This window comes from Periplaneta americana, chromosome 3 (genome assembly GCF_040183065.1).
Source record: "Periplaneta americana isolate PAMFEO1 chromosome 3, P.americana_PAMFEO1_priV1, whole genome shotgun sequence".
Classification (NCBI taxonomy): domain Eukaryota; kingdom Metazoa; phylum Arthropoda; class Insecta; order Blattodea; family Blattidae; genus Periplaneta; species Periplaneta americana.
The window spans coordinates 51,933,525-51,994,472 of NC_091119.1; the positions used below are offsets into that span (position 1 = coordinate 51,933,525).

The 60,948-nt window shown below is 35.5% G+C and overlaps 2 protein-coding genes across 2 annotated transcripts in view; one reads left to right on the forward strand and one right to left on the reverse strand.

Moving 5' to 3' along the window:
- Positions 1-9,454, forward strand: part of LOC138696023 (rhodopsin-like) — a 22,364-nt gene extending 12,910 nt beyond the window's left edge. The window contains exons 7-9 of the mRNA XM_069820503.1: positions 4,563-4,673; positions 6,781-6,947; positions 8,860-9,454. Coding sequence (XP_069676604.1) covers positions 4,563-4,673; positions 6,781-6,947; positions 8,860-8,995 — 414 coding nt within the window. The 3' untranslated portion in view covers positions 8,996-9,454. The remainder of the gene's footprint in view (positions 1-4,562; positions 4,674-6,780; positions 6,948-8,859) is intronic.
- Positions 9,455-18,438: 8,984 nt separating this feature from the next.
- On the reverse strand, positions 18,439-54,009 carry LOC138696024 (rhodopsin). Its single transcript, XM_069820504.1, has 9 exons — positions 53,874-54,009; positions 50,952-51,077; positions 47,178-47,416; positions 45,837-45,943; positions 45,645-45,751; positions 39,697-39,844; positions 27,953-28,063; positions 26,930-27,096; positions 18,439-18,837 (listed from the first exon to the last, which is right to left on the reverse strand). Exons 2-9 carry the CDS (start codon positions 51,071-51,073, stop codon positions 18,708-18,710), a joined length of 1,131 nt encoding a protein of 376 aa, XP_069676605.1. The 5' UTR covers positions 51,074-51,077; positions 53,874-54,009; the 3' UTR covers positions 18,439-18,707.
- Positions 54,010-60,948: the final 6,939 nt, after the last annotated feature.

Below are 60,948 nucleotides of genomic sequence, written 5' to 3' on the forward strand. Positions count from 1 at the left end.
CACCTGGCTTAATGAACTGGCGGCAGAGGAGTATAACACGGGAATTCTAAAGCTAGTGAACAGATACGATAAATGTTTAAATGTAGGTGGTGATTATGTAGAGAAGTAAAGGAAGCTTCAGTTATGTAACAGACTTTGTTTTTTGAAATAAATATATATTTTTTTTAATTATTACAACAAAACGGTCGTTATTTCCTGTATCCCCCTCGTATTTTGTAATAATATTTCTAATTCAGGAATAAAGATTACAAATTCTAGGAAGGTCTTTAATTGAGGACCATTTTAACAAAACTCAACAAACGCCATTTTTTTTCGAAATGCAGGTTTTGACGGATTCTGGTCAATTGTAATGAGAGGAAAATGATGCAGTGCTCATAATATCACAAAACTCAACATTTTCCGTTGAAAAGAGTGTCTCAATGTAGAGAGTTTTCACAAAACTCAACATCTCCAGTTCTTGAATTTTCACAAAACTCAACATATCCTCTAACTAAACATTTCACACTTTTATGCTGTTTTACAAGCTGTAATATTTTACAACAATATAATACATTTGCATTTTGACAACAGTGACACATTTCGGATCTCAAATATTATATAATATGTTGTTGTTTCCTGCGTTAATTCAGTATAAATCTGGCTGCTGTCGTAAGTGTACGTATTGTGAGTACTGTTGGAAATTGGATAAGAACCCTGAGTATTCAAAATCCGTTCAAGCTACTGAAAGGGGCAGGAAGACTAAAAACAGCCTACGTTAATCTAAGAGTAAGAAATATACAGTTGCGCCTAAAAATAATGACATTCATCCAAACTAGACTGTAATCATTGAGAACAGGGGAAAAAGGAAAACGTGCTAAAGGTTCATTCTGCTTAAATGGTCTAGTTAATTATAGAGACAATTTATACAAAAATAGCACAAAAGTTGAACAGGATAATTTTTTGCTAAGACATATGGAAGTTGATCTACCTAAATGGCGTAGAAGGATTTCAAGAAGCTAGAAAAATTTGTGTCTATTTCATATTTCGTAAGAGGTGAAAATGGAGAAGATTTCCCAGTAGGCCTATGTGTTGCTACGTTTAGAAAAGTGGCCGGTATGTTATTACGACATTTAAGGATTACATAGTTAATTTAGAAAAATCCTGAAATTTAACTCATAGATTGTTTTCAGATTCTTGTGGGTCTCAAAATAAAAATTACATAATGATTGGTATGCTTGTTGGTTATCTGGAAAGCTCTGAAGTTTTTAAAGAAATTAATCATTTCTTACCTATCCTTGGAAAGGTATATGCCTCCGGACCATGTGTTTCGATTGATAGAGAAAGAGCTGAAAATACATTAATACATCACATTGCCATTAGAGTATTATGAAATTATGGCAATGTTTGGAGACGTAAAAGTTTTGGTTTATGATTTAAAATCGATGACAAAAATATTGTAAAAGCTAAATTGCCATTTTAAATGTCAGCGCTGAAGGTACTTACATATCAAAAAACTTGTAAGAATTATGTAAAGTGTTATGTACAAAATATATTTTTGTACACCAATAGAAGTTCAAGGGTTTAAACCAAGAAAGACAAGTGCTTCTGTAATGTCTAAAGCACCTGACCTTCCACTGGTAAACCATGCCAGCAAAAACAAAGCTAATGTTGTGAGGAAGTTAATGAGTTACTTCCATAATGATAATTCGGAAGAGAGCAAGGTATTTTATGACAAAGTTTTAAAGGGATATGCCAAATATTCTGACAATAGAATGGATTATAATGAATGATTGAACTGAGATTATTCTGCACGATTTTGATTTTCAGTGATTTGTGTCATGTATTGCACAAATACAAATAGTTAATTCGTGCAAATAAAGAGTTCCTGTAAATCAATAACAAATTTTGAAAAAAGAAAAAAAAAAAGGCTTGAAATTAGATTTCATTGTGTTCAATTAACTGTTTTTAATTCAGAAGTACTCAAGCATTATTTTAAAATATGTATTAATGATTTTGATGAGGATTTTGCCACCTGGGAATGAAAAATATTTAAACATTTTAAGGTATGTGCATTTAAAAAAGTGGATATGTTGAGTTTTGTGAAATTCTTAACTTTTGTCATATTTTTTTCCAAATAAATAAGATAACAATAATAGTTGCACTTTATATCAATTAATGCATCTCTGAAAGAGGAACAATGTCTATTTTTTCAGAATTACAATATCAAAAGTCTGAGAATAAACTAAAAAAAAACGTTTCCTGTAAAATTTTTGAAGTGGCGTTTGTTCAGTTTTGTGAAAACGATCCTCAATTGATTGCAGTAAGTTATTTCTTAAAAGAGTCACAAACTTGTATCATGAGAATATTAGAAAGGAACTAAATGTAGAAAATGTCAAATTTCAAATATTACCTTCATATATGAAGAAATTGGAAAGGATATGTAGAATGTATGAAAGTGTCAAGAACAGATAAAACTGTAGCGGACTATAGACCTAAACGACAAAGAAGAATAGGCAGACCCACTGAAAGATAGTAGTAAAAATTACGAGAAGATGGACTACCTACAATGTCGAAACCATGTGGTTCTGTACCATTATTATCTCTCTTCTCCTCTCTCCCTCCCATAATCTCCCTCCCTCTCCCCTCTCTCCAATTCTCACTCCCCCCTCTCTCTCACCCTCTTCCCCCCTGTCTCTCTATCTCGTGTCACTTGACAGTACTTCGCAATTTTTTGTCTAACAGTACAGTTCAAGCATGTTTCCTCATTTCAAAATCAACCTTTTGTGATGTTATGTTTTGGAGTGGATAATATATATTATCTAATGCACATCTGAGTGGATTACATATGTAATCCAAATCTGAGTGCATTACATGTAATCCAAATCTGTGTGGACTATATGCAGTTTATATTTATATATCCATTCATCCCCCCTCTCTCTCTCTCAAGAGATTGTAAATTTAATCCAGTTCTTTTTATACAATGTTTATTCACGTCAACTTATTTATGGCACTTGACAGTACATTGCAGTACATGTAATGTTCTGAGTGGATTACATACGTAATGTAATCCAATTCTGAGTGGATTACATGCGTAATCCAAATCTGAGTGGATTACATTACGTAATGCAATTCTGAGTGGATTACATGTGTAATCCAAATCTGAGTGGATTACATTACATAATCCAATTCTGAGTGGATTACATGCGTAATCCAAATCTGAGTGGATTACATACGTAATCCAAATCTGAGTGGATTACAAATGTCTCTCTCTCTCTCTCTCTCTCTCTCAAGAGACTGTAAATTTAATCCAGTTCTTTTTATACAATGTTTATTCACGTCAACTTATTTACGGCACTTGACAGTACATTGCAGTACATGTAATGTAGTTCTGAGTGGATTACATACGTAATCCAAATCCGAGTCTCTCTCTTTCTCAAGAGATTGTAAATTTAATCCAGTTCTTTTTATACAATGTTTATTCACGTCAACTTATTTACCGCACTTGACAGTACATTGCAGTACATGGAATGTAGTTCTGAGTGGATTACATATGTAATCCAATTCTGAGTGGATTACATACGTAATACAAATCTGAGTGCATTACATATGTAATCCAAATATGAGTGGATTACAAATATATATATATCTCTCTCTCCCTCCCTCCCTCACCCTCTCTCTCTCTCTCTCTCTCATATTTAATCCAGTTTCCAGTTCTTTTTATACGATGTTTATTCATGTCAACTTATTTACGGCACTTGACACGATATTGCTATTTTTGTTTACCTGTATCATTCATACATAGTTCAAGCACGTTTTCTGATTTCAGTATCTGCCTTTTGAGTTAGATGTTAATAGTTTGTGGGAAAATATCCGAGACAATATCAAAATTGCAGCTGAGCAGAGCATAAGTTATTGTGAAACTAAGAAAAAGATACTGTGGTTGATGAACATTGTTCCATGGTAGTAGAAAGAAGGAAACAGGCAAAATTGAAATTCTTATAGGAACCAGTTGAGGTGAATAGAGATAATTATTTAAATACATTTGTGATTTATATAAGAGTATAAAGGAATTTAAGAACAGATATCAGGCAAGGGTAAACGTGATCAAGGATGAGGATGGTGACTTGCTTGCAGACTCTCATTCAATCCTGAACAGATGGAAATATTATTTTGGACAACTACTAAATGTGCATGCCAAATAGAAATGTTCGGGACGAAATTCAAATACAAACTGCTGAGCCATTTATACCCAAACACACACTTTCTGAAGTCGAAATTGCGATAGAAAACCTGAAAAAGTACAAGTCTCCAGGTATCGATCAAATTCCAGCAGAATAGTGCAGCTATGGGCAATAAAAATACTGCTTTATGGTAAGGTTATAAATCTTGCACACTGTATTTTTCATCCTATGCCTCTTAGCACTATCAGAACTCCGACTATACAAACCTGTCTTTTTTTTTTTGTACGTTTACCATCTATACTAATTCGCCTTCAAATAAGATGAAGGACAACGTGTATCACAGTGTTCTAACAACGTTTGCTTCAATGAGAGTTCTAAAAGAAGTTTGTATTTTTTTTTCAGGCTGTTGCGGCCCACGAGAGGCAGATGAGGGAGCAGGCCAAGAAGATGAATGTGGCATCCCTGCGGTCTGCCGAACAGTCCAATACTAGTGCTGAGTGCAAGCTTGCCAAGGTAGGGAGGTTTTCCACTTGTGTAGCATAGTGAAGCATTTGGAATATGCGATGAAAGAGTAATGGAACGGAGAAAAATTCTCTCCAGCACCGGGATTTGAACCTGGGTTTTCAGCTCTACGTGCTGATGCTTTATCCACTAAGCCACACCGGATACCCATCTCGGTGTCGGACAGAATCGTCTCAGTTTAAGTTCCAACTCTTGGGTTCCCTCTAGTGGCCGCCCTCTGCACTACGTCATAGATGTCTATGAACGTAGGACTGAAGTCCACACACATGTGCTGAGGTGCACTCGTTATGAGTGACTAGTTGGCCAGGATCCGACGGAATAAGCAGAATATCTGCATGGAAATATCATATGTACTTCGGTACATTAAAATAATATATTTGGAGTATGGTTTTGAAGTTTTTTAACTGACAGCATCTATAAAGTCATTATCACACACTTGACAGAGAGCACTGTTAATGAGTTTCGATGCCCTATGCCTCATAACCTCTGAAATAATGCTATATACCACAGAGTGTTAGACTTCAGTCAAAGGCAAGAAAGTGCATACACGCATGGCAAGTGGCTTGCAGTGTAGATAGCAGAAATTTCTATTTGTAACTCCCACGTAATTCTGCAGCATGTGGCATAAACAGCAGCAATTTCGATCTGAAACTCCGGGAAATCTCGGTCTAACAATCTAATTTAATGCTTACACACCGAAATTACATTTGAAAGAACACTAAAAGTAATGACAAGTCTTTAAGAGACTTAACAGTCCATCGCTGTGGAGTAACAATTAGCATGTCTGACCGTGCAGTGAGCGGGCCCAAGTTCAAATCCTGGTTGCGATAAGTTACCAGGTTGGGGTTTTTCCGAGGTTTTCCCTCAACCAATTGAAGCAGAATTACTGGGTAACTTTCGGCATTGGACCTCGGACTCATTTTGCCCTCATTAATTTTCACATATCATCATCATCCATACCATAGTCTGAGTTCAGTTCATGGTGCAGTGTGCTGTACTTGTACAAGAGTGCAGCTGTTTGGCTGCCCAATCATTCACGGAATAGGAGTGCTAAGCACAATAAGCCGCAGGCTGCACTGCAAACCTTCGGATCCCTCCTCTGTACGAGAGAAAAAAATAGTTCTTGGTAACTGGTCAAACAGATAGATTCCCCTTTCCCTGTCTTAAAAATAAGAAGTATGCAATATACAAGACAGAATAGTAATATGCGTTACAAGAGCGGTATGTTGAAGTTTTCATGTTCAAGGAAAAGTTTGAAAAAGCGAAACGTAGTTGAGCATTTTTAATTTCCGAGAATTGAAAGAAAACATACCGCTCGTGTATCGTACATTATTTTGTGTGAAGATCGTTTATTACATACCTGAAAGAGGAATTTCTAATTAGTTGCAATGAAATCTCCATCTTGGTTTCTGTTCAATGACGGCAAATTTGCAAAACAAAAATATCTATCTTCAACATTGTTGCTTTAAAATGTTTTCTGTGTTTACAATACTCCAGCAGGCCGTGATATACGTCTGTCTTTTTTTTTCCCCCCCAGTCTATAAATGCGAACCTTGTTGATTTTTTCACGGCTTCCTTAATGTTACTTGCATCACGAATGCAGTAACTTTAGTGGAGTTGTAGAGTTTACTTAATTTTTGCAAATATTTAAAAACAATAATTAACAGTGCAATTTAGGTGTAATTGCAGTGGTAAGTTTCCAATTTATAATTATTACTATATTGAACGTCTCTAAAAATAATATGTTAAAAGCCTAAAGCAGTAAAATCAATATGTCACTTAAGCGGTAAGAAGAGGGAAATTGTTGTGTGTCTGGTTGGGAATACTGAATGTGGAATTTTAGACTTTCCGTGGATTGGTTTTGTGCGGAAACCAAGCAAATACGCACGATCTCGCACGAAATTTTTTTATTCTATGGTATGTTGTGCAATGCATTATAATGTAAAAAAAATGGCCCATTAATTCCATTCAGGCCTACTCTTCACTATATAATTTTTCTTTGGAAAAACAGTCTGAAATCATTAAAATCATTACTGCTTACATCTTTATGAACTTAATAAAACATGATGTACGAAACATACTACCATCCTATCCACAGGTAGCACTGATGACCATCTCACTATGGTTCTTTGCGTGGACGCCGTACCTAGTGATCAACTACATGGGCGTGCTTGAGGGGGCCAAGATCAGCCCTCTGGCTACCATCTGGGGCTCTCTGTTCGCCAAGGCCAATGCCGTATATAATCCTATTGTATACGGTATCAGGTAATTTACTGTTTCTGTTGTTTGCATATTAGGGATCTATTTCACAAATATATGGACTAATATTTATTTACAAGTACCTAACAAATAATACAATGTAAAAATTTATAAAACTTAAAATTTAAAAAGTGTTAAAAATTCTTAAGAAAAGTGTATTTTCATTGCTTCATTGTAAACTTCTATAAATAATACGTAGGCCTATTTGTTTTCTGAATCCTCGTTGTCACCCTTATTGAAGGGCATATGGTTTTATTTAATAAATCTGATCTGTTGTTGTTTTCTAATGCCTGGAGTTTGACAACAAAGTCATTTGACCTCTTGCACTCCAATATTTTTCGAAGATGTTATCATGGTCAGCCATTGAAGCACAGATTTTCAGGTGTTCCGAATTCATTTCTTGGTTTGAGTTGCACAATGGGCAGTTAGGGGACTTTCATATTCCAATTCTATGCAGGTGTTTGGCCAAATAATCATGGCCTGTTGCAGCTACAGACGATTTTCGTGGTAAATCGGGAATTAACTGTGGATTATGATGCAGAGAGTTCCATTTTTTCCCTTGGGATTGTGTTATCAAATTTTGTTTGTTGAAGTCTAAGTATGTAGATTTAATAAATCTCTTCACAGAGTAATACGTAGATTTAGTAACAGGTCTGTAAGCAGCAGTGCTGCCCTTCTTTACTAAAGCATCCGCATTCTCGTTTCCCAGGATTCCACAATGGGATGGTATCCATTGGAATACAATTCTTTTATTGAGTGATATTAATTGAGAGAGCATTTTAGTTATTTCTGCTGTTTGAGATGAAGGTGTGTGTTTAGAGACTATTGATAGAATAGCTGCTTTGGAGTCTGACAATATAACTGCATTTTTAAATTTACTGATGTGGAACAGAAGATTCCTGAGACTTTCACTTATTGCAATGATTTCTCCATCAAAACTTGTTGTTACATACCCAAGAGATCTATAAAGTGAGAAGAGACAGCACATAACACCTCCACCGGCACCTTGTTCTCTGGAGATCAAGGATCCGTCAGTATATAAATGAAGCCAGTTTTGTGGAGGGTATCTAATATTAATTGTCTCTAAAGACAATTGTTTTAGTATTTCAGTGTTTACTTCTGATTTCAGTATTTCTTCTGTTAAACTTAGATTATACTCTATATTTAATAAAGTTAAAGGGTTTGGTTTAATTTGTAAGTTTTCTTTTAAATTCGGGATATTGATTTTCTGTTTTAATTCTTTAACCGTGGATATGAAACTTTTTTTGAGCTTTTAATCTACAGAGAGGATTGTATGAATGCCAATTGTTTCCTGGTAATCTGATAAGTTTTTCTTATTGATCCAGATTGAGAGATTATAAAGCCGAAAAAAGCTCCAGTGAAACATTACTTACTTCTTAATAAGTGTGTTCAGCTATAAGCTGATTACACGATGTCCACTGTAAATGAGATATTATGCAGTTTTCCAGAGCTGTGGGTTGGTGAGAATTTCATGTAGTGAGTGGTTTTTCATTCTTTCCTGCAGTTTAACAGTTGGTGTTATTACATTGAAGTTGTTGTTGTTGTTTTCTAATGCCAGGCGTTGAAGTAGGATGTGTTCTATTGTTTCTTCTTCTGTTAAACATATTTTACATAGTGGTGACTCTGATTATTTAAAGCAAGATGTCCAACTCTAGTCTGTGTTTGTATCTGTCTGTAGATTTTAATATTGTTGGTTTGTTTCAAAATTTTGCGTAGTGCTCTTCCTGTTTGTCCATTTAATCAATGTACAAGTAGGAAATCTAAATAGGAAACAATTACTACTGTTAACGCAACTGAGAAGGAAGTAATCAAAGGCAGTAATCGAGAAGCCTTAACTCCATTTCAAATGCAGTGCAGTTTACGGAATAATTAATTAATACTATTTGTGCTGTTTTAGCCATCCAAAGTACCGGGCGGCCCTCAAGGAGAAGCTGCCATTCCTCGTGTGTGGAGAAACTGAGAGCGAGACTGCATCCCAAGCCTCCGGTGCTACCAACGCCACTACAACAGATTCAGCTGCTGAAAAGGCTTAGCATTGTCGGTTACTTCTCAGATGGCATACTTGTGGACTTTTTCTTTCTTTGTGCTCTCTACAAACACAGAAGGCACATTAAAAATAATTAATGTGACAAAATTGTTGGATATTCAAAAGATTTATGTTGTATTGAAGTGTCACTTATTTATAGCAGAAAATTATTTGTTCCTCTTATAATTAACAGCTCTGTGGAGAATTATGGATGTATTTTTGAAGTAGATTGTTTACTATTCTCAATGCTTTTAAACCATTGTCACATTATTCACTTCAGGATGTAATGAATTTATTTCTCTGATTAATTAGGCGTTATTTTTTTGGTTTATGAAATATTTGTCTGTTTGATTAATATTGTCAACTTTCAATTCTTGCGTTTCAATGTGAAAAAAATAGATTCAATTTACATTAACGCTAAATATCAGAAATTTTCTTCACAGTCTAAATCAGAAGCGTGAATTAATTGAACATGGTTATTTTGTTTTTAATTTCAAGGTCTGTTGTATGCAGAAAGATAGAAAATTACATTTTCAAAGACTCTCTGTCCTGCTGTACAGTATGTATTGAGAAATACATAATCCGAGCATTATTCTTTGGCTATTGTGTTACTCTTACCTTGTCTACCTCGGAGCATTTGTGGAGCAGGTATCTCAGTTGATTTTTTATAAAAGAAAAGCTTTATGTTTGAGGAAACTTGAATCTTGGATAACTGAGAAACCTCTGCTTCCACCTCTTGAAACAATTTCAATTTCCTTTCTGCAGATTTATAATGATGACTGCACACAGACACTCCTTTTCCCCGAATCCTGTCAACACTAACACACAGAGTATTTGTAATAGTGATGGGTCCAACCGGCTCTTAGGCGCGAGCTAGCTCGTTGGCTCGCGCTCCCAAGAGAGAGTCGTTCAAAAGAGTCAGTTCGTTCACGAGCTGGTTGATAGCTCTTTCCTTCGTGAGCTGGCTGCCAGCTCGTTCGTTCACTAAAGGCTAGACAGCTCGCGAACAACATCGTTCAAAGAGCTGGTTGCGTAACATATTGAAACTGTCAATAATAGTGTAATCTATGACATTAGGAATCAGAAGGATAACAGGGACAATCGTATTAAGTTAAACAAAATAAATTAAAAAAGAAAGCCTGCAACATAAACGTTATACAATGTTATACGTATATTTTCCTACACACACATCAGCTGATAGAAAGCAGCATAATATTAGTTCCACATCCATCTGCTACTGGCGTATGGCGTGGTCTCACCTTCTCTGTCTTTCTCAAAGTAACTGCAGATGTCATGTGATCATGCATTGAATGCCATTGGCTATTCGAGAGCGGGAGTCGTGAGACGAGCTGTGAGCTGGTTGAGAGTCGCGAGCTGAAGGAGCTGGAAATGCCTCGCGAACAACCAGCTCTCAATGAGGGAGCTAGCTCGAAGGAGAGAGTCGTTCAAAAGAGTCAGTTCGTTCGTGAACGACCCATCACTAATTTGTAATGAAAATCTTGCTGGCACTCTGCAGCGTTATGTGGTTTTAGTAGCTTTGTTCAAACAAGCAATTCAGAATGTGCTACGAACTAATAACGAACTTCTTTTGTCGCATGCACCAGTTGTGTATGGTCTCAGAACTAGTTCGGGACTTCACGTTGTTGGAACGTTTCTTGAACTGTTCTTTCATAGCTCGGAGTTTCTTCTCATATTAAAATTACCATTCATCTTCCGAACTTAATCCGTCATAAAATATAGCACTATCACCTTCCACTATTTTTTTATTTTAATATGCCTAGTTTCGAAGCATTTTAACCATTAAGTTACTTCAGATTAGAACATCTGCGCATGCGTCAACAGTTCAAAATTCCCAGTTCTGCTCTTAATCGAGAACCAATTTCACTTGTTCCAAACGAATTCTAAAGCACCAGAGATGAACTAAACTAACTGCCGCTCTCGCTCGCTGTGTTCGTTGCATTTGTCTTTCGAATCTCGTCTCGTCATTCTCGTGTTCTTCGAGTCTCGTTCATCATTCTCGAAATAGCATTTGGTCGACATGGAAAGATTTCGTAACTTTGAATAACATACATAATTGAAATAAATAAGATTAGAGATATTTAACTGAGACAAAAAGACAAAACAAAACAGTATCTTAGTAATCAAAATGTTCTGGTTCTGTTATCAGATATTACCTATGATGAAAGAGTAATGGAACGGAGAAATATCATATGTACTTCAGTACATTAAAATAATATATATGATATGCGTAAATCACTTCGTGATTTAAGACGGCGCTTATTCCGTCGGATTCCGGCCAACTAGTCACTCATGTCGAGTGCACCTCAGCACATGTGTCGACTTCAGTCCTACATTCATAGACATCTATGACGTAGTGCAGAGGGCGGTCACTAGAGGGAACCCAAGAGTTGGAGCTTAATCTGAGACAATTCTGTCCGATGCCGGGGTGGTATCCGGTGTGTCTTAGTGGATAAAGCATCAGCACGTAGAGCTGAAAACCTGGGTTCAAATCCCGGCGCCGGAGAGAGTTTTTCTCCGTTCCATTACTCTTTCATCGTATGATGACGCAGAATATCTGCATGGAAATATCATATGTACTTCAGTACATTAAAATAATATATACGATATTACCTATGTTTATATACATAGAAAAAACTCTGAAATAAATTTGCTTTTCTAAAAAACATAAACCATAACGTTAAATAAAGCATTAATATATATATATTGTTTGAGATCTCAAACATACGAAAAAAAAAACCTAGCCTTTTAATAAGGGCCCAGTAATTAAATAAAGATTGGGGAATGGATTATTATACTCTGAAAGGTAGACATGATTGTTCTATATATATATATATATATTTGCCAAAACAAATAAAAGTTCAGTCTGGTATAAACAACTGTGGCGATTCAAGGCTGCTTGACGTTCGAGAGTTGATCACTCCCGAAGTCTTGAAAAACTCACAAGCAGTCTTTACATCAACATAGTCGTGCGGGTTTTTGGCTTTTAGTCTTGCTTTCTCGATCGTTGTTCAACTCTATAAAGCACATTGGAACAGGTAACTGGAAGTTCAGAATCGGTTTGGAATCATTTCTAGTCTTGTTGGAACGCACATGAGCAGGCAGTTCAGAATCGATTCTGAGTCACGCTGGAACAAACCTAATGTCTGATAAAATGAGCAATGATCTCAATAACTGCAAAAGCATGACCTATCGATCCTTTTGGCTGGAGAGTTTCCAGCAAGAGGTGTCAGATGTATGTACACTTGAATCAGAGAACAGTTATGTATTTCAACACTGTGGTATAAAGAAGATATTGTCAAAAATCGATACAATTATCTACTTGACCATTGCACCATTTACTACATAGCCAAAACTCAGTTGCAACTGTACGAATGCCATGTCCTGGAAAATAAACTGCTGGTAACACAAGATATTTTAACTGTGTTTCTATAGTTCCTAATTCTAAGGGGAAGAACAACACTGGAATAACCAAAACCAGACAAGATACTTCGAGTTAAAAATTTTGTTTAAGTTTAGTTTGTACTGAATTTCTACATGATCAATTGGGTTGTTAACAGGTAGTAAATTCTCGTTTTGTTTAGCTATTCCTAGAGTTTCTTTCAGTTGTATAAAACTCTTCCGGGTTTTTAATTTGTGTTTAGAATTTTCATATTAATTGCAGATAGATGAAATGAGGGGAGGCGGAGATAGTTAGTGGAATGATAGTGGAGATGGAACAGATGTAACATGTGATGCTGGAACCTCTATGTAGTTTTGAAACTTTGGGGAGGTATACACTGAGGTAAATGAGGTATGAAATAAAACGATAGTTAAATTAATAACATTGGATTTCATTGGCCTAAAATTAATAAAAGTGGATTGTATTGGTACACATTGTACTTAATAATTGTTTAGACATTTCAGTCATTGAAACAAGTTTGAAGTTCTGGTGCTCCATCCCTCACCTCCTCCTACATTGTCATTGGGTGATCCATTTTCCCCTGTCTATTCCAATCGTTCTCCATTCCTTGCCACCTCCTCATTACTTGTGGACAGGGTTGCCAGACGTCCTGAATTTTCCACGATTGCTGTGGATTTTTATGCTGTCCTGGATTGAAATATATTTGTCCTGGAATGTCATAAAGATTGCAAAAATATATTCGTTGCTCATTTCTGTAAAATTATTTTCAGTGCTGCCTACGGGTTGTATTGAAATAAAAATGATAATACTACAGTATGTATTAGGTATTATACAGTATCTTTATTCTTTACTCTATATGGAAGTTGATTATTATTGATAGGATTTAAACACTGTATCAAGCATTTTTTCTATATAGATCAGGCATTATTTTTCATGATCTAGCAAAAAGTAACAAAATTAAAAGTTTAGGCCCTATATAATTAGTTGAAATATATAAAACTAATGAAATCAGTTGTATTACATATTGATAATTCAAATGTGCAGTCACGTTAGAGTATGTAGTATCATCACCTGTCTCCATATTGTTCCTTGCCTCCTCGTATCCCTCCATCCTCATAACTGGTCATGGTCATAACTGGCACGACCACTTACTTATGAGTCTACAGTTGACACACACACACTCTCTCTCCCCCCCCCTCTCCCCCTCCCCCTCTCCCTCTCTCTCTCGAAATTTTCAAAATTCCAAAAATTCGTCAAAATTAAAAAAATCAAAATTTTAAAAATTTTCGAGATTCAAAAGATTTTCAAAATTTTCGAAATTTTTTAAAATTCAAAAAAATTTCAAAATTTTTCTAAATTCCAAAAAAAAAAAAATTCAAAATTTCAAAAATTTTCAAAATTCCAAAAATTCGTCAAAATTAAAAGATTCCAAAAATTCGTCAAAATTAAAAAAAATTCAAAATTTTTAAGATTCCAAAAATTTTCAAGATTCCAAATATTTTAAAAATTTTCGAAATTTTTCAAAATTCAAAAAAATTTCAAAATTTAAAACAAAATTCCTAAATTTCTCAAAATTTAAAAAATTTTCAAAATTTTTCGAAATTCAAAAAAATTGTTTTTTTTTTTTTTTTTTCTATTTAATATCTCCTTGCAAACAGCCAAGAAAACATTACGTAAGTTCCTTAATTACGATAAGTCTTGAAGTGCAACACAGCTCTGACATACTAACATTACTATGCAACAGCTCAAGTAAAATATACAAAAGTTTTTCGGGAAAATATGTCAAAATGCAACGAATACTGTAAGTCTCAAACATCCTGTATTTAATAACAAACATTTCATTGCAACGAAAAATTATGTTCATGCAATTAAAGTGAAATTACTCATAGTTACATAAATTTCAAAGGTCTATGTCAGTGATGTCAAAAGCAATCACACTTTATAACCTTGAAATCATTCACAGGCAGCTGGTGCTAGGACAGGACTAACAAGACTAGTTAAAAATAGGCTGGGGTAAAGTCTTGTGGATAGGATATTAAGGGTTTTCAATGCTGATATAAGAACAACTTAGGGCTCGGGGCCCTGAGGCTTATCAGATACTCGTTTAGGGATATAACCTGACTCTGTAAGGGCTGAAGCAGTATGGCTCACCTGTCAACATTGTCACCTAGGTGGCTTTTGACTAGCATATTCATTCCAAGGTTACCCTCAAGGAAGAGCGTTCCTCATTCAGGGAGATATCAATTGTTCTGCTTTAAAGGACACCAGCAGTGTCCTATATCATTTGTTATTGGAGGCTGACACCAATCAGCTCCCATCAATACCAGGAATTATCTCTCATCTGTCAGCAAGTACTGCTCATGGAGTATTCTTGACTGACTAGGAGCACAATTGCGAATGTACAAAGAAAAAACATTGGCAACACCCGTAACTGAAACTCTTACATGTTACCCTGAAACCAATCTTTTTATGAAAAGAAATTAAGGTAAAAGTATGGTGAAATTGAGAGAGCCGGTAAAATTAAATTTGTAGTATTGGGAGAAACAGGAGTACCCTGAAAAGAACCCTCATCCTCTAATCTTTTCCTCCCCGAGAAAATAGTTCTAAAGTATACATCCTCAACTCTTCCATTAGATTTGAACATCACATAAGGTCAGCCTGAGGAACTGAACAATGAGGAGAGGAGCATTTATGAGACTACGTTGGATTACTGTAAAGCAAAATACACTTGGCACTACACCACTCTATTTTATGGAAATATGGAAGTCTTGGACTACACATTAACAAAATAAAAAAAATATATATCATTGTAATTAGGGGGTTCTTGCATATATTAAAAAATCTTTTATATACTAATTTTTAGAGGTAACATTTAAATGTAATTTTGACGTCTGATTTCATATTATTTTTTTTTTCAACATTTATTATATGTACACAGAGAAAGAGTTCGTCCAAAGGGCTGGACTCGGGAAGAGTACCCGAAACGCTCATTGCATTTCTGCATTGAATAGCAATACTTACGTGTTGACGCAAATCTCAAAATCTGTGCTTCAATGGCTGGCCATGATAATATCTTTGAAAAATATTGGAGTGCAAGAGGTCAAATGACTTTATTGTCAAACGCCTGGCATTAGAAAACAACAACGTGTTGACGCAAATAAATAGTGCAATGACGATCATCAGTAATGGAGATCAAAATTTGGCCGACTTGAGATACTAAAACTTTAGCGTCATGCCTTCAAGGAGAGAAGGTCTCCACAGCAAAGGGGACAAAGATATAATTGTCTAAAAGATGAGCATATTTATTGACTTTTTTTTTTCACGGCTAATTCAGCAGCAGATGCTGCGCGTCTGGAGCTATTCGGCAAGTGAGATGGAGCTAGTGTCAACGCAAGTGGAGTCCCAAATTAAAGATTTTCCTCCATACCATGGAATTAAGGTGAGACCATCGTGTTGTTTACCATCCGCGCGACTAATACCTGGTGGTTCCAAAAGAGATGGGATGCCACAAGAAGTCAGAGATCTTTTAATGATATCATTGAGTGATGTATGTCTGGGAAGGCGACCCTTGCTCCTCGCACAGCTGAGTGCATGATGGCCGTAAATATCAGCAATTCCCCCGCAAATACATTGGTGTGGCTGGCAGAGTTTACAACCAAGGCGTAAAGCTATTGCGATTTTAAAGGATGTACTATCTATTAGGGTGCCGATGTGAGGAGAAGGTAATGCGTGTAACCAAGCTCCAGATTCACTCTCTTGAAGAGCTAGGAGACGTGCATTGTCTTTTTCGAATTTGAAAGAAGAAAGGAGTTTATCTATCTATTTTTTTTTTTTTTTTTTTTGGGAAAAGATAACGTCCCACTGCTTTTGAAATTCAGGATGGGCAGGAGGATGAGTGGTTTGTGAGGAAGTATACCAACTTGTCAGAACATCACGCACATGACAGATTTCAGCTGCATCACTGTATAAAGGAAAGAGCAATTTGATGCAATGGAAAACCCCAAAGGCAGAAGAAAGAAAAGCAGGTATACAAATGTCAGAAAGTTTCCGAATGCCCACACCACCAAATTTAATTGGGAGAGAGGCTTGAGTCCAACTAGTATCGGTAAAACATATATTTAGGATCATTTCCAAACTGGATCGAAAAAGAGCATGTAGGAAAGATGGAAGAAGCCATAAAGGAGTAGTACGCATAAAGTAAGTCATCTTAGGGATTAGAAAACAATTTTTAAGGAGATAATAAGAAATATGAGGATGTATTAGTTTTAAACAATTGATGAAATATTGCAAAGAAATTAGTTTTTGTTCAGCGATGTGATCGGCAGCTTCCAAAAAGACAGGAGATCCAAGAATTGTTAAAATGGATTTTGACATTAGTAAAATACCCGGAGCAAGTTTTTGAAAAGAAGAAAAAACAGATTGATTAAACTTAGAACAAAAATAAATTTCACATTTATCAGGATTAAGTTCTAACCCTATAGTTGAACCGAATTGAATGATTTTACTAAGATCTTGCAAAACATCTGAAAGAGGCTGTTATCCCTAAGGTAATTTAATCTTATAATCAACAAAATTGGATCAAGTATCCATAAATTAATGTATATTAAAAAAAAGAGTTTTTTAATTCTTCCAATCACCCCAATAAAATATATTAAATACTAAATAAAATTAAACAAACAAAATAAATATAATAATATATATAAACTCTATAGGGTCTTCTCGTCCCATAAGCACGTAAGCAACCATCATCTAAGTAAAAAAGGTACACTTAAGTTAAATCCTAAGTTATTATTCCCGTTATTATTGTATTTTTGTTTACCTTGTCTTTTTCGGCAATCTGTAAATTCAGGAGGTTGTTTTATAATAAACTATATATACACTATATATATATATATATATATATATATATATATATATATATATATACAGAAAATCAATATCCCGACTTTAAAAGAAAACTTACAAATTAAACCAAACCCTTTAACTCTATTCAATATAGAATATAATCTAAATTTAACAGAAGAAATACCGGTACTGAAATCAGAAGTAAACACTGAAATACTAAAACAATTGTCTTTAGAGACAATTAATATTAGGTACCCTCCACAAAACTGGCTTCATTTATACACTGACGGATCCTTGATCTCCAGAGAACAAGGTGCCGGTGCAGGTGCAGGTGTTACGTGCTGCCTCTTCTCACTTTATAGGTATGGAACAACAAGTTTTGATGGAGAAATCATTGCAATAAGTGAAAGTCTCAGGAATCTTCTATGCCACATCAATAAATTTAAGAATGCGGCTATATTGTCAGACTCCAAAGCAACTATTCTATCAATAGTCTCTAAACAGACACCTTCATCTCAAACAGCAGAAATAACTAAAATGCTCTCAATTAATATCACTCAATAAAAGAATTGTATTCCAATGGATACCATCCCATTGTGGAATCCTGGGAAACGAGAATGCGGATGCTTTAGCAAAGAAGGGCAGCACTGCTACTTACAGACCTGTTACTAAATCTACGTATTACTCTGTGAAAAGATTTATTAAATCTACATACTTAGACTTCAACAAACAAAATTTGATAACACAATCTCAAGGGAAAAAATGGAACTCTCTGCATCATAATCCACAGTTAATTCCCGATTTACCACGAAAATCGTCTGTAGCTGCATTTAGATTGGCAACAGGCCATGATTGTTTGGCCAAACACCTGCATAGAATTGGAATATATCAGTCCCCTAACTGCCCATTGTGCAACTCAAACCAAGAAATGGATTCGGAACACCTCAAAATCTGTGCTTCAGTGGCTGGTCATGATAATATCTTTGAAAAATATTGGAGTGCAAGAGGTCAAATGACTTTATTGTCAAATGCCTGGCATTAGAAAACAACAACATATATACACTCCAGGTAGCACCTGAGATTCAACCTGAAAGATATGCCCACACTCAAGTACTGAACTACTAGATCTTTCCCAAAGAACAGAAGTAAATTGCAGGAAAAGTGGAGAATTAATAAAAACTAGCTCACATGCTGGGTTCATTTATTGCATCGATCATACAAAAAAAGTCTACACAATTGCCATTGCCACACTGCGGCGAAGGTTCTACATTCATATACACGTTCTATCACAGGGAAGTACTCTGTACAGATGAAGAAGAAGTGGTCCACTTCCACTTGCATGTGGCCTGTCAGGCTGTGCAGATTACAGATTGTTTGTTCCCAGCGTTGCAGTTGGCAGGCACTGCTCGCCGGGCTGAGAGATTTTCTCCTGCTGAAGGACCGGCATACACATTTATGCTGCCGGTGTCTTCTCCTCGCTGACGGTGGTGACGCCAGATGCCACAGAAGCAGTGTCATCGTCACTACTGGTACATGCCAAGCTCGGGAACTTCTTCGTCAGAGCTGCACGGTACTTGGGATGGCTGCAGGGAACCAAAGCACAGCATGTAAGAGGCAAAGAACCTGCTGGGTCCCTTATTAAATTGTTTATCACAAGTTTTCTTAATACAAAATTAATAACTAAATTACAATTTATTGACTAGTTCCACTAAGAGAGTTTCTGTCCTACCGTAGGTTATACCATGCTCTTACACTCAGTAACTCTTAAGACTTTCCTGTGCACAAGGTGATCATAGAACAACTTCTCCATAACATTTTCGTAAGTAGTTTCAAAATTAATACCAAACAGTTCTATGCAAAAGATTTTTTAAATCACTATAATATACTAAAATTATTTTCAGACAATATAAATACACTGCCTCGCAACAGCAATTGCATACCAGCTACCGAGTTAATCGTCGAATATAAAAAGTTGTAGCCATCAATGTCAATATATATGCATACTACACATGTTTATCGTAGTTATTGATTTTAACATGTTTTATGTACAAGTAAATGTAAGAAAACTATATACTATGACCTTAATAATAACAATTAATTAACAAATGCACAATTACAAACAAGCAAAATTCAAACCAATAAGGATCAATGGTTAAGAAACATTAAATTACGGTTTATTTAACGACGTTCGCAACTGCAGACGTTATATCAAAACCGCTGGTGTGCCGGAATTTTGTTCCACAGGACAGTAAATCTACTGACATGAGCCTGTCGCATTTAAACACACTTAAATGCCATCAACCTGGACAGGGATCAAACCCGCAACCTCGAGTACAAAAGGCCAGCGCCATACCGACTACGCTACCCAGGCCAACTAGGTTCAATTGTCTATCTAATACATATAAGATATCACCATTTAATACGAGAAAAATTCGTTCCTGCACCGGGAATCGAACCCGGAACCTCTTAGCTCTACGTGCTGAGTGCTCTTTCCACGATCCACGGTGCCAGCCGAACTCCTCTCGTAATGTTTTACGGCCTTACTACCTGCATTTTAGACAATGTAAGTCATACATGCAGGAGCGCATATTTAAATGACTTTATGGCCATATTCAACATCAGTTTGTGACAACTTCTAACAGTTAATACATCACATATTCATTATATATGAGGTCTCGCCTACCTCATTGAATATTACACGACTACTATGAAGTAGCCAATGTGTATTATCACCATTTAATACGAGAAAAATTCGTTCCGGCACCAGGAATCGAACCCGGGACCTCTCAGCTTTACGCGCTGAGTGCTCTTTCCAACTGAGCTATGCCAGGTCACGATCCACGGTGCGAGGTAGGCGAGACCTCATATATAATGAATATGTGATGTACATATAAGATAATTTATTTTAACTTTTAACATCTTTTATGATAAATATTTTAACTTTACTTGTTTATTAGTAATGTGTTCAATCAAAGATATAATATGGACCTGATGATGCTAATACTGTATAGCGAAAACGTTTGCCCAAAAAAATATGTACTACATTAAGGTGCAATGAAAAAGCATTCACCTACTGATAAGTAAGATTGAGATATTTATTAAGAAATTTTGTTTTAACAACACTTATCTGAACAGAAAAATGACTAAAAATAATAAGAAATTTTGTCTATGAGAAGTTCATTTTTTTAAAATGAGGTGACCATTCGCTAATGTCATCTGCTTTAACTACTCGTACTATACCTTTCTTTTACTAACAGTTGATTATCTTGCAAGATAACTATTAATAAGCTCTTGTCGAAACCTCTCCTCCGTATGCACATACAGTACTCCACAGCAGATAGACTAATACAGAAAATTGGAGAGAGTAGTTGGGTTGCCATCTTCCATCAATGTGTACTCTGTCACTTAGTATGCAACATGACTTTGTGCTTCTCCAGCTGAATGAGCACTATGGAGGGTCGTATGGCTGGGAGCTATTCAATTTTTCGACATTCTTTTATTCAAGCTTATAGTTAATTGAGCAACTGATTTTTTGTATTCTGCTGTGAAGCTCTAATGATGAGTGCAGTTTGAGGTAAAGCTTCGACATAACACATTAACACTGCCCTTTTTTAGCGTAATCCACAAAAACATTAAAGAGTTTTCGCACCCTCGGTGCCTGCTAAACACCTAACGCTATGTTGACGTCAATAGTGACATATGTGATGGCATATGAAGAGTCCACTGCAAGAATGATGGATGTCACTTTCTTGTCGAAAATGAACCAAGACTGTCAATGCATAGCTTAAGATATACAGGATGTACATACAGAGTTATATGGCATTAGCACTGATAGTCATTGTCCAGTAATGATCGGAAAATCACAGTTAAGCTTTGAGCACTAAGCATTTCAAACTTTCAATTGCTTCTCCTGAAAAATGTATTCCAAATGACATTCATCATTCTTGCAGTGGACTCTTCATATGTTAATGTTCGCAAAACTTCGGAAAGTATCAAAAAGGGATTGGTATACGTATTCCTTTAATGTGGCTCTTGTTGTTTCTATTATACAATATTTCCCACTCCGTTAACATTTATCATGTCGTAGCTTCTCTGATAGTCAATCAATCGCGCTGTAATCTTTTTAATTGATAGCTTAATGTCTAAAAAAAGGCATAAAAAATTCGAAATGGAAGTCTTTCTTGAAAAATGAGAAAAAAATACTAACTTCGATGTGATCTTTTCAGAATAGACATTTACACTTTCAAAAGTTGGTAAGCTGCAAACTTTTTTATTTTTCATGTTAGACGAGGAGTCAAAGTGAGAAAAATGTTGAGAAAGAATGAAAATTATTTTTAAAAGTGGTCACTACTCAAATCTTTATTGGTTTCCGAGTTACGATAAGTTAAACAAAGGAGTGTTTTTGTTTGACAGAGTATTCACGACTCAACCTTTTTCTGTTGCAATTCCAACGAAAAATTCTTCCCTGAACCTTCTTGTATGTTGGCCTGAATAATTTATTCATTTGAGCTGTTCTAAGTAGTAAATCTCAAACGAGATGCCATGTTTTAACACTGATTAGGCCTATGGTAAACCCACATTATCTGGCTAGAAATAGCGGGTCAGCTATTGAAATAACGTGAGGTGAATGGTTCTGATTGGCTCCTTCATTAATGACGTCAACATAGCATTAAGTATTTAGCATACAGTGAGGGTGCGAAATCTCTCTATTTAATGGATGCTAATTGCTAACTGGACATTGTGCAGTGAAAAATCATCTATACAACAAGAACTTATTCAATTGTTATGGAAGGAGAACATTATTGCTGATTGACTTTATAACTTCTTTACTGTGTAACATTATAAGTGTTAGTGTGTATCAAACAATGAAGAATGTTACTGGTCAAGCTAAAAGTTTCTAATATTAAATATAATCTCCATTTACACATCACCTAGATGTGTAAAAAAAAAAAAAACTTGTCGAAACTAAAATTTAAAGGACATTGAATAAATGAAAACATAAACACTGCACAGGTGTAAGAAAATCTGTGAAATAATTGCTGTGGAAAAGGTGCAAGCAAAGTAATAATCAAATTGGGTAGAAAATGTTCTAAAACAAATTTTAGGTACACCTTCAACATTTGTGGGAGAGAGGGGTAGAAGGATTGGCACTAGACAGTGGCGGTTCGTGCCTAAAATAACAAAAGTGTTCACTATTTTTATGATATTACATAGTTTTCCAACAATTTAAACAATACGGTATCTCATTTCCGAAAAATTAAAAATACTACAGTTCTTTAAAGTAGATAATTTCCTTAAAATGAGCCTGATGATGATGATGATGATGAGGATGACGAGGTGATGATGAGGACGACGACGACGATGATGAGGACGACAACGACGATGATGATGATGACGACGATGATGATGATGATGATGATGAGCATGATGAGGTGATGATGAGGACAACGACGACGACGATTATGATGATGATGATGATGAGGTGTTGAGGACGACGACGATGATGATGATGAGGATAATGAGGTGATGATGACGACAAAGAAGACGACGATGATGATGATGTGATGATGAGAACGACGACGATGATGATGATGATGATGAGCATGATGAGGTGATGATGACGACGACGACGATGATGATGATGATGATAATGATGAAGTGTTGAGGACGACGACGACAAAGACGACGACGATGATGATGATGAGGATAATGAGGTGATGATGAGGACGACAACGACGACGATGATGATGATGATGAGGACGACGACAATGATGATGATGAGGTGATGATGAGGACGACGACAACGACGACGATGAGGATGATGAGATGACGATGACGACAACGACGACGATGATGATGAGGTGATGATGAGGACGACGACGACGATAATGATGATGATGATGATGAGGACGACAACGACGACGATGATGATGATGAGGACGACGACGATTATGATGAGGTGATGATGGCGACAACGACGATGATGATGAAGAAGATGATGAGGTGATGACGAGGACGACGACGATGATGATGATAATGATGAGGTGATGATGAGGACGACAACGACGACGACGATGATGATGATGACGATGATGATGATGACAACGACGACGATGATGATAATGAGGTGATGATGACGACGATGATGAGGTGATGATGAGGACGACGACGATGATGATTATGATGAGATGATGATGATAACGACGATGATGATGATAATGATGAGGACGACAACGACGACAATGATGATGAGGATGATGAGGTGATGATGAGGACGACGACGACGATGATGATGATGTGATGATGACGATGACGATGACGATGATGATGATGAGGTGATGATGACGACGACAATGATGAGGATGATGAGGTGATGATGAAGACGACGACAACGACGATAATGATGATGATCAATTATCTTTGAAAGAATATAGCGATATTTCCTTACATTATCAATCTGTCTTTCAATATTCTGCCTGAAAGCCGAGCTAAGCTGTGCCTAATTTCTCTTCTTCCAAGGACTGATAAATCTAGGCAAGTATTCTTATGAGCAATAGATTTCTCATGCTTCTTAATTTTCTATGTCAAATGGCTTAAATCTGATACATCAGTGCATGTCCAGCTCGTATCTTTACCCTTAGCAATTAGCAGGCACGGGAAAAAGAAATTTATTTGTAGATTCACAACTGCAAATCCAGCTGTTTCTTTCATATTTATTCACATCGAAAGTCCTTCAGAATGTCTTACCTAGGCTTGTTTGTGCTTGCTTTAAATCGAGTTGAAGTAACGGCCTTCCAAGCTTCTTTATTTTTTTCACTTGTCGTGAGTGCATATTACGGTGGCCCTTATTTTTCAACTTTCTAAAAGTTTTGCTTCCCACCCCTTTATTTTGTTCCAATCAACAAAACAACGATTTGTGCAAATTTTCAGTTCAATCGGACAATTTCTAGCCGACCCTCATTGACCATGAAGTTTTGAAATTTTAGTCCAGAAAACAATTTTTCCAATATTATTAGATAAACCTATATTATTATTATTATTATTATTATTATTATTATTATTATTATTATTATTATTATTATTATTATTATTATTATTCATTTTTGTGCTTTATTCACTTATTTTGTAACTAAACATGAACTTGTCTTTGATGAATGATTTTTCAATTATTGTTTCAAAATTGCCTGTGCTGACCTGCTGACTGCTAGTGTAAAGTGACTTTCAAGATTTTTTTTTTCCTAGAGTTGTAAAATGACATCAACCTATTTATGTAGTTCGTCACACAATTTAAGAAAAGATTTTTATGTCTTTCTTGTTGGCTACATCTGCAATCAAATCGTCGGAGCCAAACTACTTTCGAACCGACAAGTTTTAAGACTTTTCTTCTACAATGTAAGAGTTGTAAATCTTACAACAAAGGAAGGTGCGGCACTGATGATTCAAGAAGTTTCCATTTGTTGGCGAAAAGCACGAATCCCTACTAGAAGAACTGACCACTGCGTTGATAAGTTATTCAAACCCTATGATGAATGGAAGGGTTTACAGAAAAGAGTTGAGTAGAACTGCAGGCAAGGAAAAAAGAAAAGGAGAAGATATTTGTTTATGGAAATTATGGACGATCTCTTTGGCGAAGCTGATTCAGATGCTTTGGGACAGATAAAAATGAAGAGGATAAGAATTTTTTAATGCTTCAGCGCCAAAAAGGATGACCAGGCTGTATGGTTTTTGTAGATCTAAAACTAAAACACAAGGAAGAAAAAGCACTGAAGCGCAATCCAAAGGAAACTGCCAGGAAAGAAAGGACTCATGAAGAAATGTAACAAAATTTTACTACTCATCAGCTTGCTACATCACAAACTGATGATTCAACATTAAGCAGCCAAAGTAGTGATGTGGTGACGACAGTGAAAGAGCAACAACTGCAGCAGCAGGAGTAGTTCCAGCAACTAGAGGTACATTGCAGTTTTTTACTCCTCGTCTCTCTGAAGATTTTGATAGATGCAAAATCAGTGATAGAAATGGGATTTACTTATGAGGAAGCTTTCAGGCGTGATACTGAAAACCTGGTAATAAATCACCCTTCTTTTCAACACGTTAGAAACAATTTGGAGAAGCAAGGCACACATAAATTATTTTTCTTGATCGAGTGTATGTTCGAGCCTAGTTTTTGTCATCAGAAGCATTTAAAGCACCTTATCATGATTTCCTATTCATGAGTAAACTGATAAATTACCTATTGATCCAGAAATCAGTAAGGCTGCCGCAAATAAATTTTCCAACCATCTCTGGTATTTAGTTCCCGAAACTGTGGCTCTATTCCTATTTGATCACTATGTTCCAACAGCGGTTAAAGCAAATATGACTCAAGTTATTCTGGAAGTGGACGAAGGTGAAGAAGAGAAAGAAGAAGAAAATCTACTGAAGAGATACATTCTGCACCAAAATAATTTTTCTTGGTTTACAAATATTGAGTTTTCGTCTTTTGTAACTCCTGGTACTAAAATTTTCTTCACGAGATTTTCTATCAGCACCAATTTCCTCGACAAAGACTCTTCAACTTGAAAGGATGATCCTGTTTACAAAAGTGGAATTGAAAAAATTGAGAAGATAGTTGTTGTGGATGACGTTGCAGAAAGAGAAGTCAAACTATTCAGAGTTACAATAACATTCTCACAAAAGATGAAACTGAGAAACAATTTGTTTTACAGAACTTTACGAGACACCGTAAAAAATACCCAACTGCCACTAAATCCTCTCTTAAAAAAAAAAAGTAATGTTCAATGTTCGTTCCTTCAGATAATGTTTTGATTATATAGAAATCAGAGTAATAAAATGTGTTTCTCTTGTATAAATTGTGAGCATTACTAAAAAAACCTAATATTTCTTAAAATTTTCATCTCATTTCAGGAATTTTTCGAATTAACTTTTGGGAAATTTCATTCAGAATATTTTAAAACAGTTGCTGGGCTTTCCAGGATGTCCACATAAATTTCTCTAAGAAGAAAAAAAGGAAATGGTCGAGATAGGGAAGAACATACTGCTTTTGTATGGAATTAATCGTTCCGTATACTATGTTACAACTTCAAAGTGTTTGAGGGTCGCCAAGCAGTTGTCCGATTGAGCTGAAAATTTGCACAGATTATTTTTTTGTTGATTGGAACAAAATAAGAGGGTGGGAGCAGCACAATTTTAACTTTAGGAAAATTACCTATAGCTAAGGGCCACCCTAGTGCATATATATGTATTAGGTTACAGTTTCTTGGTTTCACTTCATTTAGACTGCAGTAAACTAATAACAATATTGAGACAAATATAACTAAATATGATACTTTACGTTACTGGTATTTCATCATTTTAAAAGCTCGATATATTTTGTATCAGATAACAATTCTTTATGTCATAATGGAATCTAAGCAAGACAGAGAAATATTTCCATCACCAAATAACTGTATCATGCACCAGGCACCTTAACCCCAGAAAAAGAAAATCGTATATTCACTTCTTACAGAACTGATTTAGTCTCAGAGCCATTTGGATGTAGCGAATGTACCTTCCCTGGGATAGTACGAGCATCCAGGCATAATCAGTAGCTTTACCAATTAAGCTACGGTAACACAGAACTGTGGAGCGATAAACATTATGATCTCATTCAAAATCATAAAACTATATTTTCACCTGATTCCGTAGACAATAGGGTTGTAAACTGCGTTAGCCTTGGCAAACAGAGAGCACCAGATGGTGGCCAGAGGGCTGATCTTGGCGCCCTCAAAGATGCCTGTGTAGTTGGTGACCAAGTAGGGAGTCCATGCGAAGAACCACAGAGAGATCGTCATCAGAGCAACCTGGCGTGCAATGCAAGAATTTATAGGCCTATTCTTTATTCATAATAATAATAATAATAATAATAATAATAATAATAATAATAATAATAATAATAATAATAATAATAATAATAATAATAATAAAATCCTTGGTGCTACCGTTACAGCTGGTTTTCATAACCAGATTTTGCTACCTATTGCAGCTCCCCAAGTGCATCACAATGCTGGGTGGACACCGATCCTATACACTGGCTGAAATTTCATGAGAAAATTTCTTCCCCCATAAGGACTTGAAATTCATAACATTAATTTATTTATTCAAAACACAGCTGTTTAAATCTTTTCTAGAAAGTAAAATAATTGATTGGTAATGAAAAACTCGAATTCCAAGAAAAACAGTTACTTTTAATTTGTTATTCTCAAATAGGCTTATTTTCACCACATAACACAACACAAATATTTGAAATGAAAATGCTATCTCGTGAATTTACAGAATAAGATTAGGCGAAAAACAAAACTGACCAATGAAAAACTTTATAAATAGTAAAAAAATTTGAAATGACTCTATTAGGTGAAAGTGTGAAATACTAGAATAATTAATAGTTTCTGCCCTTCATTAAGATATCTTATCGAAGATATCTCAAACAAATCATCAGATACAAGAAAATAATGATGATGAATTATGATCCTGATGATGACAATAATGATTGATACTGGTATGATGATACTGACGACGATTATGAAGATTATTATGATGATCATGATAAGAGGAATATGATGACGATGATGCTATGTTGCTGTTGTTATTGCTGGTGATGCTGATTGTGATTTATTTAACTGATAGTTGTGCCAAGTAGGGTCAGATGTTTTCCCTCACCTTAGCCAGCTTACACTCAGCACTGGTGTTTGCTTGATCAGCAGACCTGAGTGATGCCACATTCATTTTCTTAGCCTGCTCCCTCATCTGCTTCTCGTGGGCTGCGACGGCCTGTAGAAAAATATATTCATATTTCATTGTTTGTTTAAAAAAAAAGCACTTCGAGTTCTTTTCTGAAGAAACCAAAAATGTTCTAAAATAATTACCTCTAAGAACGTTTCAATGCAGTTGAACTTACGACCGAAATATTTTACAATATGAAGGCTTCTGATACCTTGACGAACCACTACAACTTTCGTCAGTAATTCTGATTATTTATAGTCCTCGGAATATGTATGCTTTCGCGTGTTAAATATTATATACAGTATTTTGTAGACTAGTTTCAGCCTGTTGTGGGCTATCCTCAGAACTGGTTGGTCCTGGTCTTTGCGCCTTTTGTTTGCGTTTCCTGTGGGGGTGTGTTTGTGTATGTAATGTGGAGTCAAAAAGTGTGTGTGTTCTGAAATTGAGTTGTGTGTTGAGAATTTCATGTGGATGTGTTTTTGTGTGCCTGTATATTTCGTATTGTTCCAGCGTGTTTAGTTTCTGGTTTTTCAGTTGAATATGTAGAATTTACATGTCTGTGTTTATGTTGCTGTAGGTGTGGTTGGCATTTGTGATCTGTTCTGCGTATGTGGAAGTGTTTTGTAATTTTGTTATGGCTGTGATGTGTTCTTTGTAACGTGTTTGAAATGATCTGCCTGTCTGTTCTATGTAGAAGTTGTTGCAGGTGTTGCATTTGAGTTTGTATACGCCTGCGTGGTTGTATTTGTTTGTTTGTGTGTTGAGATGCTTTCGTAGAGTATTTTTTGTTCTATATGCAATGTTGTAATTTAATTTCTTGAATGAGGTTGCAATCTTGTATGTGTTTTTGTTTTCGTATGTTAGTGTGATGTATTTTTTGTGTTCTTGTGTTTGTGTTGTATTCCTATTTTTTTTTGTAATTATGTTTTGTCTTTCTTATTATGTTATCTATTATGTTGGGGTTGTATCCGTTTTCTTGTACTATGTATTTGATTGTGTTTAGCTCTTCTTTGTAGTCTTGTTGGCTCATTGGTATGTTGAGTAGTATGTGTACCATTGTTTGGAGAGTAGTCTGTGTACCATTGTTCAAAATGCAGCTTGTTTGTGTTGTGTTAGGTGATTGGATGTGTTGTGTATGTGTGTTGTTGTTGTAGGTTTTCTGTAGATTTTGAATGTGTGTTTGTTGTCAACTTTTGTTATTGTGATGTCTAGGAAATTTATGGATTTGTTTTCAATTTCTAATGTGTAGTGTAGCTTTAGGTGTATTTTGTTTATGTGTTGATGTAGGTTTTGAATCTGTCTTTTGTTTCCTTGTACAGTATTAGTATGTCGTCTACGTATCTGTGCCAACATATGATGATGTCTGCGTATTTGTTGTTGTCTTTGTTTAGTATGTATGTCTGTTCTATGCTGTGTAGGAATATTTCTGCTAGTATGCTGGAAATGGGTGATTCCATGAGTAAGCCTTCGGTTTGAGTGTAATATTTGTTATTGTATGTGAAGTAGTTTTGTTGTGTGATGGTGTCCGTAATGTGGATGATTTGTTAAAAGTTGTGTAATCAAGATGTATATTTATAGTGTTAGTAGCAAGGTTCGACATTTGTTCTTGAGTCAGCTTCTTCCTGATACTTGCCAGGACAAGCCATAGTAAAGTTGCATAATAAAATCGTTAATATCGAAATCATAATTAGTACAATAGGCCTATTAGCATGAAACATAAAAAGAATAATCTTGATCACAGCAATTCTTAAAAATGTTATCATTCACACAGATATTCTTGGCATATTATTTTATGAAGTTGTAATAATAGACCCTCCTAAGCTACTGTGCAGAAATCTTTGCTTTATTCTGCCCTTAAGGGGGAGATATACAGGTTTAAGCACTAAAAAATTAGGAAAATTCAATATTTTTTTCCTCAGCAACTAATAATTCTTCCATCTTGAAATTTGAAATGTTCAGTATTCACTGCTTCTGCAATTATAGACTATTTTCAGATATACTAAAAGTTTTACCTTTGTGAGTAAGTTTATTATCATAACAAAGAAGTGGCCATTTTTGTGCACTGATGTGCCGTTTTTATGATAATGTCCACAAATATGAATATTTCTGAGTCATTCTTTTTTCTATTTATTCCTGAATGTCAAATGAACAATATGAACTACAATTTTTGAAAAGTCTACAATAGAAGTTTTTTTTTTAAATTTCTTATAAGTTAAATTTTTAATGCTTGTTAGGTAAAAAAATTGTTTAAAAATAAACTATAAATGTTACAACAATAATTGTAATTCATCTTGTTCACAAGTATAAAAATTTTACTGCGATATCTTAAAAACTTACCGAGTTATCACAAAACTGGTTTTGAAAAATACAAGTTACGGGAAATGAGCGGTAAACATTCCTACCATAATATGTGTGTAGAGTTAAATAAGCACACGCTCGCACATTTATGGTCATATCTACGAAAATATTGTACATATTGTAAAAATTCCTTCACTGACAAAGATAAATGTCCAATCTTTCTATAAAAAAATTGAAAAATTACTTTTTTTGACCATCAGATCTGTAAGTTATATCCTTCCTTAATTTCTCTATTGTTAGAGGATTATGCGAGACTTTTTAGACTAATTTTCTAATTCAGTATGAAAAGGATCAAATTTCCCCTTTATGACCACAAATATTTTTATTTGATGATTTAACAAGTCTGTACCAACAGCGAGGCTGTATAGCATTAGTAGAATTGATGATAATGAGATAGCATTTGGAAATAATTCTGAGGATTCGTCTTCAACAGAAGCATTTCTCCTCAAAATATATGATTGGTTCTCAGCCAATAAATTAGTACCTTAAATTTTAATAAAATTTACATAATCCAATTTAAATCCTGTCCAAATTCATCCTCGAAAATTTTAAGCGCAATAATTAACAACAAATCCCTAATAGAAACAACAACAATCAAATTTCTTGGCTTAAAAATCGATAATGTCTTAAATTGGAAAAATCATAATTAAAGAAATTACCCCCAAACTAAATTCACCATGTTTTGGTATTAGATGTATGCAAGAGATAGTAAGTATCAATATCTTAAAAAAACAATATACTTTGCATACTTCCACTCGGTAATGAGTTTTGAAATAATATTCTGAGGAAATTCTACAGACAGTAACAGTATATTTTTACTACAAAAAAGAGTAATTAGAATAATAGTAGGTGCCAAATTTATGGAATCGTGCAAGACCATTTTCAAAAAACTACAAATAGTGCCCATGGCTTGTTCAGTATATTTTTCATTAATAAACTTTCTCTATGTAATAATGATAACTTTGTAACTAATCCAACAGTTCATAGCATAAATACTCGTCAAAAGAATTACTTTCATATTTCATTGACAAATCTATCATGCTATCCAAAAGCAGTGCATTATATGGCAGTAAAAATTTTAATAGCCTCCTATGAATATAACAAATCAAAGGCAAGACATAAGATTATTTAGGGCCAAATTAAAGAAGTATCTAATTTCTCACGACTTCTATTCTGTAGGTGAAGTTATGGTATTTAGCAACACTGCATGAATATTTCTGTCTTATATTTCAATTCAACTAGACTGTAACTATGAATTAAAACTTTATAGTAGTATTAAGATTTTTTTACATGTTCCATATTCTAGCTGTGAAGCAATGTACGAATACCATGTAATGTAAATAAATATAATACAAAACAATACAGAGAAAACCCAACAAGCCAATCAGCCCATGCGGGCTTTGAACCATGCCAGAGTGCAACTTGCTAAGTCATGGTCATAAGTAAGGAGCGGATTTCTATGTAATTAAATATTATTTTTGAGTGTGATAAAACACAATTAACAAAGTTAAAAATTCCGAACATGAAGTTTAAAGTTTAAAACCCGAATTTTATTTCACATAAAAACACATATTTTCACAAAAAAAATTATGTAAATACATATTTTCAGGAAATCTATTATAAACACATAAGTCTTGGAGTTTTTTTACTTAAATATTTTTTACAAGAACTTTTAAACATTTCAAAACTAAATCAATTATGTCACTCAGAAGTACGTTATCTTTTGAAGAATTCTTGGTTGCTTCGTGTTTCTAAGTGCTGTGTGATGTATCCGTGATCCATTTTTGTAATAGTATCGCCCCAAGTTCTGATAACTGCTAGGCAGCATATCAGTGTTATTATTAGAGAATAAATTAACATGGACAAGGAGAAGAGATCTTGAAAGACATAATTAGGAATGTTTATTGTTGCTGAAGATGATTTCATTCCACGCTTTGTTTGTGAAACACAACAGATAAGAGCTCGGATATGAATATTATTTAATTTAAACAAATCTCTCACCTCTTGCTCATGTCCATCAAGTAAGGCACTACGTCTTGTGATTCTCTATTATCGGGCTTGGTCAATCGATATCCTTCAAGATATACTGAAAGATGGTTATTTAAAAAACGATTTGGCTTTCCTTTTAGCAAATCTAAGCTTTTTGTGTGACACCACAAAAAAACTCGAAACAATCAAAAACCTGTTGTCTGAAACAGGGAGGTGCATGCCGTGAAAATTAAACTAGACTCGCTACCAGGTTCAGAAGCACAATTACTAAGGGACAAATTCCAGAATGTGTTTGGGAAAAACAGTGGATATAAAAAAATATGTAAAGTTGCTCAAGTATTGGAGAATGTGCCTGTAGGTGAAATTAACAGTGTATGTGTTTGTGACATTTCTCTCTTTAAATGTGCACATCTGACATCCTGTGATGTGGAAAGATCGTTTTCACAGTATAAGTCGTTGTTCAGAGATAATCGGCATGCATTTGTGATGGAGAATTTGGAGATGATCTTTGTTGTTCACTGCAATTCTGGAGCAATTACTAGCACTCAAGTGTGTTTGGTGAGTACCTAGTAACATTTTTTTTTCCAAGCTAAGTAAGGTATTTTTGTCGTTTAAAACAAATATTTTTTTATTTTTAGCAAATATTTTCGTACTTTTTAGCACATAAAAATAAATATATTTAAATTTTTTAGCACCTAAAAATCCGCTCCCTAGTCATGTCTTCTTCTGGTTGGGATTTTAGTCGAATATAGACTCAGTGTTTCTAAAACTTCTCCCTAATTTTTTACACTCTCTCTATGTGCAGCACAAAACCTCAGCATTTTGTGGAAAAGCCCTTTTAATTCTGACATAAATTCTGTTCTAATATATGAATCAACAAAAACAAAACGAAATTATGTATTCATTTGCCATCATTAATCAATTAATCATTAATCAATAGGTACGGCACATAATATCTGAATGTAAACTGCAGTGCATTTTTAGTTGGAAACTCTTGGAAAAGAGACACTGTTAAAGTTTAGACACCTGTATCTTAGACTTCTACAGTGTTTGGAATGTGAGAAGATTCTGTATTTGCAACCATGTGTTAAGCTTTAAATTCTTCGACATATTGGAACTTCTCACAGGTCCCATCTTCAAGGTTTTGAGCAATACGACCATGAAGACGGAATTCAACCACCAGCATAATCAAAATGGTAGCGAGTTGGACTCGTGATCCGAACCTGCACTTGAGATGGGTTCGAATCTCGCTTAGGTTGATTGCTTTATTGTTTTTTTCCCCTCGAGATTTTCTCTAACTGTAAGCGAATATCAAGTAATCCCTTGAATTCATCCCCAAATACCATCTCGCTATCACCAATTCCATCGACAGTAGATAACCTCGCAGTTGATACAGCATCATTGAATAACTGATGGAAAAAGGTTAAACTTATGTACATATTTCCGAAATGTTGGCGCAATTAAGTTTCAGCACACGATTCATTTATTCATTCATATGTAGCACTATAGCCCATAAAGCAGTCTTGCGATGGTGACTAATATTTGCGGGCGAGAGCTATTTTCTGCCCGCAGTGCGCGCGCGGAGCTCTTTTACCTGTAAACATTGCTAAAGGATGTACAGATATTAGAACACAGCGCATCATGATGGAACAGAAGCGCTCATGCAATAAAGTTTCAAGGAAGAGTGGAAGATACAATATTTATGCTTCTAACATGGTGATGAAGTCCAGTGTTTGTGTAAAAAAAATATCACTTGCAAAAAAAAGCAACATAAAACGGCATTATGAGGCGCAACATTAAAAAAATATATAGGCATTATTCAGGAGAAGAGAGAAATAAATTGATTTCGGAATTGATATCGAAGATAAATTAATTTACATTTGGGTCAGTAGACTGTATCTAGATTCCTTTTATTTCTTTATTTTAAATGTATTGTTGATGTTTTATTTGTTGCTTGTTTCTGGATATTTACTTTTATTAGACTATGTGTTTCTTTAATTTATAAATAATATTTTATCTTTGATTGCCCTTTAACTTATACTATTACTAAGCTCAAAAAGCCAATTCACTTTTATTCCAATAAATATTTTCAAGATTTTGAACAAATATGAACTAAACATTTTGAAAACTTTGATGCAAGGAGCTTTTTTTAGTAACGTCAACATAAAATATACTTAAAAATATAATTTCAAAACTATTAGACCTAATTGCACCAAATTTTGTACAGATATTATTATAGATATGTTTATATAGTTTAAATTTCACAAATTTTTGGCTGAAAAGTGTGGAAGTTTTAAAAGTCATACATATCCCCTTAAATGATTGACCCCAAAAATTACGATGGCTCTCAATATCTTAATTTAATCAATTTGTTTTTTTGTGTTACGTGCATCTCACAAATCACTCTAAGAAAACTCATTACATAATCACGACTGGAGAGTAGGGACTACATTTTCACAATCATACAATCAATACTGTCATTATTATTTTTCAACAGATACTCAAAAGTACTCAGAGATCACACACGTCGAGCAGGTAGACCCTATTAGTTTCTCCTAACCAATGAAGTGAAGTATTTACATAATAAATAATTGCTTTTAACAAGAAAATGGTTTGCATACAATTAACTTTTCCTATTTCTCTTTTTTGTTCCTGAAACACCTTTCCCATTGCGATTTGTTTATATATTTACATGTATATTAAATAACTGAATAATTAGCCCTATTACATAGCCAGAAACTTAGTAACGCAAGTTATTATAATAATTGCTGCCTTTATTCGCTGGATGTGCATATACATCCCTGTTGTCTACGTTACAGTGGATGCGCTATGCGCCCGTGATCAAGGTCGAGCTCTTCTACCGTGATTGGGAGCTAATATCGTCTCATCCCTGCCATAAAGGGTCTGGGCTTCCCAATCAATTGAAGCCATTCGTCTCTGTCTTGCGCCCGTTGTCTCCATCTCCTACATCCAACTCTCAGCAGATCATCCTCCACGTCCTGAAGCCATCTCAACCTTGGTCGTCCTCTTCTCCTGGGTGTCTGTATAGTGCTCGTTTGGGTAATCTGGTTTCTGGCATATGCTCAAGATGTCCCAGCCATCTGAGCCTGCCTCTCTTAATGAAGGAAACTATGCTCAGCTCTCCTACATTTCCATTAACTCTTTATTGGTTCTATTTCTGAATTTACCATTTTCGAAATGAAGTCCATGTATCTTTCTGAGAACTTTCCTTTCCCAAATAGCTAAAATATTTTCATTATTTGTTGTTAAAAGCCAAGCTTCACTGGCATACATGACTATCGGCCTTATAATGGTTTGGTAAATGATTTTTTTCGCAGATACAGATAGTGAACTAAATTTCAATAGTTTTCCGAACCCAAATAGACACCATCTATTACCTTCCATTATTTTTGTTTTTATTTCTGACGCTATTATTATTTGTTATCGTTGTGCCTAAGTATTTGAAACTTGTACAGTTTTCAAATTCATGTTGATCAATCAATCAATCAACCAATCAATCAATCAATCAATCAATCAATCAATCAATCAATCAATCAATCTTCTTAATGTATCCAGCTGTTTGCTGACAATATAAAGTCCACTATAGTCCACTGTAGTCTATTCAGTGTTGTTTTTCACGAAAAATGAGGGGTATTTTGACGGTGTTCATTATAGATGCCTGTTGCTAGTAGCCAGAATTGGGGTGTAGTCAATATATGCTGCAGGGCTGTGTCTTCTGCAACTGGTACTGATGATTTTAATTTACTTCCTTTGTGGTTTATGGATGGACAGTATATAAGAATATATCAGTCCCCTAACTGCCCACTGTGCAACTCAAACCAAGAAATGGATTCGGAACACATCAAAATCTTTGCTTCAGTGGCTGGCCATGATAATATCTTTGAAAAATATTGGAGTGCAAGAGGGCAAATGACTTTATTGTCAAACGCCTGGCATTAGAAAACAACAACAACATATAAGAATGTGTTCCAGATCATCATCATGATTATTACACCACAGACAAGTAGGATTATCAGAAATGTGAAATCGGTGTAGGTACAATTGAGTGACAATGTGACCTATTCTGGCTCTTGTTAAAAATGTTTGAACATGTCTGGGCAAGTTTTTGTACATTTCCAGGGCATTTGGTTTCTTTTGTACAGACTGTAAAATTTTTCCTTTGTCAGAAGAGAGCCAATTGTTGATCCATAGGTTTGTAAAATGAGACTTTACTGAAGCAAAAGCACTGGTTAGAGATATCACGTGAAGAGGTCTTGGTTGCAAATATGTTGCCTGTTTTGCAATATTATCGATTTTCTCGTTTCCAGGTATACCACAATGACTAGGTATCCATTGAAATGTTATTTCCTTTTGGAGTTCTTTTAGTTTACGTAGTTGTTTCTGAATTGGAATAATTCTATGTGCATATAGGTTTGGTACATATTTAATTATATTAAATATAGCCCCCTTGGAGTCAGTAAGTATGCAAATAGATTTTTCAGAAATTTGAGTACTGGTAACACACTCAAGAGCAGCATCAATAGCTAGCAATTCAGTGTCAAGATTGGAGGAGGATGAACATGGTATGAAATAACTTTCTTGATATTTTGGAATATAATACTCTGCTCCTGATGTCCCATTATTAGGATTTAGAGATCCATCTGTATAAATTTGAAGGCGATCCTTATATGTGCTGCAGAGTAGTTCCATGGCATCAACTTAAGAATATATGGAGGATCATTTTTGGAATGATTTCCTGGAATTTGTATGCTATGTTCTGGAATCACCCATTTCCATGGAGGAATTTCGTTCACAACTGGAGTTTTAGCAATGAGTGGTGTCTGTGATATAGATTGGTATTTCTTCTTTTTTATTTTATAGAAATTACACAGGATACCATCTGACAGTTTGAAGAACATCTGAGATCTGGATGAGGCTTCCAATTTTAAATGTATTTTTAGATCTTTTTATAATATAGGCTATAGTGTCTGGTTGAATATTACATTCAATTTCTAGGGCAACAGTGGATGTGGTATTTGGTACTCCTAGGCATAATCTTAAGGCTAAGTTTTGAAGAACACAGATTTTTTGTAGATGAGTTTCTGATGCTCCTCCCCATATTTCACATCCATAGGTCAATTTTGATTGTATATAAGCATTATAAAACAGACGCATTGTCGTGATATCTGATCCCCATTTCTTATTAGTTATGATCTTCAAGAGATTTAATCATGTCCCTCAAATTCATGTTGATAAAATATAACGTTATCTTGCGTCTCTACCAATCTTCTAGAAGTTTTCATGTATTTAGTTTCATTTTCATTTATTTCCAAATCTAACTTTCTTGCTTCTTCTTCAAATTCTTGTAATGCTCCTGCTAAAGTTGCCTTTGTTCTTGCAATTAAGGCGACATCATCTGCATATGCTAGGTGCTAGGTTAAACGGTTATGAATCATGCCTCCAGGATTTGTTTCGATGGCTCTAATTGCTTTTTCAAGGACTAAATTGAATACAACTGGTGAGAGTGGATCTCCTTGACGTACTCATTATGTACCACAAACTCTATTCCATTAGTTCCTTTCCCATTTTCACTTGACATATAGTATCTTTCCATGTCATTTTTACTAATCTCATCAACTTTTTAGGTATTTTCAGCCAATTCATTGCTTCCAGGGCCTCTTTTCTTATAATGGTGTCATATGCTTGTCTAAAGTCCATATATAAAAGATGTAGATCTATATCATTTTCTAACATTTCTCTAGAATCAGCACACGATTGCAAACCCAAAATCTGTATCTTCTCGTCAAAAGAATTAGCATCCGATTTCCAGCAATGTTATTATTGCAATGTTTGTGATAAAATGACTTTCTTCAAGTATTTTGGTTTTCCCTGCCATTTTCTTTCCAACAGTTCTCCATTATATTGCTTCTTCTTCTTCTTCTTCTTCATCATCAGGTTCTACAACTTCGTCGAAGTTTTGACCTTCTCAATTAATTTACGCCACTCTTTTCTGTTATGAACAAGATTTGGCGAATTCTTTACATTCAGTGTTTTCAAATCGTTGGTTATGTTTTCCTTCCATCTACCTTTTGGTCTTCCTTTTGCTCTTTTAATGATGGGTTCCATTTATATATTTTCTTAACTGTTTTTCCTTCGTCCATACGATTGATATGGCCAAACCATGCCATCCTTTGCGCTTTGATATAGTTTACTATGTGTTGGTTTTGTATTAAAATATTTAACTCTTTATTATTTATAATTCTCCACTCATCGTTTGCATCTTTTATTGGGCCAAATATCTTTCGTAATATTTTCCTTTAAAAAAAAAAGGAGCTTTTACTTAGACAATTCAGTTAGGGTCCAGGTTTCACTTGCATATGTTACAATTGGTCTTATTACTGTTAAATATAGTCTTAATTTTGCTTGTTTGGATGTGTATTGCTTTTGAATAGGTTGAGTTTTGCAAAGTATGCTTTATTTGCCATAACAATTCTATTGTTTATTTCTTCCTCGATATTGTTTTCGTCGTTTACTATTGATCCCAAGTACTTGAAGGATTTTACTCCTTCAAAAATAGTATTATCCATCTGTAAGTTTTCTGGTTCATTATTTTTGGCTGAACATTTTAAAAATTTTGTTTTCTTTGCATTTATGATTAATCCATATTGTGCCGATTCTTCCATTAAAGTTTCCAGCTTTTCAATTAATGCCTTCTTTGATCTTGCTATTAGTAGTATATCGTCTGCATATGCTGTACATTGTACCAATCTTGTGCTTATATTACCTCTAATCTCTAGTTGTTTGATTATCAGGTCCACCACTAGTATGAAAAGGGTTGCAGAAAGCGCATCTCCTTGTTTAACTCCTCTGTTAATTTGAAAACTGTCACTTAGTTTGTTATTTATTTTAACTACCGCTGTCATTATATTGCTTACCATCATATTATTGACACTGAATGAATATTTAGTTTAAAAGTGTGCTTAAATAAATGCTTTGCTTATAATGGTGTCATATGCTTGTCTAAAGCCCATATATAAATGATGTAGATGTATATCATTTTCATAACATTTCTCTAGAATCAGCACACGATTGCAAACCCAAAATCTGTATCTTCTCATCAAAAGAATTAGCATCCGATTTCCGGCAATGTTATTATTGCAATGTTTGTGATAAAATAACTTTCTACAAGGATTTTGGCTTTCCCTGCCATTTTCTTTCCAACAGTTCTCCATTATATTGCTTACCATCATATTATTGACACTGAATGAATGTTTAGTTTAAAAGTGTGCTTAAATAAAGAAATATTCACCTCTAGAGAAGATACCATATATTACCTGTACAATAAACCAATATGAGTAGATGATGGTAGACAGAGGTAGAAAATACACCCAGATGGAGTACACAAGAATATAGCTGCGGCTGCCCCAATCCTTGGTCAAGTAATCGGTTCCACAAGCCGTCATATTGCCCTCGGGAACATACCTGAAACACAAGACCAATTCGTCTTTATTTTCTGTTTGAAAACACTACATATAATTTAAGATTTATTTTCCCACTCTTAACACTGTCCTTACGATTGAAGAAAAGTCTATAAACAAAAACAAAATGAAATTGTTGTTAGAGTTATCAAGCTGAATTGCTTTCATTGCTTCATGATCCTCTCATGCTCCCCATTATAATCCAACAATTTAATTACTCTTTTGCTTGTCACTCTTGAGGCTCACACTGGTTGAGGTTTTGACTGATATGTATAGGATATTTCAAAAGTCAGTTCAAATATTAAACCACTATAAATATTATAATATTTGAGATAGGGGGGAAAAAAAAAACATCACAGTGTTGGGCACACAACGGGGTTTACAAAACATTGGGAAGCTGTCCACTGTTCTCTTGTTCAACGTACAGCATTCTGTCTGCGACACCATGCAAAGCATTTTGCAGATAATGTATTAGAATACTGATAATTTCTTGCGAGATGACCTCTTTCAGTTGCAGTGTCAGGAAAACTCGTTCTTTAAGGTAACCTCACAACCAAAAGTCGGCCTGATTGAAATCTGCAGATCGCGGAGGTCACATTGTTGGAAAGTGCCTACTGATGACTTTGGTCGGAAAACGAACCACAATTACGCAATTTTTTTAGTATATTGTTTTACGACGTTTTATCAACATCTTAGGTTATTTAGCATCTGAATGAGATGAAGGTGATTATGCCGGTGAAATGAGTCCAGGGTCCAGCACCGAAAGTTACCTAGCATTTGCTCATATTGGGTTGAGGGAAAGCCCTGGAGAAAACCTCAACCAGGTAACTTGTCCTGACCAGGAATTGAACCTGGACCACCTGGTTTCCTGGTCAGATGTGCTAACTGTAACTCCACAGGTGTGGACAATAATGGAATAAGACAGACTGTTACAGTAAATGGGGAGCGCTACTACAGCATGTTACAGAACTTCGTCATCCCTAGACTGAGGAATCACGATATGGAAAACGTAATCTTCATGCAAGATGGCACTCCACCTCACATCTTTATCCCTGCAAAACAATTAATTACGCAGCTGTTTGGCGATCGTGTCATCAGTAGGCACTTTCCAACAATGTGGCCTCCGCGATCTCCAGATTTCAATCCGGCCACTTTTGTTTGTAGGGTTACCTTAAAGAACGAGTTTTTCTGACACATCCAACAACCCTACTGCAACTGAAAGATGCAATCTCGCAAGAAATTGCCAATATTCCAAGACATTATCTGCAAAATGCTGTGCATGGTGTCGCAGTCAGAATGTGGTACGTTGAACAAGAGAAATGCGGATATCTTCCCAATGTTTTGTAAACCCCGTTGTTTGCCCAACACTGTGATGTTTTTGCTTTTCCTTATCTCAAATATTATAATATTTATAGCAGTTTAATGTTTGAACTGACTTTTGAAATACCCTATACATCTATTATCAGGCAGTAATCTCACTTGACGATATGTGTCAGAGGAAAAACAATTGTTTGTATGCTTCTGAAGTCTGATTAGTGTAATATGTAGCTAGTTGGCGATGTACGCAATGGAGGGGGAAAGGAATTGGCCACCTTACCCCACTATCTCCTAGCCTAGCCTAGTTGCCTAATTAGTAATGCATTGTTGGTGTCACTTATGGGTAGAGTTGCCAACTTTTTTTTGAAGAAAATACGGGAGACTAAGGAATCGACAAAATTTCACATAGAAAATAGACAAATTATTCAGTTCAGTTACTAAAAAACAACCTTACGGTATTCTACACTTTGGCAGCTGCGCTTAGAACAAAACTAGCCAGTTTTTTCAAATTTATAATATTAACACGGTTTGGTTTTAGACTGGTGAACACTAAAATTCATTTCTGGCAAACATTACTTTCTATAAAGACAGCACATTTTAATTCATTTCTTAACAACAAAATTCACCATATAAATAAAAATAATTCATGGCAAAATCAAATGTTTAGAATAAAAATTTTTACATTATCCAAAAATAAGGGAGAAAAATGCTCGAAGAGAAGAATAATACTGCCAGGAGACTGTTAAAAATTAGGAGCAAATACGAGAGATCCTGGGAAATACGGGAGGGTTGGCAATCCTACTTGTGGGATCCAAACCTGTCTTCAGACAGTTGACTGAACAGCAACTCTTGAGACTTTCATAACTCAGCAGGTATTCTTTGTTCAATATGCCTTATTCTCTGTAAATTTTGCTTTGTCATTTCTCCGACAAATTGAATCTATATAAATATTAAATATTCTGCTATATAATTATATAATCATGGACTGTTAACATCCTAATACGTTTCACAATATATTATTATATTATTACGATGTACCGAAATACATATGATATTTCCATGCAGAAATTCTGCGTCATCATATGATGAAGGATAGGTGGAATGGAGAAAAATTTTCTCTGGCACTGGGATTTGAACCTGGGTCTTCAGCTCTACGTGCTGACGCTCTATCCACTGAGCCACACCGGATTCCCATCCCGATATTGGATCGAATCCTCTCAGTTTAAGTTCCACCTCTTAGGTTCCCTCTAGTGGCCAACCCTCATGCACTGCGTCATAGATGTGACAGTGGCACAATGTCCAACACGTTAATGTGCAGAGGTGCACTCATTACGAGTGACTGTGTGGCCGGGATCCGACGAAATGAGCGCCATCTTAAATCACCAGGTGATTATTTTCACATATCATATATTATTACGATGTACCGAAGTAAATATGATATTTCCATGCAGAAATTCTGCGTCATCATATGATGAAGAATGGGTGGAGCAGAGAAAAATTGTGTTGGACATTGTGCCAATGTCACATCTGTGACGCAGTGCATGAGGGTTGGCCACTAGAGGGAACCTAAGAGGTGGTGGAGCTTAAACTGAGAGGATTCAATCCGGCATCGGAATGGGAATCCAGTGTGGCTCAGTGGATAGAGCATCAGCACGTAGAGCTGAATACCTGGGTTCAAATCCCGGTGCTGGAGAGAATTTTTCTCTGCTCCACTTATCCTTCATCATACGTTTCACAATGGCTACTCTTCCTCTTCTTCTTGTTCTTTTATGTATTAACAGTTGTAATTTTATACTTATTTTTCATAGATGAAGGTCAAGATGTCTCCTCCAATTCAAATGCTGTTGACTTCAAGTAATATATTTGTGCCTTGAGTTCCAGTCAATCACGATTTCAGGCTATCATTATTCAGAAGTGAGAGAGATCGAGACAGTGCACAGTGGGCCAGAATTCAAATCTAGCGGGAAAAAATTAAATAAGTATGGAATATAATTTTAAATGACTCTGTTTTACTAAATAATGACTTCTAAGAGCTTATGGAATAATAATAAGCCAGTATGGAATTGTTATCCGTAGTAATGAGCTATGAGTGCGAGTTTGAATAACTATTTTCATGGAGCCTACTAGGTACTTAATTATTGTATATCACTTGTTCTTTTCATGAACTTATAGTTTCCAATATTCTCTAATAGGAGGAGTCATCGTCTGCATCATCGTCCTCCTTATCTTCCTTCCTCTTTCTCTTCCTCCTCCTCCTCTTCCAGCTGCAGCTGGTCTTCGTCCGCTTCATCATCCTTCCTTCTTGTCACACGCACGTCTTCACTTATACTGTAAGTATGGAGTTCCTTCAACATTTGTCGCACTTCAGCGGGAAAGGAATTTTTCTTATTTTCTTAAAACTAATAAATACTTGATATGATAGGATCAGGAGTTACAAGAAGATGATGTCCACACCTGTGGAGTAACGGTCAGCGCGTCTGGCCGCGAAACCAGGTGGCCCGGGTTCGAATCCTGGTCGGGGCAAGTTACCTGGTTGAGGTTTTTTCCGGGGTTTTCCCTCAACCCAATACGAGCAAATGCTGGGTAACTTTCGGTGCTGGACCCCGGACTCATTTCACCAGCATTATCACCTTCATATCATTCAGACGCTAAATAACCTAGATGTTGATACAGCGTCGTAAAATAACCCAATAAAAAAAAAAAAAGAAGATGATTTAAGATATCCTACATTGTTTGAATTCGTAAAAATTTTCTTGAATAATATTCACAGTACTTTCTAATGCTCTAATGTCTAGCTTCTTGGGCTTCTTGGGCAAACCTATAGGTAACACTGCACATTGTATTTACGTTTGGTGACGTTATCTATTAAAAATTGTAATGCTTTCTCTGGTGTATATGGTCTTGGTAAAGTTGGAGATTTATTATAGGCTATTGTATACTCTGATGCTCTTTTTGGAGTAATTTGCGGTGATTTGTTGTAGAACGTATGTTGCATCTCTTTTCCCTGAACCCCGCAAAGACAATTGAGTAGCTAGAACTAATTCACTTTAAGAACGCTGATCTTTCATGTCACTTTCTTCAAACAATTTTTGAGGTCTACCTACTCCTGAAACAGATGGAATGAAATTCTTGGACATTTGGCGAGTTTTTATTTATTGTAGAACTCTTTGGGGAAATTTGATGTCCTTTTTTTAAATTGGGGACACATAAATTAAAGTGAAATTTTAATGACAAGCAGAGTAATTATCTCATGCCTCCATGTTAAATTTTGTACCAGTGCACTTTATTTGAACCAGGTACCCAGCTTTGAAGCCATTAGCCCTGTGAATTTACAGTGTATTTAATTCCCCTTTTAAAAGTTTCAGGTTTTACTAAAATATTGACAATAATTTATTAATGGAGATAAGAAAGAGTCTGGAGTAATCGGCCAGGCATGTGGGAAAAGTAGAGGGAAGGGAGGAGGATGTCTGTGGTCCATTGATTTCACTAACCATTCCGAATCTTCACGCAAAAACCTGTCCTTTTTCCTGGAGCACTGTTTCAAGCGTTTTTCTAAATTATTTCTAAATGTGCGCACAACTTTTTCGACACACCGTATAATATCCTTGGAACAATGTTGTATTTCTAATTTTGTCACTACGAAATCAGTGAGAGTTTGTGTAGATCCTTTTTTAGTAGTCAACACCTCGTTTAAGTCCATCCGAGTCCCAGTGGACTGGATATGGGGATCTACCTCTGAAATAAAAACGCAAATATAAGAAAAACGCAAGCAAATCTTAACTTTTGTAATAAACTGTAAGGATTGCTTTATAATCTGATGTAGATTTTAAGGTGACACCTGGTGCAACACTTTTTATATCTCTAATTTAAAATGAAGTAAAGACATAATTCCGCAATATTTTAAAGCTATGTTTAACGCATCCCTGGCAATATTTCACGCATACAATTAAAGTATGAATAATGGAAATAGGAAGTACGAACCTTCTGTTAAAACTTCCATCACAGAAAGACACTTTTCTCCACATCAACAACACACAGATCACCCTCACATCACACCCGCCATAAACCGTCTGGCGCTCGGTGCTTGGGTTCGTAACACTTAGCAACTTTTAGCAGCCAGCCCTGTTGGCATTCTGCTAGGTATAAATTGATGGCATATAGATTTATGAAGATCAGTTTTAGTACTTCGAGACTATATAGCGAGAAAACGTTATTTAAAACATTAAAAATTTCAATATTTTCCTGCTAGATTGAATTCTGGCCCACTGTGCAGTGGGGAAAACTAGATGGATATTATCATGCTTTGCTAAGGATAGGCTACTTTATTAGCAGTTTCAAAGTAAAAAAACTAAATAAAATAATAGTTAACATGTGGATCTGTAGTTTATATTCATACGCAATTTCTAATCTTTTTTAATGACAGGTACTTGACTTCTGCGGCATTTTACCCCAGTGTATTCCTCTAGAAAGACTATGCCACCACACACCTGTTCCAGCCAAATAAGGGCATGATGGTCCATCCAATAGAGAAGGCCCAGACGCCCAGGATCCTCAACATGGCTCCCTTGTTCGTCATGGGCTTGGCAGACAATCCCTGCAATACGAAGAACAAGATCGCACCTTCTGTGTCTTGCGGAATAGTGTCTGTATGTCTCAGAGAAACTTCGCAGACCACTCACCTTGACAATGACATTGTACCTATCCAAAGCAATCATGGTCATGGTCCAGATGGAGCCACATCCGAAGAGAGACCCACACATTCCGTAGATCTCACACATTAAGGGACCTGCAACAGAGGAAGACCTAAGTTCTGATTTGTGTATAGCAGTTAATGCGTCGTGCATAACATACTGGAACACCTTTCTTGAACGTTTATCAAACTGAAACAACAATACATAATCGTATGGTCTGTTTCACATTTGCCACAAGTTTGAGATATTTCAAACAAAAATGTTTAATGCAATTTGCATTGGAATATATCAGTCCCCTAACTGCCCATTGTGCAACTCAAACCAAGAAATGGATTCGGAGCACCTCAAAATCTGTGCTTCAGTGGCTGGTCATGATAATATCTTTGAAAAATATTCGAGTGCAAGAGGTCAAATGACTTTATTGTCAAACGCTTGGCATTAGAAAACAACAACAACAACAACATTTGCCACATTTATCGTGGTGTTGAAAAATGCAGAGAGAATAAAGTGTTGGTCTAAGCCTGTATAAACCTGCCAGATCATGTAAGTGTAACAATTCTTATCTCTAAAAGGAAGAAAAAAAAGAGTAAAATTGCATTAAACATTTTTGTTTGAAATATCTCAAAGAATAACCCCTTGAAATTAATTACATACTTATGGTTCACCCTGTATACACGAAGATTGTGCAATAATCTAGGATGTGATTTCTGACATCATTCTGATGAAAAAATTAATATATACATGTGTCCGATTTTAAATATTTTCGGATAAAATCACGTTTCTTTCTTCCGTAACACGCATTCTTGTGAACTCTCTATCTCTCTCTCTCTCTCTTTCTGGACGTCTGGAGCTGTATGTGTTACAGTAGAAGATAGCAGCGACACAAAATCTCGTGACATTAGGGTCACGGTAAGAGATAACGTATCTACCTAGCATCTGAACAACAAAGTTAGGGAATGCAGCGTGCACGGTTCACACTCGGACGGCTACATGCATTGCTGCAGAAGGTAGGGTCTTTGAAAACCGGCTTCAATACAGATTTTGCAGGTGTATAATAACGTGGATGTTCTTTAATGAATTTATAATAGACCCAGTACCTTTGTTGTAAATAATTTAAATGCTTAAACCTTCATAATATCTACGTTTATGTTAAACATTCAGGAGGGCGAAACTCACTCTATTTAAAAAATATGACATATGTTTATATGAACTTTTTTCATCAGAATGATACCAGAAATCACATCCTAGAGTATTGCTGTATATGCTTAAAATATAAGAAGTTTCTTTCATAACAATTTTAATGTATGTGGAATACGGCATAATGCTCACCCAACACCCAGGTCTCGTAGTAGCAGTTGATGACCATAGCTGGAGACATGGCCAACATCATGAGGAAGTCAGAGAATGCCAGATTGACTACGAGCAGGTTGGAGGGTGTCCTCAGACCCTTGGTGGTGCTAAATATGTACATCACCATCCCATTACCGATGACGGAGATGACACCTAGCACCCCAATCACGAACCCCAGGAGCCCGTGCCAGAGGGGGTTCATGGGAGGGAACTGGTACCTATGAAGAGGTAACAAACAGGACCTCAATGATGCTGAACACGTTGGTTTTTTTTTATTTTAGTTGGTTATTTAACGATGCTGTATCAACTACTAGGTTATTTAGCATCGATGAGATTGGTGATAGCGAGATGATATTTGGCGAGATGAGGCCGAGGATTCGCCAGAGATTACCTTGTATTCACATTACGGTTGGGGAAAACTTCGGAAAAAACCCAACCAGGTAATCAGCCCAAGCGGGGATCGAACTCGCGCCCGAACGCAACTTCGGACCAGCAGGCAAGCGCCTTAACCGACTGAGCCACGCCGGTGGCTAACACGTTGGAAGAAGGATGAAAATTACGTAAGTATGATCTTCATGTTCTATATTTTTTTCAGTTTCACTTAGTCCATTACTTTATAGGATGAACCACTCCTCTCTTGCCATTAGACTTGTATTTACATACCAATATTACGAATATATTTCCATACATTCTTTGTAAGTGGCTGACCGTTTCTGTACTTTCCTGTAACCTGAGTTTTCTCAATAGCCTTGAGCTCCTTTCTTACATTCTCAATACGAAATGCATAATTTTAACCTTTCGCAAATTGTATGAGTTGAATTTCTGTTACATTGTTGTTTTTCGCATCTTTTATCTGGGAATGAAGAACATGAAATGTAACAATTTTTACTAAAACTTAATAGGTCTTTATTTGGAATCAAAAATACAAAATGACTATGAATTTCAAATCTATCCGAACAATCTTTCGTTTATTTTGTTCTTGCATAAGATGAAGAGAATAAATGCTCACTCTGGCTCTGTATCAGTGCTATATTTGGTATAGACAGTCATATTCTATAACAACAGTCAATAAAATTGAATTGGACATCTGGAGCGCAAGACTCCAGCATTAATTTGTGTTCTAACAATAATTTAAAGTAGGCATATGTGGTCTATTAACTTCTTCTTTCTCCATCTCCAAACACACTATTTGAATTCTGAATAACATATCATAATATATAAATGTAGCCTAGAGAGAAAGCAATGCAACCAGCATGTTTGTGCTATAGTGTATGCAGTGCTCATTGTGGTGTGCGGATATTTTAGAGTGGCGTTGATGCAACCATATATACACAGTTTCCTTAACAACTTATGGAATAATATGGTATATGGTATATGGTATATTTCTCAATATACTCGGTCCTGCTGGCCCTTCACATTTGTGAATTATGGAATAATAGTACATTATGCAACGAGCCTATAATGATCAGGGGCGTATTTTGCGGGCTACCGGGGCTACCGGCGGTAGCCCAAGGAAATTACAAAAGAAAAAGTTTATAATATAACATAATGTAATAATTTTGTATTATTAGTTTTACCATAGTAATTAAAATTAAAGTAATTGTTAGATATATTTTGTGTAATAATAGGGTCAGCGGTAGCCCAAACCCTTTAACCAGTATACGCCACTGATAATGATAGTAATTAAGACGCGAGTGTGTTTGTTTATGAAACGAGCGCAAGCGAGTTTCATATTTTTCATACGAGCGTCTTAATTACCATTATAGGCAAGTTTCATACGACTTTTTAGGCTCGACCATATTTCTAACTTGAAATTATTCAGAAGTATTCATTTTATTGACTGAAGATCGGAAGTGACCTTGTGCATAGCTCGTGAATTGTGAGATGTGCGCAGATGCGAAAGTATTGATTTTTTCCGAGGAACAATAATGTCATTGACCTTGATGTAATGTAGATAATAACATGAACTAATTTTGATATAACCTGGAAATTGATTTAGAATTGAAAAACGAGATGAGAAATTGAATTTATTTGAATATTATTTACAATTAACGCTAATTATTATAGTAACAGAACATAACCTTCTGCGACAGTATTGGATTTCCAACCTCTTTGACGTTTCCCTTGTTTTCTTTCAATTGCATATCCGAGAATAATCGAAAACCTGAACTTTAATGAATAGGTGTACTTTAATGACATGCATTAAAGGACTGCTACCAGGTGTATAATTACTACATTTCGGCGTGGTCGAGCATAAAAGCAGTTACAAATTTACTACATATACGCGAATACAATTTATGTCCCTCCCCCTAGAGAATTAACCATAGCGAACGTAATTTTGTAGTTTTTAAAATAGGACTCTGCCATAGCACATACAGCTAATGTTTAGATGATAGGAATTAAGAGAGTATTCAACCAGAACAGAGTTCTTGGTAGGGATTTATGGTCCCCTCGATCCCCCGACTTAACTCCCTTTGACTTTTGTCCTATATTACAAACCCACACATCCTGGAAGAACTGAAACTTAATGTCCATCAGGAAATTGCTAACATTTCCCAATGAGAACTGTAGCAAGTAATCGATCATTTCTTAAAGAGGTGCTAAAAATGTGTGAACAACAAAGATGGTCAGTTTCAGCACCTCCTTTAATAAAATATTTAAGCATGTACCGGTAACTTTTTAACTGCTTTAAATCCATAGATTGTTAAAGAAACTGCATATCTATGGTTGCATCACTGCTACCAAATACATATGCTGGTTTAGACTTCAATGACTTACCACACATATACACACATATTTCAAAAGTCCTAAATGCATATGTATGTACGGTATGTATATAATACTCAAGCAATCAAGATTTAAGTAATAATGAAGTCATTAGCCCATTCATCTTGCTTCCGAATCTTGGAAAACAGTATCTGAATTAGTTCTGCAATGATTGAACATGAGAGAGACAAACAAGATATTAAAAATCTCGTTTTATTTCATATGAAAAACTAATCGCAAGATCTGTACTAAAATCCTAAGTGGTTAAAACACGAGTGGGACAGTAAATACTTTTATAAGGTGGAACAAACACGACAGGCTTCCTTCTGCAGAGCAAACATAGGCGAATATCGAATTTCTCCATACTCGACAAACTTGATCTGAACATTGTGCCTGTAATGCACGATGATAATCTGAATACATTTTCATAGCTAGAGAACGGTCCAAAATGTTAGGTCATTAAAAATTCAGGATTTACTTATTTACTTACAGCTTTTAAGGAACCTGGAGGTTCACTGCCGCCCTCACATAAGCCCACCATCGGTCCCTTTCCTGAGCAAGATAATCCAGTCTCTAGCGTCATATCCCACCTCCCTCAAATTCATTTTAATATTATCCTCCCATCTATGTCTCGGCCTCCCCAAAGGTCCTTTTCCCTCCAGCCTTCAAACTAACACTCTATATGCATTTCTGGATTCACCCATATGTGCTACATGCCCTGCCCATCTCAAACGTCTGGATTTAATGTTCCTAATTATGTCAGATGAAGAATATAATGCGAGCAGTTCTGATTTGTGTAACTTTATCCATTCTCGTGTAACTTCATCCATCTTAGCCCCAAATATTTTCTTAAACACACTTTTTAAAATTTAAAAATACACATTTTAATTGATCCCCCATGTCAATTATGGTATGTTTCTCAATTAGATTCATATTTTCATTTGGTAAGCAGTAGAAAAAATAGACCGCATTGATGGTAATACTTACCAGTGAGAATCAACAAGGTACAGCATATCTGGCGGCACTTTGTCCACCACAGTCTGGTTGCCAAAGCCGCCTTGGCTGGCCCATGAATAGGCACTGAAGCTCGGCTCGGAAATCAGAGACATGGTACTGCATGCAACAAAACAATTATCATTTCAACTTACAATATGTTGTAACAAATAAATTCTTCCATTTGGAATGTTATGTCCAACATGAAAAGATTAAAAGTTCTTCTGTAACAATTGAGTGGTTCAATAAGAGAGAATCTATTATCCTAAGAAAGCAAATCTATCAATTTGAGGTCCCCAAGAGGCCCTGAGGGTGGTGAGATTTAAAGGTCCCTACCTCGTGAGACAATCGGTACCGAGTAGCAGTAGTGATAACTGTTGTACGTACTGACTATCCTTTTCCCTTTGGAAATATCACTGGTACCCATTTCTGTTACATACTGAGAGTGAACCCAGGATCATGGTGAGTCCGCAAGAAGTAGAACAATAAAGAAAACCCCATTATTCCAACGGGAACCGAACCTGCGACCTTCCTGCTTACAGTGCAATGCCTTACCCCTGACCCTATCGTGCTCCATGACAGTTCATAAGACTATTAATTTTGCTATAACAATAAGGTAATAATGCTAGCATTCCAGGCATAAGGTATCATACCGGTACCCATTCTGTAGCATCTCGCAGATACTATGAAAACAAAATATATGTACCTCAATAATGACAGTGTGATTTCTTTTTGGCGTTTCCACACATTTCGCATGGTTGCCAGAACTTCTTCCGACAGACGGCAGTACCTTCGGGTAAAAATATCAAATTAATGGGCCTGAACTCATTCTCCCATTGGGCCAGTTAGAATGTGAGTTGTTAAGGGGAACCTCCCATTACAATTTTTTAAAAATAAAGTTGTGGATATACCGGTATAAGAATGGTATGAATGTAGGTATAGTTACCAATAGGAATATATTGTGTTACTGGTACTTCCAGAATATTGTAATTTTTACGTGGGAGAAAATGGTCAGTAAATTTTATCTGAAAGCTTTTCATTCAGGTGAAGTGTTCTCTTAAGTGCCGCATGAAATCGCGAACCTCGAACCTGAGGGCAGGCATGTCCACTAGATCACCGAGGATGATCGCGAATATGTAGGTCTATGCATTCAAATCTTCGGATCCTGTTTTTTTTTTTAATTCGAGTCTTTCGAATCCTAACCTAGGAAACTGTTTAAACTTTGAAAAGAATAGTTTTGAACTCCATGCTAGTGTTTTTTAATAAAAGTCTTCATTAAAAGTTTCTGATTTCTTAGATTGCACTGAAAGAGTTCGTTGTTTAGCTGTTTTTATTAACTCTCAAAATTGAACAGGTCTTTGATTTGTCTTAATTTTATGGAAATAATTTAATGTTTGAGTTTAGTGTTTATCTTACTTACTTACTTACTTACAAATGGCTTTTAAGGAACCCGAAGGTTCATTGCCGCCCTCACATAAGCCCGCCATCGGTCCCTATCCTGTGCAAGATTAATCCAGTCTCTATCATCATACCCCACCTCCCTCAAATCCATTTTAATATTATCCTCCCATCTATGTCTCGGCCTCCCTAAAGGTCTTTTTCCCTACGGTCTCCCAACTAACACTCTATATGCATTTCTGGATTCGCCCATACGTGCTACATGCCCTGCCCATCTCAAACGTCTGGATTTTAAGTTCCTAATTATGTCAGGCGAAGAATACAATGCATGCAGTTCTGTGTTGTGTAACTTCCTCCATTCTCCTGTAACTTCATCCCGCTTAGCCCCAAATATTTTCCTAAGAACCTTATTCTCAAACACCCTTAACCTATGTTCCTCTCTCAGAGTCAGAGTCCAAGTTTCACAACCATACAGAAGAACCGGTAATATAACTGTTTTATAAATTCTTTCAGGTTTTTGGACAGCAGACTGGATGATAAGAGCTTCTCAACCGAATAATAACACGAATTTCCCATATTTATTCTGCGTTTAATTTCCTCCCGAGTGTCATTTATATTTGTTACTGTTGCTCCAAGATATTTGAATTTTTCCACTAGATTTTAGTGTTTATCTACATTAAATAATTCTCCCCCCCACCCCCCACTTTACACTGTCTTGCTTTGATTTAAAAAGGTTTTGGGAACTTCCGTTATTAAAGAAAAATGTAAAAAATGTGACCTGTTACTCAAATATTTCTTTTGTAAAATTATGTTAAGAAACTGGAAATGAATCTCAAGACTCAAAAGTTTTAATTCTGTGGTGTTTGGTCAGAACATAATAACTCCCAAATGGTCATTTCCTGCTATCTATACTAAGCTAACTTTGATAATCTAATAGTATTTTATATTTACCTTACTATATGGTTATAATAAAAGTCTGCATACTGTTAGATGCATGATAGAAAATATTCAGTTACGGCAGGGCTATGATTAAGGAGCATCTTCTACGGACCTCTGGAAAAATAACTAAGGAAGAGATAAGTGAAGAGCTTTGTGGGGAGTGTGGCATTGTATGAGGCAGAAACATGAACATTACGACGAAGTAAAGAGAAGCGAATAGAAGCATTTGAAATGTGGATATGGAGAAGAATGGAGTGTGTGAAGTGGACAGACAGAATAAGAAATTAAAACTTGTTGGAAAAAGTGGGTGTAGAAAGAATGATGCTGAAAATGATCAGGAAGAGAAAAAGGAAACAGTTGGGTCACTGGTCGAGAAGAAACTGCCTACTAAAGGATGAACTGGAAGGAATGGTGAACAGGAGAAGAGTTCAAGGCAGGAGAAGATATCAGATGATAGACGACATTAAGATACATGGATCATATGTGGAGACTAAGAGGAAGAAAGGAAATAAGCAGAAAAGCATGAATGAATGAATGGTTAATGTCAGGTGAGTTTTGTAGAGTGACAATGAAGCTCACCTCTGCTGGTATACTGATGTAAAAAACTGAAGAAAATCGAAGATCGAACTACTTCAGTTTCGAGTCCAGACAAAGTGGAGTTCCGCCAGCGTTTGCCACACAAGGTGAAATCGTCCTTCGGAAGCGGCTCAAGCTATCCAAGGTATACACACGCCGCTTTTATAAGACTATGCCCCGCCTGTTGTCTTGGTGACGTCAGGTAAGTTAATAAAGTGATGTTCTTATTTGTAAGCTGAGACTGTGTTGCCAACTTTGCTAATTGGATAACCATTCTCCTCTTTTTGCAGTTACGTACTTCCTCTAAGAAACAGAAAGAAACATCAATGTGATACAATTTCACGTGCACCTCAGCAATAAATATTGCCAGTGTATTTTGGACGTAATATCCAAAGTTATATGTATATTTAAAAGTGACTTATTTTAAAGCACAGTTTCGAAAGTAAGATTTAGTTTAGGTCTAAAATGAATAAAAGATCAGAGCAGAACACATTAAAAAACTTTTTCATAATTTTTTCTTCACTTTATCATTTGCTCCTCCTATTGAAATCTTCAATCTTGGCCAGAACTTAACTTCTCCTTTTTGCATCTGTAACAGAATGCTAGCACACATATTCATTATCAATTTTGCAAATTTCTAATGAAACAGTTAATCTTGAACAGCTCATTCTTTTACACTTTTTCTTCTAAATGTTAAATATTTCAGCAAAGTATTCATATTTAATCATTATTTAAAATCTTTCAATACAATGCTTACATTATCAATTATGTGTGATACGGGATAGGAGTCTCGCTCTTGTCTTTATTCTCAGAATTACTGTTCATTTAAACATAAATTGTAAGGCTTTTAGAACCGAAAAGCATAAGATAAGAGCTACAGGTTCTAAACAAAACATATCTCTAAAACATGTAATATTGGCTCCAGACGAGAAGGCGTTAAAATCGTGCTTTATGGAAAATATCCCTTCGAAAACATTTCATAAAAGGCTGAGGAGGACCGAAATAATTTGTTTTGTAATTTCTTCTGACCTGTTCTTGGTACGAGGATTATAATATATTATATGATCAATATGTTTTTACACGTAAATTTCGATCTAAATTAAGAAAATTAATCACTATCTAGATCAGAGTTGTTCAACATGTGGCATATTAAAGGTGTAATTTAAAATCCTGTGGCACACATATAATCTAAACTAGTGGTTCCTAAGAAGGGAGGAATTTTAAGGGTTTTAGGAGGAATGTCGACTTGTGCTGAGTTCCCTGGATGTTGACTCTTGTGGACTCACTTTTTTATTACTCATTTTACTTACATTCTTCCAATATACGACAACTATTACTATTTTCATTTTCTCGCGGCACACCAGTTGAAAATGGTTGATCTAGAGTATGACATAAATAATATAATATCAAACCTTGTCATATCATACACTATATCAAACTTTGTCATACTATTAGGTGAGTGCATTATCTCCCAACCATGTTGACTGTCTACCTGATATGCTCCACATGCTGATTACAGAGAACATGTTATCAAAATGCAAAATTATTTCCAAATACCTTTGGACATTAATAGTTTGTTTATAAAAAATGGAATCTATTACCCTCTCACCATTTATACACACATGCAAGAAAGTATTTTCCACTCTTCACTCATTAAAAAGATTGTACCACTATCCAGCTAAATTAAAGTAGACGCTTGTACAGACTCTTATTATGCCTCATTTTGATTATTGTGACGCTTTATTCAGTGATCTCAAGGTGGATTTATCCCAGAAACTGCAACGTGTTCATAATGCGTGTGTTCGTTTCATTTGTAATGTCCGCTACTACGATCACATTTCGCCTTCTTTCGATAAATTATTGTGGCTCAGGTTAAATGAGAGGAGAAAGTTACATTCCCTTTCTCTCTTATACCGAATTTTGCACACCTCTACTCCCTCTTACTTATCTGTCCGATTCCACAGTCTTTCTCAATATCATAACTTAAATACTCGGTCACGATATGATAACATGCTAGAAATACCACTGCACACATCATCTCTTTATTCTTCATCTTTCACTGTCGCTACTTCTTGTCACTGGAATTCTCTGCCGCCTGAAGTCAAGGGCTGCCGAACTTTAATTTCCTTTAAATGTAAATTAGAAAAATATCTTATGATGAGTTGCCAGACCTAATGTGTTGCAAATATTTAATGGATGTGTTCCACTGTATTTATTTTTATTTTTTTTGTTTCTTATTTTTATTATCTAAATCGTGTTTATTTATCACTTAATGCCAATATGTATCCCACTGTGTTGTTGTTTTTTTATTATTAATCTATTTTTTGTGTACATTTTATTCAATTGTCGGTTTCTGGTTTAATTATGTAAATCCTACTTAATTGTAATCTAATACTAATATGTATACTAATGTGTTTATTTTTATTTTTACTGTGTACTTTTTTTATTGAATTATTGGCTTTTGTTTTTATGTGATTCGTATTTGATTCTAACAACATTAATATGTATTCCACTATGTTTATTTTTATTTTATGAGGTAAATTTTATGCAACTACCTCTTTTGATCTCATTATGTACCTAAATTGTATCAGTATGTAATTACTTAATTCCGATCCAGTTTTATGTTCAACTGTGTAAGCAAGTTTTAATCCTGATTGAGTGTAAGAGAAGGCCTTACGGCCTTAACTCTGCCAGGTTAAATAAAGCCATTATTATTATTATTATTATTATTATTATTATTATTATATAGCACACTATACCCATATTTTCACATAACAGAGGGGCTTTTCATGAAGGAATTGGGTTTTTCGGAATACCAATACTTGTTTCATTGAAATGAAACTAAGCCTCATCCAAAAATAGAAGGTGATTAGGGTCAATTTCTCTGGCATACACTCCATTATTCACAAAATCCACGCCTCACTGTAAGATCACTGGGTTGTAATACTTGCACCATTGTAACTTTATATAGTTTAACTTCAATAGTCCACTGCTGTGGAGTGAAGGTTAGCATGCCTGACTATGAAGCGACCAGGTTCAAATCCTGGTTGGGACAAGTTACTAGTTGAGGTTCTTTCCGGTGTTTTTCCTCAAGCCAGCGGCGGTTCCTCTATATGAGCACAGAAGCACGTGAACACCTTAAAAACCAACAATAATCATACATATTACTGTATTAATATTATTACAGGTACATCTATTACTTTCCAATGTGCAATGACGTTCCTACATTTTTTTTTGTCTCGAGAGAATGTCCCGTTCGTTGTCGTGTGTCTTTAAATCTCCATTGGACACGTTGACAGCAGCTCGCACAATTTTTCTCTAGCAGGGTGAAATAGCCTGAGCCGAGAATATTTTCTGGTTTGTTACAATGGTTATAATAGCTCTGGCTCGCACAAGTCTTAACGTGCTAGTGACAGAGAAAGAGGGATGCTCCATCTTTCTTGGATCTGGCATCGTGTTCCTTTCTCCCTCTTTCCTCGTTTTCTCTTTTTACTCTTTCTTTTCAAAATACTGTTACGCACGGGGGCTGATTCTGTTGTCTTTTTTTCAGCAAAGTAAGGAAAATACAAGCTGCATTGGTGCATATTGAGAGTTGAAACAGTAATACAGTACTTGAAGTTTGGAGACGGACGTGTGTGAAATTGTGAGTGTATTAAATGAAAAGAGAATTAAAATACTCCTCCGTAACACCATGACAGAAAACCGATTAAATACATTGACTATGTTGGCAGCAGAAAAAAAAAAACTTGTTAACAACATTAGAAACTTCAGTAATAGTTATTGATAAGTTTGTATCGCTCAAAACTAGGCGAATGGAGTTTCTCTACAAATAAATCCAGATCTTCAACACCATCTACAACAGCAGTGAAGGTGAGTCCTATGAATTAGTTTTACTCTACCCTTGTTTAATGGTTTTAATTTTGGTTTTATATGCGTAGATTTGGTGCATGTATATTAGAACTCGTTTATCTCTGTCTGTGACTCAGCTATACGAGAATATATGTGTGTTCATTATTCATATTTTTTTGTGAACACCCATCCAAGAAAGGCACAAGCCGCCACTGCCTCAAGCCAATAAGAGCAAATGCTGGGTAACTTTCGGCGCTGGACCCTGGACCCTTTTTGCTAGCATTGTCACCTTCATCTCACTCAGATGTTAGATAAGCATAGCAGTTGGTAGAGCATTGTAAGATAATCCAATAATAAAAAAAAAATTCACTAGCTTTGTAGTGACCACAGAACTGTTTCCTTCGGAAGATGATGAAGTGATTTTTAAAAACGTTTTCCAAATGATGTCCAATGTCAACCAAAATTTGCTCATTAAAGGGGGACTGGGGAAATCATAAATAGTGAATGCATTACATATGAGAAAAGGGACAACACATGCTAAATTAGGCTACATATGGGCTATGAATTTTTAATGTGGGCGGTGAATGACCATTACATTTTATCTAGATCTATCTAATTCATGGACAGGGTTCTTTCATATGCTACAAATTTAGGACACAGGCCTCTCAATTTTATTTTCTTCTCTTTCAAAGAAATAATTTTATCGTCCTTTAGACTCCAGTGCCCTTGGCTGGACTTAAAACCGTGAACCTCAGATTTAGTGGTAAGTATGATAAGCACTAGACCATTATGGAAGGCTATCTGCTGACAGTCTAAGAAATTTTACCAGAGCATTCGAAAAGTAATGGCAACATAGTTACTGTTTTACACTACATTTATTTAGGTTATTTTTAACATTACACACTTGAAATATAGTCCCTTGCCATTTCAACAATACATTGCCAAATCCTTGGAAGATGGTGAACTCCATCTGCAGCACCATTTCTGGATCTCTATCTCATTGATCGATCTAAAGCTCTTTGGATGACAACTCTTGACTGAAAGCGAATGCCTCATCTCCACCCATCTTGCAATAGTTCGTTATCGTTTTACTTCTCTTCCACAAGCTACTTGTAATGCCGTAAAGCACTGAGTTGTATTTTTTTTCTCTGGCAACTTGTATTTTTATGAAGCATTTTTGTTCATACCTACTGAACATTTTTAGGGTGTATAACTTAATACAAATCAGAAACAGTTCCTGTATTCACAAATATGGTTACTTAAAGACTTTTAATATTCCACATTTATGCAACAATTGCTCCTCTATTACATACTAAAAGATTTCAATGCTCACCACTAGGGGCGCTGATTTACGGTATTGTTGCCATTACTTACTGAATGACCTAATATTATTTTCTTTAGTTTATATTAAGACCTGTTAAAATCGAAATATCCAGCAATTCAAATTTATTTTACAGGAATTCTGATGTGATCTGCAGCAAATTTCGGGAAAGCTGACATAACTACATTGATATAGCACGAATTTTCAATTCAGTTTATTTCACAAATTTAATTTGCAGTATGGGCTTATAGAATGTTTCAGAAATACATGACAATAAATGTATTGTCTGGTATGATGTATTCCTTGTCAATCTTGTCGACCATTTCTTTCCCCTCGTATATTAAAGTTGTCGATGATTCTAATACTACATACCATACACCAGCCAATGAACAATTGACTATTTCACTACGTTTAAATTTATAAATTATTTTTAAACTATGGCATAAGTTAAACATTACAATCAAACGATTGCCTATTTCAAAGACAAATACAAAATCTTCTCGATTAAAGTAATAGGACTTTTCATAGAAGCAAGGGAGACAATACCAAAATTTGTAGTGGATTTCTTTAAAACAACTAGGGATCCCTAAAAATGAATACACCGATTTAGCCATTTTTACAGATCATACAAAATCATTATACAATTTGTAAACTATAAATTCATATTACTGTATGCCAGTTACTTCCAACTCAATGCTCTGTGACGTCATAGCGAGCTTCTCACGTTCTCCGTAGCAATCTAGGTAGACAGCAACGCCAGACCCTATCGAAGCAGCGGTGTATGGCAAACCAGTTTAACTTCGCGTTACAGTACCTAACAATAATATATCAATGTCTTAGGAACGAGATAGGTACACGCTACTATATTTAAATAATTTTGGTATCTTTCTGATATATTTAATATACTCTAAGTTCATGTGGACTTACCGGTATTTTTAGACTAAACCATAGTCCTGGGCTGCTTGGCCTTTTATTAAAAACCCTTTGTGTCAATCCAAACTAAATGCAGTTATTTAGTAGATAGGCGCATTTTACTTATGCAGAAAATCACCTGATATAACCTAGATATCAGAACTACATTTCTTTAAATAATTTTATATCTTATTTTCTAGGTTGAAGATATAAATGAAAATGCAAGTAATTGCACCAACCCTGAAATTTCTGCGGAGTGTTCCAAAATAACTACTTTCGTTGGAAGTGAAGTTGATTTATCAGCTCACAGTCCTAGGAAAGAAAGATCGAGGAAATTAAAAGGACTTAAAAAACGGTATGTACAAAGTAAAGTATCCTCATTGTCATTTGTAGGAGAAAACAGTCGTGATTCTCAGCTTGCGGGTGGAAATAGCGACCAATTAAAAATTTATGTGATAAGTTTTTAACTACCGTAAAGATTTAGCACACATTGTGAAAAGTCAAGTGGATTTACGGGATCGTAGTAAGAAAGAAATATGGTACCCAAAGGAACTGAAAACTGTGACTCTAACGATGTTTTTAAGTCCTAATGTTTATAAGTTTTTGCAGTACTACAATTGTCTACAAAGTGCTTAAGACAAATTACAGAAAAATGGCAGTATTTTCCTGCCCCAAATGAATTTGTATTTTCTGGTGTAAAGTTGAAAATGAGTAATTAAAGTGAGATAGAGAAATGTCTTAATTTCAGATGACATGTCATTTTTTACTTCATATCGAATGATGGAATAGTAGGATTAGGTAATACAGGTATTGTACAATGAAATGTGTAATCTATGTTTGGCATGAACTGGTAGGTCTACAATGTAGATTCTACATATTTGTAGTTGCTTCATAAATGAATGGGAATTTAAAAAAATGAGACAAAAGTTATTGTCCGTTTAAGTATGGTATTCCTTGCATACCATATATAATATGATAATATGTACCATAAATATA

Excerpts from the sequence above, each read along its gene's own strand:
- LOC138696024 (XM_069820504.1), bottom strand. The coding sequence starts at position 51,073 with ATGTCTCTGATTTCCGAGCCGAGCTTCAGTGCCTATTCATGGGCCAGC. Across the intron at positions 28,064-39,696 it reads CATATTGGTTTATTGTACAG|GCCGTCGCAGCCCACGAGAA; the intron begins GTAATATATGGT and ends ATTTTTCTACAG. Across the intron at positions 27,097-27,952 it reads CTGAGTGTAAGCTGGCTAAG|GTTGCTCTGATGACGATCTC; the intron begins GTGAGGGAAAAC and ends ATTGCACGCCAG.